Source organism: Lottia gigantea, assembly GCF_000327385.1.
Source record: "Lottia gigantea unplaced genomic scaffold LOTGIsca_32, whole genome shotgun sequence".
Lineage (NCBI taxonomy): Eukaryota > Metazoa > Mollusca > Gastropoda > Lottiidae > Lottia > Lottia gigantea.
In genome coordinates, this window is record NW_008709073.1 from 2,288,024 (window position 1) to 2,347,765 (window position 59,742).

The window sequence follows — 59,742 nt, forward strand, 5'->3', positions numbered from 1 at the left end:
TCTAAAGTTTTGCCCTCCATTGCAATGAAGAATATTGCTACCATTCTCACTCGCAAGGTAAACCTTGACACCTATTGCCATTTTGTGACGGGACTGTCATTTTGATATCCCATTCAGAGAGATCGGGTTGCCTATGATGTCAGCTGATATTTGGTATCAAATTCTTGGGAACATGAAAATATTCATCTTTATATTTGCTATCCTTGGGGGGGGGGGGGGGGGGGATTTTGACAACCGACCATCCGACCATCCATTACTGGAACCAAATACATATAATATACACCATGGCCTCTCTGGATATAGTATTTATACCCACCCCCCGGAACCACCAAGGCTGGCTACGGGCCTGCTGGTAGCTGCGACATCATCCTTGCCTTCTCATCTACAAGTACACCAAAAAATGCACTGATCCTTAAAGCTGAAATTTAGTGAAAATGTATCTGATCATCACGAATATTGATAGTCATTAGACAGCATTACATGCAATTGCAATAGTATGCGTAGGATTTCTCTCTGAAAAAATATGATAATGACCATAAGTATAATACAACTTGCAATAATTTTTTTGTGTCATTATATTGTACCGTCAAGGTGACATCTGATAACGCCTCCTTCGAAAGGTTTACTGGTTGTAAAATTACTTTACAATCCAACATTTGGAGAAAATGTTTTTCAGAGATCGGAAGAAAGGACAGAGAATATTTCAAGAACTTGGTATTCCAGGACCATCTCCTAACTTTCTATTTGGAAATTTATTAGATTTATGGGGTAAGAAGGTAAGTTTGCTTTGTACATTGTTTTGTAAACAATTTCGTTAAAAATTATCAAAGGTTATCTTGGAGGTGAAGGTTGAGAATAATATGGTGTGTTTTCGATAGTGAAACAAACACAGTCATGCAACCTAGATTTTGCCACCTCTGTGGCTGTACTTCCTTCTTAGGAGAGTGGTTCCTTAACATCCAAAACAATGTTAAAGGGATTGTAAAGAGCTTTGGGGATACTGATAGAATCAATTTGTCCATTCCAATTTTCAATCAGATGTCTGTGGTTATTGCAATTCTACTAAAAGTAGGTTTTGATGACGTCACCAATCTAAAAATTTGCTTTATCACATTAGACCCTTCAAAATTAGTTAAAACTTCTTTACAATCCTTTTAATCATTTTTAGCTATGTGGAACACTAAAGGTATTTCGAGTTGATAAACCCAGTTGCATAGTGGAATCTGTGTTCCAAAACAGTGCGCATGTTCGTTTGCAACAGCCGTCTGCTAATTTAGATTAATGACGTACAGTAAATATTGTTTTCGTTTTAGGGATTTCATGATATCTACCAGATTTGGAATAAAATGTATGGCAAGATATTCGGGTAACAATATTTTTCTGAATTATCTGATTTTTTTTTTTTATCAAGTATATGCGTAATGTTGTTAGGCCTACATTGTAAACATCTAAATTGCAATGTGTTTGAGATTTTGTAATGTTAAAAATAAGCTAAGAATCGCACCCTTTTAAACTGGTAAGAAATCAATTTCAAAACGGTATATCCTCTTTTATAGTGTCGTTCTTTAACCAATACAAGTTCCCCAAGTTTAATCCATAATGCTATTTTTCAGATACTTTGAAGGACCTTCTCCTATATTAGTTACATCTGATCCAGATTTTATCCAAGAAGTTTTTGTCAAACAATTCCAACGTTTTCATGCTCGAAAGGTATGTTTTGCAACTTATTTTAAGAAGTATTTGAACCCTTGTTGCCTTTACTCAAATTCAAATTGGTGTCGCTTTGCTCACAAATGTTGGGTTGTGCCTTGACCCTTATGTCATCTTGGGTGATCGACTGTATACTGTTTTGTAACAGATAAAGTTAATCTTTGTTTCAAGGACTAAGAATCAGTGTTTTGGTATAATGAGGTGTCTCAGAATAGTAGTTGACAAGTTTATGAAACTATTTTGTATTTTGATGTGGAAAATTTGTTAAAGATTTTGCGCACAATTGGACAATTTGGACAATCTGCAACATATTTCAAATCAACATTCATTGTTGTCACTCTCGCTATTGTAGATAAACTCCACGTTTGATTCTCATGCTGTCAAATGCTACGGTCATCTCAATCTTGCCTCAATTAAACGCGGACAGCTAAAGCGGGTATCACAGACTAGTGACGCACAGTTGACCATTTCTTTGGTACATCATTACAGGTGTGGCCCGTACAAGCAGATCCCGAGAAAGACGAACGAGTCCATATGTTTTTTGCTATGGGTGATAGATGGAGAAGACTAAGATCGGTTGTTAGTCCTGCCTTTAGCTCCAAGAAAATGAGAGAGGTTTGTTTTACTGATTATTGATGTCCTAATTGTTTGCCTTCCGTTGCAATATTTTACAATACTGACCGGCTTACTATCTGCTACCATCCCTTCCAACAGAGTGCCAGTGACACGATAACAGTAAAGCAATACTGATTTTAAAGACACCATTGATCGTAGACCCTAGAATACACCTACCTAACTGGGGGGCAGGCTTCCAGTGAACGCCACGGGGATATCCGAGCAGGCCCTTAAGAAATTGCCAAACATAACGTCTTTATATCATAGTATATGATTAGTAAGTCCATGTACTAACTTATCACGTGAAAATCAATGAATATTGTCTGATAAACAAACAACTTGTAGATGCACTGAACATCGAGCATATCGGGCCATATTAGCTTTTTAATAGGCGTTCAAGTTTTAGGTTGGCATCCACGGAATAATATTGTAATCATTTAACTGAATTTTAATCTTTAAAATGAACTCAACAAAGATGTCAATGTACATGTCATCTTGACTTGCAAACTTTCGTTCGTTTTTCAATAATTGTCTTATATTTGTATAGATGACGCCTGAGATAAATAAAACGATTGATGGTTTATTGAATACTATAACAGAATGCAAAGGGAAATCGGTGGATTTTTTATGGTAAACATAAAATTCAGACTCAGTTTCTCTTAGAATGAACATGAAAATCAATGGCCCATTTTTTGCAAATACCAAATAAGGGTATATTTATATGTTCATCAGTGAACCTGGTGTCTTAACTGTACAACAGAACAGAATCCCTGTATATGACGATAAATCCATAAAACGTATTAATTATTGAAAAACTCTGGAACGTAACCAACATCAGATTAACGGTAGTGATATCATCATTCCTTTCGTTTCAGTTTATTTCAAAGATTAACATTAGACGCTATAGTTCATTGTGCTTTTGGTTTGGATTCTCAAGCTGTTAATGACGATAAAGAACCATTTTTAACTCACTGTCGTGGAGTAATAGAAGATACAACCAAACAACCACTGCTGTATCTTTGTGGATGTAAGCTTCTTCTTTTCTTAATTCAATTGAAAAACTTATTCAGAAACCAGAAAGATTGAGATCTTAATAGCCTCATGAGATTTTCATAGCTTTTAATCATTTAATTTTATAGCAATGAATGATGCATCTACTGCAGGGACGGTGTGGTGACAAGCATACTTTGAGCTGTTGACTTCCTCGTTTCAAAACAGGTAAATTAGGTATCCAATGGTCTTTTCCGGTGTCAGCTATCATTGAATTGCTTATGCAACTGTTGATCTTTGCGGTGTATGACAATTGCCGATTTGTAATTTTACATTTCAGTTATAATGCCGACTCTTCATGGATTATGGATACGAATTTATAATTTCCTCCATTATATAAAATTCAATCCTGTATTTTGGCTGGAGGAGAAGTTGGAATGCGTCATAATGTTTAGAAAGGCGGATACAGAGGTGAGGTCTACGCTGTTCTGGTGAGGAATATTAAGTTGACACAGGTCAACTGTATGAGTAGAGACCTATAGAAATATACATTTATATGCATTTCAAGTAAAGAGCTCTTGGTCTCTAGGAAATTGCATCTTTCAACAGCAACATTGTTTGATGTTCCCAATGGACGACATTGCTAGCCCTAACCTGTATTCTTGACGATAATTGTGATGAAATCGGTCAATGATTTATTTCTACGCAACTTGGCGAATAACTAGTCTCTCAATGTCAGTATTGTATTAAGCAGAACTCCAATTGCTTTTGATATTTCAACTAAGGCATTAATTTCTTTATTTCCATTCAATTACAGAGCAGAAAAAATGACCTGGTACAGTTATTGATAAATGCTCGAATAAACAATATCAACGACCCAATGTTCAATATAAATGGTAAAAACTTGTCAGACCAGGTAATTATCAAGTCAATCTTCTACATCATAATTATATAGTAATCAGCAATCAAGGGTCTTTGAATTTGTCAAGGTTCCTCATTAGAATTCCAATAGACACCGGCGGCGTTTTGCAAGAAAGCTGGTCGGAAGAATCTGAGAGTGTCTGAGTGGCACTCGCACAATCTGGTCTAAATTCATGAATGACCAGTTTAGTATTAGACACTAAAGAATAGTTCTGCATTTTAATCGGATTTGGTTTAATTCTAGGAGATCGTTCAGCAGATGTTGTTATTTCTATTAGCTGGGTATGAAACAACCAGTACATCACTGTCCTATATATTTCACGAACTGGCTAATAATCCAGACATACAAGATAAACTAAGAACAGAGATTATTCAGCATTACCCCAAAGAGGTAAATTTATTAATGTATATTTTATATGTCATTGGACAGTTCGAGGACTCGCACTTGTACAGATGTATTTAACACTATTCTAATTACATTGTTCGTTTTGAAATGAATGATATATTCAGTTCGAATCTTGAGAGCAAGGCCGTAGCGCAATCTAAGTTTTAAAAAGGGTTTCTTGACACTTGGTTTGGTCGTAATTTCAAAAGTGAGACACTTTTCTCGTTTGGTTCATTTGCTTCCACTACGTTACAGCATTAGAGAATGAAATCGCTTTCGCAAAAATCGTCCAAAAGCTAAACATATCATGAATTATCATAGGCAAGTTTCCTGTGCCACACAGGGTGTTGTTCACCTCAACAATACGTGTATATTTCAGGACGATCAACCTTCCTATGAAAATGTGCGATATCTGAAATACCTAGACTGGGTTGTCAAAGAAACATTGCGAAAATATCCTTTAGCGAGTGTGTAAGTATGTATGTAATTCATACTGATTTGTGTCGTTTCTAGAAGGCCAAGAGACGACCGCTCCTCAAATTGAGGATGGCCCGCCTTTGCCTCACCTCCAGTCTCCTTTTCGTCTTTAATTTTTTGATCATTGAGTTCTGAAAAGACTGGTGCTTTGACCATCTCGAGGCCCTTTCCTTGATCCTGAACTTAAAGATTCATTGAAACGCCACTGATTATTGGGGATATTAAGAAGTTACACAACAATTACGGAGCAATTCATGAATTTTTCTAGGACCAGAATCACAAATAAGTAAAACCAATGTCATATACAAATTTGTACTTTGCTTTGTAGGATTGTGGCAAGAAAATGTATGGAAACGTGTGTAGTAAACGGATTAACTATACCAAAAGGAATGGTTATACAGGCAGATTTATGGTCACTTCATAGAGATAACGATGTGTGGGGAGAGGGTGATATGGAACTCTTCAATCCAGAAAGGTAAATATTGTCTCATTCTGACCTTCGATGATAAAGACTTAAGCAGTTCTACCAATAACAACGTGAAAGCCATAAAATAGCTCACTGCTATCTGTCCTTATTTGTTACACTATGTTTTGTATGACCTTCCATGGTAATTACTTTTGAATAAGAAACGAATGTACCGAATTTTCAGTCAAAATAATAATATAAATAACTGAAATTTAGCTTCATAATTTCAATGGTAAATATTTTGACTACACTAAAATATGTTTCGCTTTTTTTTCTAGATTCTCTCCAGAAAATTCAGCTAAGCTACACCCATGTGCTTGGTGCCCGTTTGGAGCAGGACCAAGAATGTGTGCTGGGTTGAGATTTGCTGTTCTTGAAATAAAAATGACCATAGCAGTACTTCTTAAAAAATTTCGATTCACTCCAGCAGCTGACCATCGTTTGGAAATGTCTGAAGGTGCAACAATTTCACCAAAATACGGGGTTCGATTGAACGCCGAGCTTTTGATGTCTCAAAAGGTTTCCTGAAAACTTCAAGAGTCTCGTGTAATAAGCCGTCTCTGCAGTTACAGCTGTGGTGTAATGGGATTGATTGCAATTTGTAAAAACGATGTTGAAAAGTGATTCTGGAGGGTTGCATTGTGAGATAGATAGAGTATAGAATCCACGAGAGTTGTATTTACAGACATACAGTTTTGTATCGCGTACACGTACTTCAATATTATATGATGATGTGAAAAGGTATCGACTGGTCTATAAAGCATCAGAGTTTATATGGACTGGTAATTTATATAAACATAATGTGGGTTAAAGAATATGGACTGGTAATTTATATAAACATTATGTGGGTTAAAGAATATGAACTGGTAAAAGAGATAAACATTATGTGAGTTTAAGGATATTAACCAGTCAATAATAATATAAACATTACGCAAGTTTAAGGATATGAACCGATAAATTATAATATAAACATTACGAAAGTTAAAGGATATGAACCGGTATATAACGCAAGGTTAAGGATATGAACTGGTAAATATATCATTAACATTGCACAAGTTTTACTATATGAACCGGTGAATTATAATATAAACATTACGCAAGTTAAAGGATATGATCCGGTAAACATAATATAAACATCACGCGAGTTTAATATGAACTGGTAAATTATAATATAAACATTAAGCAAGTTCAAGGATATAAACCGATAAATTATAATATAAACATTACGCAAGTTCAAGGATATGAACCGGTAAATAACGCAAGTGTAAAGGATATGATCTGGTTAATTATAATATAAACATTACGCAAGTTCAAGGATATGAACCGATAAATTATAATATAAACATTACGAAACTTAAAGGATATGGACCGGTAAATAACGCAAGTGTAAAGGATGTGAACTGGTTAATTATAATATAAACATTACGCAAGTTCAAGGATATGAACCGATAAATTATAATATACACATTACGAAAGTTAAAGGATATGAACCGATATATAACGCGAGGTTAAGGATATGAACTGGTAAATATATTATTGATATTACGCAAGTTCAAGGATATGAACCGATAAATTATAATATAAACATTACGAAAGTTAAAGGATATGAACCGATATATAACGCGAGGTTAAGGATATGAACTGGTAAATATATTATTGACATTGCACGAGTTTAACTATATGAACGCAAGTTCAAGGATATGAATAGATAAATTGTAACATAAACATTACGCAAGTTCAAGGATATGACACAAGTTTAATGATATGAACAGCTTAATTATGATATAAACATTACAGTTTGTGATTTGAATCATGCGATTTTTTATCAATAGGCCTACCTAGAATTTCTCTAGTTATTAAAGCTACATGTGTGTTTTTCAATGATCACAGTTCCTAGTTGAATACAATGCCAACTTGTAACAAAGGAAATAGCCTACCATACTTTTATTCTTGAGTCCTTTTATCAGTATCTTTGCATTTGTTATTAGAATCGTTGTCATTGTTATGAATAAAATTTCTAGATTTTGTTATTTTTTTTCTTTAGAGGTTCGATAACAATCACAATCTCTAACGAAGCAGAATATTGGAAATTTATGATAAATAAATAGAATTTAGATGTTATTTATTTATTTGAGTTGTAAGAGGGGACGGGTTGGGTGAAAACATGTTTTTCAGATCACTTCCAAAAACAGACAGGCATATATCCAGGAATAGATGTATGCTTGTATCGTTCAAGTAAAATGGGCAGTATGTATATTTTCATTATCAAAAACGCAATACATGTAAACTATACGTGAAAAGATTTCTATATATGCTATTTGTATCTACTTGATCAACCTAACTTCGTTTTACAAGGGTTAATAAAAACGTATTGTGGTAATTGTTAGGTAAGCAGTTTAAACTAGTTTTGGTGTAGGGCATTAACAGACTGATATATTTTTGTTGAACTTTCACAATATATAGGCGACATATCTTTCTACAATTTGGTGTTTATTTTTCTAAAACCCGCACATCAGTTTTCCAAAAACAACCAAAAACCAAAACGTCTTTAAAAGATTCAAACAATTAAAAACAAGATACTTTTAGTTAAAACTTTCAGATTAGGTAAGGGGTAGGTTTCATTGATATGGTCTTCAGTTTTCATTAATTCGAGCACACGATTTGTCAATCTAAAAAAATCAGACTGCTCCTTTAAGTGTGATACCTGTCAAATTTGTTAAACATTTTTGGAAGTTGACTATGCGCAACAATGCAGTAGGTTTTTCTTACTATCTTGTCTTGACATAAGACGCTTTTGTAATCCGTCTTTTTGGTCCGGTAGGGTATTACGTTATCTGCCAAAAATATAACTCAGTGTTCATTCACCAAGAAAATGATTCATAGAGACACTATAGATCGCTGATTGATTATTATGCTCAAAAATATATAATTTGATGTAATGTACCATTCATAGATTTGTTTATTTATATTTACTGATGTATACTAATGACGGTAGCATTTGACAGTTTGTTTCATTAGATCGTTTATTTAATGAACCAAATTCCTCCCAATGTAATCAGGATTCAATTAACGATATATTTTTAAACATTCAGAAAAGGTTTAATTGATAGGTCACTATAAATACTGCCGATATAAAATATGGGAATGTTTGTGGAAGTTATAGATTCATGTGTTCTTTGCAATGTTCTTAATGAAAGGAACGACTGAGGGCTCCCAACACTTGACAATTTTGTGACCTCGAATAGCATTAATTTGATACTATCAGTTTGATTATTGACGTCATCAAGCACTTCATTTTTGTGGAATTGCAGGAACCACATACGCCCGATTGAAAATTGGAAAGGTGCACATTGATTTTATCAGTGTCTCAGATGCACATAAAAAAATTAGAAAACTTTTTTTTACAATCCCTATAATAACAACCATCGGAAGTATCAATTAGTAACAACTATTGCAAGCCACAGTAAGTAACAGCTATAGCCAGTCTCAGTAAGTAACAGCTATAGCCAGTCTCAGTAAGTAACAGCTATAGCCAGTCTCAGTAAGTAACAGCTATAGCCAGTCTCAGTAAGCAACAGCTATAGCCAAGTTCAGTAAGTAAGAACTATAGCCAGTCTCAGTAAGTAACAGTTACAGCCAGTCTCAGTAAGTAACAGCTACAGCCAGTCTCAATAAGTTACAGCTGTAGCTAGTCTCGGTAAGTAACAGCTATAGCAAATAGAAAATAATCTCAAATGCTAACAACTATATCGAGTGTTGAAATTTGGGCGATTTTTTCATTAACATAAAATAGGGTAAACAAACATCTAAATAGGGCCATGAACTTTCTTATATTGTTTACTTTAATGACACTCTTTATTTACGACGTTCATTGACATTAAAAAACAGGTAGATACTATTAACTTAACCGTTAGTTTACACGTTTGATACACCTACATCATGGTAAATTAAGTTGTTGACAGCTCCAATACGATGGTCATTCTGTGCATACTCATTCGTTTACGACATTATTGGGTCTCTAAAAGCTGCTGTGGAACCTGAGCATCCAGGGTTCGGTCGAGATAATGCCTTCGGACTTTTTCAATCCTGTTTGAGACTGAACAAGTCGTATCTTCAAGAAAAGGGTGTTCTTTGAGACAAATAGACTTGAATCTTAAACTCGCCGGGTAATCTCAGGGAATCGCTTTTCCGATTGTCTCATTCTCCTAACTTCCCCCAGACCTCTATCGAATGGTGTGGCAGTCCCCCCTTCCCCACTTTCAAAAGTTTGGTGGCCCCTGCTCGGCCCCCTCATCTAATGTTTCCTAGAAACGCCACTGCGGACTGGCTACTTCAATGTGGTCATGGTTTATTTGTCACTATTCAGAGAAAAACTTATTACATTATATTTATCCTTATATAAAGTGGTCTTTAAACGCATCAGATGAAAAGATACCTATTTATAGACATGTTAAATATAAACAGTAATGTAAAGGAGATTTACTATAAGGCTATATTTACACAAGGAAATTTCAAGTTATCTATAGCCAGTTAATTTTTGATGACACACAATTTTCATCAACGTGGTAAGTTGATGTTGAGTCGGCTAAAGACTGTCAATAGCTATAAGAGACACCAAACATGCTTTTTTGCTTCTAGTTTCAAAATGATGTATGGATCATCCATGATAAAATTAGTTTAAAGATATGTTCACCTGGGGCCATCCCCACCACAGACGGAAACTTTAATTTCTGAAACCTCAAACTATACTTTTTCATACAGAGGACCTTTCTACAAAAAAAATTTAATCGAAAATACTTATTAGGGTATAAAACGGAGTGTCCCAACTTTGCGACGGATGAATACAAGATAAGCAAAACGTTTTTCAAACCCGATCGATTTGATAAATAATTGAACCGTTTTACTGGATTTCGGTTTCTTATCCCAATCGGTATCTTCGCAAATAGTGCGTGACGTCATATTGCGCATCAACATCATTTTTTGCCACATTTCTTTCATTTCGAACACTAGATGTTCATATATTGCTCTCTATGAGGTCCGGCTCAGCCATGGATGCTTACTTTCAGGTCTGCCACAGATACAAGACGTCGATTATGTTTCTTTTTAAACACCTTTTATGGCTGTACTACTAATAGTAACAATCTTTATATGTACTAATATGTAAATTACACTTAGGATTGGTGACTCAACTTTGACCTTAACGCCATGACGTCACAAATCCTAATAGTCTTCTTGTTTACATATCAACGGTGTTTGATAACTTTCAGCAGCCGAAAGAAGTTTGGGCGAACCATTCCAATCTTCCTTTCGAAAAAATTTTCAGAATGTTATTGAATCTGTCCCTGCAATTGTATTTACCCTTACGGATTGCCTCAATCTAATGCCCCCCTGTACATATGTGTTGAAATTTTGGTGAAAAACTACCGCCTTTTCATTATATTACGAAGATGAAATACGTTTCCATCTAGTAAAAGTTAATATTTGCTCGCCGAAACGTGTGTATTTGTAATAGAATGAGGGTCTAGAGTACATCGTTTAGAGATTACACATAGGATGGACGACGTGATATTTGCATTGCAGCAACTCTTTTCTTTATTTCACACTATAACTATAACACCATCTAAAAATCAAGTTCATAGTCTACTCTTACTGTCTCCGAGTTCAGTTATCTTTCCATTGCCTCGATTCGACTTCCATCCGTCAACATGAGAGAAATTCTACACGTCCAAGCAGGCCAGTGCGGGAACCAAATTGGTACTAAATTTTGGGAAGTGATCTCTATTGAGCATGGAATTGATCCAACGGGTCAGTACACTGGCGAAGATGACCAACAGCTGGAGAGAATTGATGTCTACTACAAAGAAGGGCAAGGAGGCAAATACGTTCCAAGGGCCATTCTGGTGGATCTTGAACCAGGAACCATGGATTCTATCCGATCCGGTCCATACGGTATGCTCTTCCGTCCAGATAATTTCATCTTTGGACAGAGTGGTGCTGGTAACAACTGGGCTAAGGGTCATTATACAGAAGGCGCAGAATTGGTAGACCAGGTAATGGAAAATGTGAGGAAAGAAGCAGAAAGCTGTGACTGCATCCAGGGATTCCAGTTGTCCCATTCTCTCGGTGGTGGCACCGGATCGGGAATGGGCACTCTCATCTGTAGTAAAATCCGAGAGGAATATCCGGATCGAATCATGAACACGTTTTCTGTTGTTCCATCACCAAAGGTAAATTTTAAACATATTTGCTATCAATGGGCAGTCGCAGATTTTAACATTTGCTATCAATGGACACCGTCGGAGATTATAATGTGTGCTATCATTGGGCACCGTCATAGATTTTAGCATTTGCTATCAATGGAAATTCTCGTTGGTTTTTTCTTTTGCTGTCAATGGAAATTGTCTTCGATTTTATCATTTGCTATCAATGGAAATTGGCAATGGACACTAGTCCCATTATCTAATAAATTACATTGTTCCCAACACATTCAGTAGTCTACTAGAAACTGTTTGATCTAAAAAGTTTCATCACAGCAAATTGCATTCGATGTTTATTGTAATAAATATTATATTACAATACAACCTTTTCAATGAAACCACGTAGTCTAATTTATTGAGTGCAGTTGTACATCTTTGTTTTGAAAGGGCGTGTTAACTTTAAGAGTTTCGTCTCGAACTCATACAGAACAAAGGTGAACGGAGACGAGTTAATTTGTATAAGGCATAGCTTAAAACAAAGTTAATTTAACCTATTATAATGTTTTTCTCCAGATTCGTGCTAAATGTTACATGTTTGCTGTTTTGTTTTCAAACAAACTTGAAAAACTGAGGAAATTTTTAAAATAACATTTACCTTAGAAAATGAAACATCACAAGTTATATCACGGACTAATAACAATCTGATAAATATATTACGTTTGCACTAAATGACAAATTGCGCGATGATTTTTGAACACTTTTTGAAAATCTTCATGAATAAATACCATTTTCAAAAAGAATGGCTGCTTATTTAATTGGCGTGAAAAGTGTACATTATTAGGTTATAATTTCGTTTAAAATTTCTTTAATTCTTTAAAATAAGAGTTTTTTTTGTTTTTTTTTTTTTTTGTCTTCATTTTAATCTAACCAGTTTTATATCAAAGTTCTAATGAAGTTTTTTTCTTAACCAATCAAAGCGTGCCACGTAGGTTTCGTCTCATGATACAAGGACGAATTCTGACATAGCGACATCCAAAGAGGCTGTCATACTTTACATTTCTTTATTGTTATCTTACAGGTATCTGATACAGTTGTAGAACCTTATAATTCAACGCTATCAGTTCATCAACTGGTAGAGAATACAGATGAAACCTTCTGTATTGATAATGAAGCCTTATATGACATCTGTTTTAAGACTCTAAAGTTAACCACTCCTACATACGGGGACTTGAACCATTTGGTTTCCATGACAATGTCAGGTATAACAACCTGTCTGCGATTCCCGGGTCAGCTTAACGCAGATCTGAGAAAGCTCGCTGTAAATATGGTGCCTTTCCCACGTCTTCATTTCTTCATGCCTGGATTCGCTCCCCTTACTTCCAGAAACAGTCAATCATACCGTGCCCTTACGGTACCGGAACTGACAACACAGATGTTTGATGCTAGAAATATGATGGCTGCCTGTGATCCCCGTCATGGTCGTTATCTAACGGTTGCGGCTATATTCAGAGGCCGTATGTCTATGAAGGAAGTTGATGAACAGATGTTGAACGTCCAGAATAAGAACAGCACCTACTTTGTCGAATGGATTCCGAATAATGTGAAAACAGCTGTCTGTGACATTCCTCCACGCGGATTAAAGATGGCTTCCACATTCATAGGCAACAGCACAGCCATCCAGACACTCTTCAAACGAATTTCGGAACAGTTTACTGCTATGTTTAGACGAAAGGCTTTCCTCCATTGGTATACTGGAGAAGGTATGGATGAGATGGAATTTACTGAGGCTGAATCTAATATGAATGATCTGGTATCTGAATACCAACAGTATCAAGATGCTGTTGTGGATGATGATCAAGATTTTGATGACGAAGGTGAAGGTGAATCTATGCTGGAATAAACGATCAATCTGGAATGCAAACAAACCTATACTAGAATCTAATGTAATGGTATACACTTTGAATTCTAATATTGCTTTATGTTGCCAACATGAACTGTTATTGCGACTATTTCTTCAGAAATCCTTGAATGGCATGTTGCCGTATTGTCTTGGTTGTGTTTATATTCCAATTTCTGTAAATATAAAATTATAAGCAAAACCGTAGCGCTATCCAAGGCTTTGGTGGTCGTTTCAAAATGGAGGCATTAGTCTAATGTTGGTACGATCATAATTTAAATTCGATTTAGATATTTAATCAACAATATGTATAAAACCTACTGCCCTGCATTACCATGCTTCTCTCAATTTCAGACCCGTCTTCATTAGCCCACATGGTGCAGAAAAGTAGGACGTAAAACTCCATTCATTTCATTTTCATTTTCGCAATTTCAGAGTCGAAACAAATTGACAAAACACAAAGCTATATATAAAGTTGTACTTGCAATTACTGACGATATTAGATTTGTGACATCACTACTTCCTTAACTACCTAAATTGTATAGATGTGATTTCACCACATTTATGATTGCCTAAGTATATTTCATGACTTTTGAATAGCCGGGAAAAGATGCGAGATCATAGAAAAAGTTTGAACAGATCTTTATCTACATGTATATATAAACCTACCATTAATACTAAGCCGTAATGAAAGAAACCCTTATTATTGTTACATTTCGTCATGCTTAAGCTTTATTGATCGGCTTAGTTTACATTTATTATCTTTGTTCATTAATGCTAACTTTTGATAAGGTTTCTGATATCATTTTCTGAAAGGTTGCAATGTTCAGTACAGAGGTCTAATAAAAAAGAAAGATATGCAAAAGAAGGAGTTACGGGTGAAATGATTTCCTGATGAAAACCCAAAACTAATACTTCATATTCACTTTGTCAAGTTATTACGATCTGTTTGTACACCAGCGAATACAGCCAATCAGGGTCCTTGACACAAAGACTGTAAACACTATGTCTAGAGATCACGATTAGTTGTACCGGGTAGTGTACAATGCAAACAAATCGCGTCATTTACAAACTTCAGTGATACAAAAAATATTGCAGTCAAGGTATTAGACACATTGTAAAGATGATCTTACTACGAATTGAAAGAGATACATTTGTTCAACAGTTGTTAGACCTCAATTAATTTTTTTTAAAGCAATGCTGTCAGCGAATAGAAATTAGCTTGTTACTATTTTTACATCTACTTATTTATTTATTTATTTTATATTATGTTACAATATGTTATAATATTTTTTAATTTTATCTTATAATCAAGTATATTATAAGCCATTTTTTTTTTATCCAAAAAAAACTATACGAAAAAACCTAAAAGAATCTATGTCTGGGTCTGGCCCCATAAAAAATGTTGCCATTAAACTAGAACTCCCTAGAAGCAAACTGTTGCCTTTAAACTCAAACTCCCTAAAAGCAAACTGTTGTCATTAAACTCGAACTTATTAGGAGCAAACTGTTGCCATTAAACTCGAACTCCTTAAGCGCAAACTGTTGCCATTAAACTAGAACTCCCTAGAAGCAAACTGTTGTCATTAAACTCGAACTTTTTAGAAGCAAACTGTTGTCATTAAACTCGAACTTTTTAGGAGCAAACTGTTGTCATTAAACTCGAACTCCCTAGAAGCAAACTGTTGTCATTAAACTCGAACTTTTTTAGAAGCAAACTGTTGTCATTAAACTCGAACTCCTTAGGAGCAAACTGTTGCCTTTAAACTAGCACAGGAACAAAATATTACCAATGAACTCGAACTCCCTAGTAAAACGTTGCTATTTGTGTGACAGTTGAAATTTTATGAAGATTAAGGATTAGGGATGAAGATTAGCACAGGATTTGTGCGTGGTTTAGTTAATTAATGAAGGGAGATAATCTATGTTGTTTGGAAATGAAAAATTTATGATTGATAGCGTGACAAATTAACGACGACAGACGAGGGTTATCAATGAAAGAATTAATTGCCGGCTGGTATATGATATTAATGTCCTGTTCTCAGTGATTGATTAAAAAGAGAAAAAAACATCTATTATTAATCAATAATGCTTCGAGAATTGAAATGACCAGTCTCAATCAGACCACATTGTTTAAACCCAGGCCCTGTGTTACAATAAACACAAGTTATAGATCCCTGGGCAGTTTGAATCAAAATAGTGAACTGATACCGCTGTCCTGGCAAAATTCCCTTAATGCATGATGAATGCCTGTGTCCGAAGTCCGCTTATATCTACTTTAGGTGAGGGGCAGAATTGTTATTTTTTCCCGTGTAAAATCATAACAAATTTAAAAATCAGTCTCGGTTCTGAGGGATGGAAGGGAGTGTCACTTGTTACCCCATTTCATTAGGCAAGACTGAGACAGAAATGTAGGATGTAAAACCCCATTTCATTTCAGTTGAGGCTGGGACTTATTTTAGTAAACATAACCCAGTCTATGTGTACCTATATTTCTATCTATCAGTAATCGTAGTCAGGTTAGTCGAGTCTAGCATTGCAAAGTATAATCGGGCCATGCATTATATTTCTGACAAATATGAGGCCAAAACGACACCTTAAGACTGTATGAAAGGACTGGAAAGAAAGTTAAATTCTCTTATTCACAAAGGTTATTAATTAATATCATGCATGTAGCAAGAACTATCAGCAAGATGAAGACTGTTAGTGATAAGTTTTGTCTTAAGGCCACGACCCACCATTTTCGGAGGTTGAAATGGGTCTTGAATATAATGTAAATAGTCCTCAAAAATACCTCAAACTGGGAAGAAAGAATTTATTGTTTTTCTTTCACTAGTTTATTCTTCGCTTGAAAATTGGCGTAAAAATTGTTCGTCTTGTTTATATGGTCTATAATGGGAAATGCGGAATACAGATACTTTTGATTAACCTGTCCTTCTGCATTATGGTAAGTCTGGAAAAAGGTGAGTCGTCAACAACATTTTAAAACACTGCTAACTATGGATACACATTAAGAAGTTTAACACTATTATAGCTTAACAATTCCATTTTTTGAGACGATTGACCTCTGAAAATAGTGACCTATGGTCTTTAGGCTTTACGTTATTATAAACCAACACACTGCTACTAAGTTGTCTCTAGACTGTCGCCGGCAATTATATCAGAGGACACAGCTGACCTGGGTTAAATTTATACGGTAAATGTATAGAAATTAGGGAACTTATTGACCTATTGCTATTTCCGCCTGTAAGACAATTTGTTTTTTGTTGGAACTTTTTGGAATTTGGTAGAAATGGTAGACTTATCATCCTGCAAATGGAAATAGTGAATAATTTGAACTGATTTGGTGACGCGACTAATTTTTAGCATTGAAAACACCCGGGCTTCGCAATTTGTTTCCTTGGATATTTCCTTCCGGTTACAATAATAAATTTTATAATACACCTGTACCGTACTATATTTATTACACCTGACTAGATAAGCATTGATCTATCGATTAGGAAATGGTTCTTGTGTCACCTGGCGCGTGCTGAGCACACGAGTTCTGCGTACAGACGACAAACAATAGATAAGAAGATGACAGGACAAGATTATCAGAATTTAATCCCAAACAACGGTGCCTTGAAACTGGTCTTTTAATAAAAAAAAAAGAATTTTGGAGTAATGGATTTTATTGACAAGGATGAAAACGGTAAGACAAACAGTGATATTTATATACATTGTTATTTTATATCTAATCGTTCATTGTGTATTACTGTTATCAAATACTAATTGTAATATATATTTCATTTGTCAAGGCGAGAGCGAGACTGCCTCCAGCATGATGGCATTGAGAGCTATATATCAAGGGATATCATGTTTCAGTTGATTATTGTTATATGGAATATACTTAGACAACTTCCGTGTGATCATCGACTATAGAATCATATTATGGCCTTGTTATATTCGGCACATTATGGCCATGAGCGACCCTATTTGGAACATATTTGAGCTGATTCAAACATTTGCAATTCAACATCCAAAGACATATTGCAAAAAAAAAACATAGAAATTTGATACCAATCGGACGTTTTGCTTAAAGGATATCATCATCATCAGGTCAAAATGTACGCTCCGAAATCTTAAATATCTGGCGGTGCCATATAATTTTTTTCGGTTGTAAAAATCAAACGTTGGCATACTTTACAAATGTGGAATTTGTCTTGGGTGTGACCTCCACAACTGATTGTATACCAGTTCAAAATACATGAATACTAGAATTAAAACTAAGATAAGTGTTTGTGAATTATCAGTAACTGATTAAACGGGGCTCTATTGTAAATGATTTTGAACAGAATTTGAGTGAACACCCATATGGGATATGACCTGAACTCTGTTGTTATGACGTAACCAAATGGACCGGTAATGTAATCCGAGATAATTAACATTGAAGTGTATATTGGTAGCTTATGTACTTCATGGATGAGTTCGATCTACATGATTTTTTGTTTATGAGAAAGTTATTGCCCATGAAAGAGCCAAAATACTTCAACATAGGCTTGTGAACTTGATAAAGTCTACAGTTTTAATTGAACTTTGTCAAAAGAATGTTGGCTCATATATATTGATGAGATCGATTTCCTAGATGAGTTCCATTTTTAAAAGAATTACGTAAAGTGTTGCTCGTAAATGCAATAGAGACTACAATTACTATGGAATCCTTATGAAACTTGGTATGCTTATTTATATTGATATAATATTCACTGAGTGTAATTTTCAAAATTTTTCGAAAATCTTACAAATACGTTACAATTGGCTGGTAAACGCAATACACACTACAATCTCGATCGGATATGGATGAAAGTTATTCTGTATTGAACATTCATTCTAAAATGTATAACTTGAAGTTTGAGTTAAATATGTTTAGCTGATGAAGCGAATGATTAGATGACATAATCCCTTTAGACTTTTTACGATGTAAATAGAAAGAATTACATAATAAAACAAAATTTTCCCCTCCACTCCTTATATCATTTCGACAGTACATGTATTCGATCGAGTCGGGCGTATTACAGATTATGAAATGATAAATGATTTTTTCTCTAAGCTAATTATTTTGATATCGATTCGTGAGATGACCTTTCTCTACAGATTGATAATGCCGATATATTTTAGACAAACGTAAAGAATTTTCTGGTCTATTTATTGGCATCTTGCACTATTAGCGACTACTGGTACCGTTTGGCCTTCGTGATTTATATGATTACAGGAGAACTGAACTTGATGACGTATTAATGACGTAAATACTATTAGAGAAAGAGACATCACAAAACTTTTGCACATTATATGGCGTTGCGCTGGCGAATGTTTTATTAGAAAAAATTTTAATTATCAAAAATATAGTATATTGAATTGTTTTGTAATAATAAAGAATCTTTTAGCATATATTTTTCATGTGTTGGTCTTTTCCAGAAGATAATCAACAACTATCCATACATATAGCTGTTAATAAGGGTGATATTACTAGTTTATTAAATATCATATGGCGAGATCCCAGTTTACTAGAACTACAAAATGAACAAGGTAATAAATGGTACAAGTAGAACCAAGCAATTCAAAAACAAAGCCATCTTATAAAAGGGGGAGTATGCACTCCATCCATGGAAAAAAACGTATTTATTAGGCAGTGAGATTCGTTAACTAATCTAATCTAAACACTTTTGCCCTTAAAACCAGTATCACTTCCATTTACACTACAAAGACTCGTGTCTAAATAAAACAAAGAAGTATTTTCCAGGGTTTGATTTCAGGGTTAACTCCGTTGGCAAGCGCCACACAAAACAACCAGCTCCCAGCCATGAAACAGTTAGTACAAATGGGAGCCAACATCAATTCCCAAGATGATATGGGACGTACGCCTGTATCTATTGCAGCATACCAGGTAATTTCTATAAAAATTTAAACGTTTCCTCCAAGCTTTATATTTTATAAAAATTAAAAAGACTACATACAAATAACAAACTGTAAGTAAAAGTGAGTTGACTGGCTCGTTTGAAAATACATACTATGTATAATCATAGCCCTCAATACGAGATTTACCTGCTGAAGTGAGACACGGTAGAAATATGTAGACGATGCCCTCTATTATGTGGTTTTAACTCTCTTCATTTAGGGATGGTATGAAGGCGTTCTATTTCTATTAAGAAGGGGAGCTAAGCCTTACATATCTGATAAATGTGGTAGATCACCTTTACATGCTTCAACGTATCACCAGAACATTAGGTAAGTATTGTATTTAATACACGCACTTCTTAAGACTATGGTATTTCCTTAAGGTGCGGTCGCACTTCCATGACAAAATGATCGTGTCGCCGACAAGATTTATAATATCAAACAAGTTTGGTAATTGTCTCCAATAATTTTATCGTCTGCATGACAGGCCGTCATCATCCACTCAGATTCATTTTCCTTTCAACTGCATGCTCCGCACGTGATTATCAACAAGGCGGCAAACGACCGACTGGAGATTTTTGTCTCCTCGCGTGCCCTTGCCAGTCGTTGAAACTCCAATCGGCGACAAAAGTTTCCGACCAAGACCGGTCGTGTGCCCACACCTTCACTAGTCGACAGCAGCTGTGTTTGGGTTATTTCTCAAATAGCTTATGATGTGGAAAAATTGAAAAATGTGATTTCTGAATTGAAAGTGTCATAGGCTTAATGCTGTATTGTTTCTTTACATGTTATTTGGTTTTTATTTTTCAGTATTTTGAATGCTTTACTACAGTCCCTTGGAGAAGACGATATTAATAAAGCAGACAAAGAGGTAAATCAAGATTGTCTAGCTGCATTCATTCGTATCCAAATTAGTAAAAGCTTCGAATATGCACCTTATCATTTTAAATACATAACTTTAAACACTATAAAATCAAAGATTTGATCATTTATAACATATCACAATGTAGTATATATTTTTATTCTTAGTTCATGACCGCACTTCATTGGGCAGCTTTCCACAATCGACCTGAACACCTTGATGAACTGATCCAGAAAGGAGCAGATTATTTTGCTCAAGATGTAGATGGAAAAACACCTTTGCATTGGGCGGCACAGGTATTGTTTAATGGTTCAGATTTTTAAGATAAATTCGATAGCTGGAAACATTTTTACTCATGAAAATGTGGACGCATATTGTTCTCGCTCTGTTCGTCGGTGCGTATATTTCTTGTGAACGCAATAGAGACTACAGTAATTATCCTAGCTAGAGGTTTCAGTAGATTTAATTGAAATGATGTGTTCACAAAATTTATCAGATCTTGGATAAATGTCACGAAGTTATATTGAACGTTTTTTTTTAAAAGTTATTGCCCTTGATTTAGTCCAAAAATTAGTCAGGGAACACATGAAAAACCGGGGTTTTCAATAGATTTTGTTCAACCTTATAGCATGATGATTTTTCAAAACAGTTTCAGTGTTATTGCTCTTGACGCGTCATATCGTATGATTGTTGATCTTGCATGAACACAACAGAAGTTACATTAAGTTGTTAGCAGTCGGTTAATTTGTCGATATGAGCGTCCTTTGCATGTGGATTCAGTGAGCTGCTTTGAATCACATGTCGACCTTGGCCTTTATCAGAGCCCTCGTGTGGTGTATTTTGTAGAATGGTTGTTTAGAATGCTGTTATAAACTGGCCTCTTACCCCGATGGTGCGCTGTTGATAAATTCTGAAGATCTATCTGGGAAAACACCTATACATTTTGCAGCAGCGGCAGGGTATGCTGATGTTATACAAACTTTGAATAATTTTCCTGGATGCAACTTAGAACCTCAAGATCCCGATAACAGGTAGGGTGGTTCTGATATGTCTTTTTTCGGAGGCGGTATGTGTCAGTCCGGCAGCTCCCATCTTGTATGCCACGAACACCAGAGCTCAAATACGCACATATTTTATTGGTGGTGGGGGATTACCACCTTTAGATGGATCCAATTTCGATGATCGAGATGATCTCAATGTTTCCAGAATCAAATTTAAAGTTCCGATAATCAAGATGGTCTCATATATTCCGACAATCAAAAACGCTCTCAAATTGGAAGTTTCAACGCTTCAGATGATCTCAAACTAGAACTTTGGATGACAGACGATCTAAAATTAGAAGTTCATGTTCTTATAATCAAGTTATTCTCCTTTATAGATTTTTCTCCTAATAACAATTATTAACATTTTTCCAGAACACCATTACATTGGGCGTCAGCAATGGGTAAATTCGATTGTATGAAAGTATTAATAAATCTTGGTGTTGCTGCTAATCCTATTGATTCTGATGGCGGAACTCCTTTAGACTACACAAAACAACTGGGCAACATAGGTATGTATTTGCTGACTCAATGGTATAGAATTGGTTCTGGTATCCGCCGTCGAGACGCTGTTGCCGCGTTAGAAATGGAAAATATGGTGACTGACGACATAATTATTTCACTAGTTTTGCAACCGTGATTCACAATTCATGTACGCGAATACAGGCGTGAGGGCTACTTGAAGTTGCAAACCCCACTTTGTCATTACAGAATATAATATAAGGTACTTCATTCATTTGGGAAATTACTGTAATTATGACCTATTTTACGATTTTTATCACGATTAAATCCACGAACAAAACCACTTAGTGACTAGAGTAAATTGGTCTGCTGTATCAAAAGTTTATGTCGTCTATCTCGCATGCATTTTAATGGGTTTGTTATTGTGATGTATTTGAGAGCTTTATTAGTTTTATTATAACATTGGTAATTACTGTGTTATAAACAAGTAATATTATACAATTAAATACCCAATACTATTCTGTCATAAACAACTGATCTAAAATGAACTTAGAAATTATATTTGATCTGGTTAAAGGGGAAGTGTGGGCGACTTCATGCAGACTGGAATTGTGACCACTAAATCCTGCCTCCCTGTGTTGATATTTTGATGTCAGTTTTGGCTTTCCACTCATGTCAGTAAAGGGAATTTCATTCGGTTAAAAAAAAAAATTCAAAATGTCCGATTTTCACTCGGCTTGAATTGTGGTTGCATTCTGCGACGACCAAAGCCTTGTTTAGCTTTGGACAAAGTTTTGGGATGTTGAATTTCCGGTATGATTATAGCTATACCAAAATATATCGATACATTATAATAACTATTGACAAATTTAATCACATGAAAAATGATGTGTGATTATTTTATTTCAATATGATATCTAATCACTTGGCAATGTTCATTAAAAAAAACGGTTTGTATTATATGCCGCCAATGCCCTCATCAGTGTACATTGCAATAGGTCGACCATGTATAGCATTTCTTTTTTAGGGCATTTTTATAAACTGGGGCGTTCATACCTTCCCAAATTCAAGCCATGTTATTACATACCTGTATTTTATATAGGCTAAGTACAAAAGGGATTAACGATATGCTTCTTGTTTGCCTTTGATTCAAATCTTATTAAATCCCTTTTCTTTTGTTTACTTTATTGATAGAATGCCAGAGGTTATTGGAGCAGAAACTTGGCCAAGTGTCAAAGGTTAACGAAGCAGAAGTAACATCGAAGAAATCGTCGTCCAGTAATTCGTCAACACCAACTAAAAAAGACGAGGTCCCCTTAGTTTCATTAAAGATTTGTTTTTAACAAGAAAGACTAACTGTGATATAGAGCTAACAACCACCACTAGTGACTTCATTCAACCAGCTAATCAAAATAACTTAAAATCTCAAACCGATAGTGCTATCAAGGATCAGAATTTATCATCTGACCTTACTCGACACCCAAACGACGATCTAAAAGGGCTCAAATCGAACTCGTTGAAAAATCGGAATCTGTTACGAGGATTAGCTGTTCAGGATCAAAGTGCTCTGAAATCTGGTAAATCGCCGGATGTGGATTTATTTTTAACTACAGCAATAGTAAGTGATGATATTATTTTCACAATAATTGTTTTATTGTTAATTGTAGTAGATTTGTAGTAGTGGCTAGGGTAGGATCGTCAATCGACGCACTAGGTACACGATGCTTTACCTCTCATTTCACAGGTTTACACTGCAAAATACACCAAGAGCTTTAAAGTGTGAAAATTGTGGCTACGTCTTCAGTGCTGAAACGATTCACCAACTAAGACGCATGATTTTTTTCTCGAATAAAAAAATAAGCAAATTTAGTCCCATGTCCGTTAACTTGCTGAAATTTCCAATCGCTTGAAAAGCTTATTAAAGCTTAAATTAGGTCAGAGGGTTGTGGGAAATGTAATACCCAATAAACATTAATGAAAGCACTTGGCGCAATATAAGTAGTATTTTGTGGTCAGAAAGTGTCGATGCATTTTTATTTATTTAACGATATTTAAGTAGTTTTGAACAACCCAAGAGCCTTATGATGAAAATTTTATTTCAGACGTCAGATACTGTGGAAGCGAATGTTTTAGGGAAAAAACCACTACCCGATATCAAGGGCCTGCCGACATTCAATAGAAATAATTCCAACCATTCAAATGGTAATACCATAGATATGGACGACAGATCGACAACTCCGAGAAGCTCAAGAAAGAAAGAAAAGCTTGGTCCTCTGCGTGGAGTAAAACCACTCTATGGTAAGAATGTGGTTACTCGTCGCTCGAAATAAGACATAAAAGAGTCTTAACATGCAAAAACACCGAATATGTTCAGAAGAAAAAAATTAAATATTTAATTGAAAGGGAGCGAGAAAATACTCGTTTATGTAACTTTCTTATTGTACGTTTTAGGAAAAGGATCCATGCCACATGAGAGAGTAATGGCTATAAAGAGAGAAGATATGACACCTAGATCACCCACACCGCCTGGGGATTTTGAGGATAAATTTTCAAAGTAAGTATAAAAGGATATACATACTAAGCAGGAAATACGCCCACATTATTCGCTACCTAAAATGTGACCAGAATTTTATTTCCATTTTGCCAACATTATATTATGCAATTACCAGTCATAATGCATGTTTTAACAGGAAGTGATGTACATGTACATCGCCTTGCACACATTCATGGATTTTCTGAAAAGTCATGATGAATGCCCTACCCCCGAAATTCATCACTCTGCATAATCCAGGATCTGAAATGATTCCACGTGTGATCCTGCAAGGAGGAATACCCTTCCAGAAAAAATTTCATCGTTTACTCTGGACTTAATTACACAGACTTGTGTTGCATGCATGTTTATCTTTTTTTCGTATGGCTATAGAATTGCTTTTACCCTTCATATATTTCAGATTTTCTTTACACGGAATAAAGTCACGTGAGAGAAGGCACACGTTACATACAGTAGATTCACAACATTTGCTTGAACAGAATGACATCCGCAATTGTGTTTCAAGCTGTGAAGACCCCAGTCACCCAACTTCGGATGTTGGTCCGCGACCGACATCAAGACCTCGTCAAGTGCTAAACAATGTTGTGTATTCATCCTCAGAAGACCTGTCAATCGGAGATGATGACGAGACTAAAGGATCGGGACTATCTTTACCAGAAAGGAAAATATTGGATAGAAAAATTCACAGTGTGCTTTATTAAATTATTTTTTGTGTACCCCCCGAACGTTTGTTATGTAACGGAAGTGACGTAAAAGTGCAATGACACAAATATGGCTTAAAATTTGAAGTGAACAGTCGGGTATAAAGAATTGGTATATTTTTTTTTCTTTTTTTTTTCTCTGGAAGCGACTTCTCTAAGGTTGTGTACCGTCAGTGCACACCCAGTAAGCTAGTTTTGTATTGGATAGGACTACAGTAGTAACTGTGAGTTTCGAATTCCATGTTTTGCCTACAAACAAGTCTATTCTCTTCAACAGTTATCGATTGCTAATTGGTCACGTTGCATTATGTCCTCCATAACAATCATTATTTTTTTTAACAAGATGATAGAATCAAGTATATGAACTGGTCTCATGTTCCGTTTACCTCAACTTTTTCTAGCTACCCTCGAATACATACAATTTAGACAGTATCTTTTGAAGAAGAGACTAATGATATTCTATGATAATTGTAGTATTATTCTATTAAAGTGGCCTTTGTCTATCACTTATTACGTAGGTGTTTCCTTGTTGGGCTCGTAGTGGCGCTAGTGTATAATTTTAGAATATTAGCTATAATGGTGCCGCTATGAATATTCCATCTTTTTTTCTCATACATCATTTCTGATTTATGTTTTTGAGTTAAATATTTAAAGAAACAAAAAAGAAAAGGTTAACTCACATTGATATTTTTTTGGTAGGCCTAGGCTACACTGCAGAAAATGGCGTTATCATGGCGTTAGGCCTATTTCTTCTTGGAACATTTTTTGTTAGAGCCTGAGTGAAAATAAAGAAAATTCTTTCAATCATCAAGAAAAACTATCAGTTACTTCTTTTAAAAAAACAATGAGTTTTGCCCTAAGCTCATTTCCATTAATAATAATTTTAATTCAGCAAGATAAATTGTCACAGTCCAGTCCAAGCCGAGACAAAGTAGGCCTAGGGCCTATCACGACTAGGCCTTTAGGGGCTGAGTGAGATCACATTAAAACCACGATTTGTGGGTTACATTGATCAAGAATTATGGAGCGAATGACAATGGCCTATTACGTTTAATACCCAAATGAAATAAAAAAAAAAAAGGCCTACTCACCAAACAAACTGATAGAAAGAAAAATAGGTCTTTGTTCGTCTGTCTCTGGACTGTGAGTGTGAAATCGTGAGATCACAGGCCTACCGACAAATTACGGCGACTACTGACCCTTTTGATATCAATTCGCCATTCCTTATTGACTTCATGATTTCCAGGAAACTGATGTCCACCAATTATTCGGAAAGTGGTGAGTGATTAGCATAGTCATAATAGGTGAAAGTTTGCCGCAATATTTTTTTTACTTCTGATAGAACAGTGGCGCCACCCGGGGAGATAACTCATGTGAAATTGCCCCATTACCTCTATGAGTGTCCCTAGCACAGTTCTATTTAATAGTGAGCATATATTTTATATTTTTGGTAGCGTTGGCGTCTATTAACGAAACTTGACGCTATATAAGTTATTTTCGGACGTGTATAATGAAGTGACCCTCGGCTATATTTTTTTTTTCAAACTGAAGTGAGAAAGCCAAAATTACTGGTTCATTTTGATTGTGCTGCATCACTATAATGGAATAATTTTCATTGTAGCAAGTGTCACTGTGACGCTCCCCAGATGCACTATTGTTTCATTATGGCGATCCCCTATTATGAAACTTAACAATTTCAATTGAGATGCCCCAGTAGACTAGCCTATTACCTATGTAGCAATTTTCATTATGACAGTTTATGTAGCTGGTTTCATTGTGACCTTCCCCTATTATGAAACAATTCTGATTGTGATGCATCGGTATTGTGAAACAGTTTTAATCCCGCATCTTTATTGTGTAGCAGGTTTCACTGTGACGTATATAGGGCCTACCCCTGTGATAAAACAATGTTCATTGTGACAGCACCAATGGAACGATTTTGATTGTTACGCACTTTACGGCATCAATTAGCCTATAGGCGGCACTTCCATGTGAAGCCTCCACTGCTATGAAGCCGTTTTCATTGTGACGCAACAATATTCATTGTAATGAACAAAATATTTCCATCCTTTGACAGCTATAATAATGAAATTTTCATTGTGACGCATCTCTTATTATGTAGCGATTCGCATAGTAACGACATCAATAATCATAAAGCAGCTTTCACTGTGACGTCATAACGGGACCATGATCATTTCAGAAGATTCCAGAATAAGTGTCACAAGTTTTATGGACATTCTAAAAAAAAATCTGTGTAAACCATAACTACAGATTTTGGATGCATTATAAGAATCGTAGTGACAAGATGACGCCAGATGACAATATAAACATTCTTGATAGATTGGTGAATGCAAATAGAGAATATATAGACATGACTGCAGATGAAGATGAAGAAATTCTCGACGAATTGATGTCACAAAATAAAAAACACATTGGTTTGATAACAGATGATAAAGGTATTCTTTATAATGATTTTAATATGATGTCAGTCAATAAAGAATACTTTAATTCGAGGGCAGATAAAATTTTGGATGAACTGATGTTAGGAAATAGAAAATATCTGGATGAACTTATTATGCCAAATTATAAAGGCAAGATTGGGACTGAAAATAAAGGAAAGGTCCATCAGAATACAGAATATAAGGGAAAGATTAATGATCAGGGGACAGAATATAAGGGAAAGATCTATGATCGGAGGACAGAATATAAGGGAAAGATTAATGATCAGGGGACTGAAAATAAGGGAAAGATTAATGATCAGGGGACAGAATATAAGGGAAAGATCTATGATCGGAGGACAGAATATAAGGGAAAGATTAATGATCAGGGGACGAGTGAACAAAAGACAGAAATAAGAAAAATCCATGATGAAAAGAAGGAAAGTTGTCAAAATATTTGTGGAGAACAGAAGGTTGAAAGTCAACTCCTGGGTGATGTGACAGCAAATGATCGCGATATTCTGGATCAATTAATGATCAATAATAAGGAACATATTGATTTGATAATAGATAATAAAGATGTTCTTAATGAATTAATAAATGACAATAAAGAACATATTGGTTTGACAACAGATGATACAAAAATTCTGGATAAATTGATGACTGAAAACAAACAGCATTTTGATTCTATGGCTGATAACAAATTCTTAAAGATGGCTTTTCGTATTTTTAAGAGTAAAATCAAGCAAACTATTGGTGGTTATAATGAATTAGGCCTATCCATGTATTCTTAATCTAAAGAAATGTATGTGTCGGCAGGATGTTTGAAGAATACAATAAACTCAGATCCACTTATCTACGTTACCATGACATGAAGCTATAAGTTTTGAATTATTCATAAAAGATGAACAGCAGATAGAAATCAAATATATCAAAGAAGAACAACAGACAGAAATCAGGGATATAAAAAGTGAACAGCAGACAGAAATCAAATATATCAAACATGAACAGCAGATAGAAATCAGGGGCATAAAAGATGAACAGCAGAAATCAAGGATATAAAAGATGAACAGCAGAAATCAAGGATATAAAAGATGAACAGCAGAAATCAAGGATATAAAAGATGAACAGCAGAAATCAAGGATATAAAAGATGAACAGCAAAAATCAAGGATATAAAAGATGAACAGCAGAAATCAAGGATATAAAAGAGAAATCAAGGATATAAAAGATGAACAGCAGAGAGAAAACAAAATAATTGTGAGCAGCAGAACTTGTCTTTGTTTCGCATCTTGCATCAATGTTTTAAGTCAGCAAATTTTTATTCTGAAATGTAATATGTTTCAGAATGGAACTGGTTGATAAAAGTTTCATCGAAAGGCAATGCCAATATTTGGACTCTTTTCCTCTAAAGTTTTTAAACAGAATACTAATTTCCAGATATCAATTTTATTTATTCATATACTTCAACATTTTTGTATCCTTTGAATTGCACATATCATATAGTTTGTGTAGTTTATCCCAGAAATATCACTCTCCTCAATAAAGAGATTAAATAATCTTCAAATCTCAAAGAGCTGACAATTTGTTTTTGTAATTTAAAATCAATTATGGTATTTTATGTTTGAATTTCATTAATATAAAATTTATGTCTTCCTATTAACTATCTACAGTGTAATATGGTCTCTAACAAAATATCATAGATAGAGGAATAGCAAAGCCTATTTCTAAAAGATTTAGCAGGTTGACCCAAACATTAGTGGCTGAAATAATCTAGTGACATTACATTTGCACGAAATACATTACATTGGCACGAAATAAACTAGTGACATTACATTCGCACAAAATAAACTAGTGACTTTCCATTCACACAAAATAAACTAGTGACTTTCCATTCACACGAAATACATTAATATCATTACATTTGTACAAAAAAAACTAACTAGTGACTTAACATTTGCACGAAATAAGCTAGTGACTTTCCATTCACACACGAAATACACTAATGGCATTACATTTGCACAAATACATTACATTTTCACAAAATTAACCTATGACATTACATTTGCACGAAATAAACTAATAACATTACATTTGCACAAAATCAACTAATGACATAACATTTGCAAGAAATAAACAAGTGAGATCACATTTGAATGAAATAAGCTAGTGACATCACATTTGAATGAAATAAGCTAGTGACATCACATTTGAATGAAATAAGCTAGTGAAATTACATTTGCACAAAATCAACTAGTGACATAATATTTGCACAAAGTATACTAGTGACCTAACATTTGAATCAAATAAGCTAGTGACATAACATTTGAATGAAATAAGCTAGTGACATCACATTTGAATGAAATAAGCTAGTGACATCACATTTGAATGAAATAAGCTAGTGAAATTACATTTGCAGGCAATAAGCTAGTGACATTACATTTGCATGAAATAAACTAGGGACATTACATTTCATTCACACTGTTTATACATGTAATTCACTAGTGACAGTCTATTCATACACCAATACACTAGTGACAGTACATTTACCAAAATTCACTAGTGAAATTACATTTACAAAAATACACTAGTGGCATTACATTTACACAAAATACTACAGTAAAATAACATTTACACAAATTCATGAGAAATTTTTAGTTCATTTTGACATCTTTACATCTTTACATATGCAATCTGTAAATATGTGCAACCTGGTAAAAAGAATAGAGTAAGGCATTGCCAGTCCTATATTATGTAGCATAGAATCTAATCAATGATATAAAGCGTCTAATAGTAAAGTCACTATCACAAATAGTTTTGGTTATTTTGTCTTTATAATCTATTCTCTGTATTGATAATAGCTTGGAGCTGAAAAATAAAGGAGAATTGTGTACAATATTTTTAACCCAGCAAAGGGCTTGTTAACCTGAGTGTGCATATTATAGATAGTGTGCAATTTTAAAAATCTGATGCAATTTTAACCATTTTTTTACTCACAGATGATTGAAGCTAAACAAATTGCCAGCTGGAATGTCATTTTTAAGCCCTGATGAATATTTATGACTATCACACCAGATGCAGTTAAAGGGATTGTAATGAAGTTTTCTAAAAAAAAATTGTGAATCAGGGACATAAATAGCATCAATTTACACCATTCAAATTTTCCATCAGACTTCTGTGGTTCCAGCAATTCCACTTTAACGAAGTGTTTGATGACATCACTAATCAAGAAATATGCTTTATCACATAAGACCCTTAGTGACATCATCAAATACTTAGTTTTTTAGAGAAATTGCAAGAACCAAAGATGGCTGATTGAAAATTGGAATGACGCAAATTGGTGCTATCATTGTCCCCGATTCACATAAAAAATTTAGAAAACCTCTTTGCAATCCCTTTAACATAATGTTAAAAGATCAAATGCAAAAAAGAATTGAATATATTACTTACAGTTTGGATTGATAGGTGGTCTAAGAGGAGAATACTTGGAATCACTAGTAGATAAAGCAGGATTAGGTGACATTGGAGGCATAGATCGACGTTGTTTAGGTCTATAGGTATCTGTTAACTTCACAAATAAAATCCGAGCCATTCGCAATATAGCAGCATGGATAGCATACTGTAATAACAGAGCTCCAAAACCTCGGTATAAACCTTGTAGTCCTTCTTCAATAACAATTGACTGGAAACAATCCACAAAGCCCTCGTATCCAGTATTAATGGGGATCACACCAAACCCTGTATCCATGTTATCTATGATGGTTCTTGTGCCTTGTATATACATTCTATTCAGTACTGTTTCTAGAGGATATAGCGCTATGTCTGCTATTATGGCACCAGAAAATGTACCGATTAAATCTGGGAAGTACTCGTCATATAACGTTTGACTCATAGAAGATGATGCATCTGGGCTATCCTGAAACAAGTAGAAGGCCTTATAGACTAAAGCAAACTAATGTGTAGCCAGAGGCCGTATTCTCAGAAATCAAAAAAATATTTTCAGAATAATAGTAATCTGAATGAATGATATAACTAAATAGAAATTTTAGTGATTGACCAATCAGATGCTTGGAACACTAAAATCATCTGAAGTTAGATTTTTGAAAATAAGGCTACTGGACCATCAAACTTTGAACAAATTATAAACTTATTGTCTTCTTACCTCTTTTATCACTAGTGCTCTACCAGGCATTATCAGACATTAATATATTATATTATATATATACTCTATCAGTCTGTGATGCAGACATTACTATGTGACATCACATAACATAAACATCATACACTGACCTAGGCCAGTGCTTTTATGAGACTATGTTCTCATCACTATCTAACACTGAAAGTTTTAAGAGTTCAGCTTGTATGACACCTATTCTGTCTGAATTGTATGTTTAAAGAGTTAATTTTTTCACTATTAGGTCATCTTGCTTATTTTTTTTTTCAATCATGCTTACCCAATCTTCCAGTTGATCTGAGCGTATAGATGATACAACAGTATATTGAGCTACAGAACATATTACATAATGAGCCACACGAAATATAACTGTTGGTAGAACTAACTTCCAGATGGGTAGCAGTCGGGTAGTCTGTGGCATTCCCCATCCCATAATACGGGTAGCAGCTTCTTTAATACAATCGAAAACACCTGGCCTCTCACTTGCAATGTCACTCTAAAATAATTGTAAAGATTTGTAACATATCGAATCTTTTGGTCATCCTTGACAACTCAATATAACAGAAATTAGAACGGTAAGAATTGACATGAAAACACGGTGCTTAACACTTCTAAAAATATCAAATTAAAAGAGGGAATGCATTTCAGTTTCATGAAAAAAGTTCACTTGACTAAATCATTTCTCCCAGTGTTCAACAATTTATGGGTTTTGTTTTAAAAAAACTTGAAAAAGTGAAACACGGACACGGTGTATTTATAGCAAATCCTGACTCAAAAACTCTATTCATAGCAAATAGCAAAGTAGAAATATATGTCACCTGTATAGTTTCAATTAAACTAGAAGCAAACAAAGGTGTAGTCAGGGCAAAAGTCAAACTGAAATTAAAAAGTATTTCATTATAGATAGAGAAACGAATTGTCAAAAAAAGTATTACTTGTTTCATCTTCCAGGTATAATTTCCTGGGTGACACCACTTCTCATCCATGATCTGACAAAATTGTGATGCAACACATGTTGTCATTACACTTATAGCAGTTTTCAGCTAATCTTTTAGCATCATTTTCCATAAACTTGAAAACCAACCACACATTTCTGAATAGCTTTATAATAAAATATATTAATTACCCTTTCAGAAGAACATGTTGTAAATCTTTTTTTATACTACTGTGTCTTGATACCTCTCTACAATACAAACAAATCAAATCATATTAGGCCATACAAAATAAATAGTCTGTTTTACAAGCCTTTTTTTGCAAAAATTGGGGCGAGAGGGCGAATTTATCATTCATAAGCGCTTTTTTAGATTTTCAACTGGAATAAATCAGAGCAAGCGAAAGCATCTATTTTTTATTACCACAAATTTAATGTACATTTAATATTAAGGCAACAATCAGGCATTTTTGGGCCGGCAAAAACTATTTATTTTGTATGGCCTTATTCATTGATGTTCTAATACAATGTCAAATATTTTAGCATTTTGACTTTCTACACAATCAATTTGACAATTTATTTCTTGTGCTTAAAGATAATGTACTGTTAGCAAGCATTCACTTTTGTGGACAGACAGTTAGAAAGAGTCTACAGATGTCCCAATCATGTCACCTTCATGAGCTTTAATTCAAATTTCTAGCACATCCAAACAAGCTAGCATCCAATGAGATGGGACTGAAGTCTTTTTCAACTATTAAACTACTGTATTCCAAAAGTTTGATATTATAGCCCCAAGAGACAATACTTTAACACTTACTTTGGTAAAGGTGTTATTTCACTAATAACTGTATCAGATATCATAATAAAACCACTAACAACAAAAACACTACCTAAACCTTTCCATATTGTCCCCATTCCCTGTAAGAAATACACATAAGACTGTTAAAAGTTGTTAATTCACATAGTTTTGTACATAGATTGTAAAATCAATATGCAGTGAGGTCCCAGGTCAATTTCTGCTTCGAGATCAATGGTTGTTTATTCATGTGACGGCCATATTGAATCTCCAACGAGGCTCATAACGCAAACAGAAAAAGGTAACGTTGTGTCACTGCAGTGAAAACAGCACCTTGACATTTTAAAAGCCACCTTCTCCCATCCTACTAACTCAAAGTTAATTATATTTTACATCATTCAATTTGGAATTAATTAAGCTATTTAACGATACTTTCAGATGAAGACACATTTTTGAGAAAGGGCAGTGTAAAATCCATTTTCTTGCTGTTGATTGGTTGTTAAGTGACAATAAGTGTGATATTACCTGATGTCTGTAACGATTTATCAATACTTGTATTAATGTAAAGGGTGTCAAATGATACCACTCTCCATTATGATGAACCTGTAAAGTTAAAGAAGTTCCTATTAAACCTAAAAAGTTAGAGAAGTTGCTATCTTATTAATCAAAGTAAGCTTATAGATGAAAACTAAAAAAAACCCTTTAAAATAAGATCTTACATGATACAAAAAACCAAAATTTTGAATATTTGTATACATGAGACCTTTGGATCTTTTACAGTTCAAATGGTTTTCTTTGAATGCCTGATGACAATTAAGCACTTTTTTCCCTTATACAGATGTGTACAACATCTATTTTATTTTTGACAACAGCTCCATCTAGGATGGCTACTATAACAAAATAAACAATACTACCTGACACTGTCTTCTTATAACTTTACATGGATGAGATAGAATCTGTTCAGCAAACACACTGAAATTAAAATAAAATATATCATTGAGGCATTACGTCTCTTTTATTTTATTTCAATGTACCTGTATCCTTCAAATATCAAGGTGAATATATATATATATTATATACGGTATAAATAAAGTTTGTAGTATGGTAGGTTATCTAATGTCACTAAATCAGTAGATGCTTTTTCAGAGCTCTAGAAGTTGAATTAAAATTAAAAATGAAGTGAAAAATTTACCTTGATAATCCAATAGCAAATCCAGCAGCTTTCTGAATTTGATCTGAAACAAAAAACCATAAGCGAACATAACATTTATCGAAATTTACATACTTGTTTCATATTCATAAGCCTACGTTCAGATCGAAATTAAACGAAATTAAAAAGGTTGTAACAAATGGGTTCAAAACAGGTTTTCCAGTCATGGACACTAATGCCATATCAGTTAACCCTTGAAAATTTCATGGAAAGTAGGCTTAGTAATTACATAGTGGTATTAATTTGGTAGGGTTATATTCATAGTTGGTTTGCCAAAAAATCTGTAAAAGTTACAACTCGGAATCACTACTTCTCATTCATATGAGAGAAAATGAATACAGTTTTATTTTATATGGTTCTTTTCTATTTGACCCATTCCAATTTCGTTTCCTTTTATGTGTGGTTGTCATCTTGACTTTTGTAATTCCAGAAAAACTTGGATGTTTATTTAATAGACTAGCGCATCTCTTACTAGGCCTATACTGTAAGTACACTATTTTGATTCTGTCACTGCCATACAATATAATTGTACCGATAGTCTGAAGTGATCACCTTGATTATTTTCCAAACAAAATTTACAATCCGTTCCATACCACTACTACCTGGCTGAGATGGAACTGGTTTGCTGGGTTGTTCTGCTTCCAGATATTGCCTGTATCGATTTTCATCATCTTGTTGATTTCGCCGAGGAGAATAGTTTGGCGAATATCTGTCACTCATCGAAAAACTGTCGTACATTACGTTCGTACCCATTTATTTGCAATCAAGTTCATGTCTTTCGTACTGTCTTTGAAAACCAAAACAAGGACGTTGTGATGAGAGTTATTTCCCCTTTAAAAGGGATACTGAATTTCATATGAAAATATTGCAAATAACTCCCATGAAAGTAGGTTGAGTGTCATTCCTGGAAATGCCATTTTCAGAATACTTTCGGGTGCGAAATAGAATTTATGCACCATGACCCTGTTAGACAAACTTTGTTGATAAATGGCTCCTGCATAAAAAATGATTGAAGGGAGGCAAACGCCTTATTAACCACAAGGATTATGCCCCTTTTACACAATGGCACAAAGTACAAGATAGTTGACATTGATATAAAATTATTGAAAATGGAGACAAAAGGGATAACACTATCAATTTTTGCTGGAAGTTTTGCAGCATTGGCATCAGTTAGTGCTAAATTAGTAACTAGTTCTGAAATAACATACATATCTGAGATTATTTTAGGTTCTTCAGGAAATGCCGGCATTCTTCAACATGTAAGTTTGATGGCATCAGACCACAGTTAAAACCTACAGGCCTTTTTGCTTTCCTTCTGTGGGGCTATATCCAGTATATATTACAGTGTATATTCATAATAACTCAGGACAGTATTCAAATACATCTGGGTGACTTTCTTTAAATTTATTAATTACTAGCACCTTCCTGCTCATCCTTCAAATTTTTATCGCCAAAAACATTTTCCATGGGGATATAATTGCCAATGACTATTATCAGCCATCCTTGCCTTTATCCACCACCTAACGAGTCATTCATTCATAAACACCACTGTCTGAATGTGAACAAAGTTGACAAACCCATTAGGTCACTTGCGTTAGGTGTTCCAAAAGGGAAACTAAAATGGCTTTTTTCAAGTTTTTGTATAGATAATTGTAAGAATTTAGTTGTACTAACCGAAATTATGGTATTTTCATTTTATTATATTTCAGCTACCATTAGTTATAAGAGGTGTCTGTCTAATTGCGGTGTTTTTAAGTAATGCCTTAATGTGGACATTCTTCACTAAATCTTTACAGTATTTATCATCTATACAAGCTACTATAACTAATACATCTACCAATTTCTTAGTTTCTGTAAGTTGTACACCTGTGTCTTTTCATAGAGATAAAGTTGTCTAAATATTTGCCTTACCAGCCAAAAAAAAAATATTATGCAGTAAGACGTTATTGTAGTGAAATAATGAATTGTTGTTGAGGCATCAGAATTTCATGGTAAATTTCAAAGTAGTACCTATATGGATCAGTACATGCAACCTTTAAAAGCAATGAAAAAATTGTGTACAGGTACAACAGTACATCAAGATTTCTAAGTTATAGATATACATCTATTCTTTTCAGGCTATTATAGGAAAAATATTATTTAAAGAATTATTACCAATATTATGGTGGATTGGTAGTGTTTTTATATTACTAGGACTCTTATTAATACATAAAGATGGACAAAAAACTAAGGAAATAAAGGAAAAGAAATCATAGTACATACAGTAGAAAGAACAGTTCATTTAAGCTGAATTGAGCCACTTCTTAATAAGTTAGCATGCTTTCATAAGCATTTATGGAGATTGTATCGATAAGATTTTTTAAATCTGGTTTCTGATGATACAGATCACATGGAACAAGCATCTAGGCGTTCGTAATATTCAAATATAAACACCAAGCAAACATTCCAGTACACGTACATTGTAATAAGAAAAATAAAAGATTTTCTAATTATTTTTTTATTTTACTCCACCATAGTGAAGGTCACTAATATTATATTATTTGTGAAATATGTACAATTATTATGATACATGACATATTTAGCTCATAAATGAATGGAATTAAAAAGGTTATCTAAATACAGGTCAATATTAGCAATACATAGCACTTTTTATGAAAATTTAGAAAATAAATGCTTCAGACCAGGGGTTTTTAACTTGTGGGTAATCACCATCAATGGGCCAATTACTGACATTTTTGGGGGAAATGATGTGCTTTGTAGTCTAGCATAAATTTTTTTTAACAAGTATATGTTGTTTTATTCAGTCAGGCTATAGGCTATTCTCCGACATGAAAAATATTGCAGAGAAAACCTGAAAATCAAGAAATAGTACAGATTTATAGAGGGAAGAGGGTAATGTAATCGATCACGAGGCCTTTAAGGGGTAATGGAAAGAGTTGAAAATCCCTGCTTTAGCAATAGTGAGAGATACACAACATTCAAATTCTACATAAAGACGAAAAATTAGCACTTATTACATCAAAAGAATGAAAACATAATTCTAGAATATTTACACTCAAGCACCCATAAATCAAGCAAACAACAACAAATATAACATAACAAAATAAACATGAAATGAGGCATAAAGAAGAGTTAAACTTCTGTTACAACATCTTCACAACGTCATACTATAACAAATTGCATCTGTAATAGCCACCTTTCTTATATCAGTGAAGTTTGTAAATTCACCAATTTGATTGGATTGTACATTATATGGAGTATAGCCAATCAAATTCCAGACAAAAAGCCTGTTCACAATATGTCATAATGTAAACAGTCTTTCTGCCAAGAGCTCTGATGGGCTGTATTTGCTGGTGTACAATCCAATCAAATCAAATTCTATGATACAAGAAAGGTTTATTCAGTCAAGGTCTAAGACAAAGTTTGTAATAGGTGGACATTGTGAAGATACCATAATGAAGGCCCAACCACAACAGCAAGTTTTCCTTAATAATTTTCTCTTCAACCAGTGAACCAGTTTTCAAAGAAAACTTACTTGTGTTTATTGGGCTTGCTGGGATGTATTTGCAAAACAAAACAAAATTTGGAATGAAAATAACAGAATAATGTCTTTGAATCCCCCTACAGTTAAGAAATTTTCTGCTTCTACGATCTTATTCAAACCTCATTTTTGAGACATTGAACGCGAGGTTTTAACGCAAATTATGTCATCTATTGAATAGATGTATTATATAAAGAAATAGCCTATGTGAGGTCACGAAACACCCAATCAAAAAACAAGAAAAGGGCTTAACACTGTTATTTCTCAGATATGTGTGAAGGTAAAATTCATCTGAATAGCTTAATCAATTTCGAGTTTAATGATAGTTGTGATTTTACTGCAGTGACACAAAGCTACCTTTGTTTATTTGCATTATGAGCCTCATTCTGGATTCAATATGGCCAACGCTAAAAATGTCTACGCTCTCAAGAGTCTACTACTTCCACCAAATGTCTTATAATTTAATTTAATGAATAATTATATACTTTTCATGAAATTTCTCACTCTCAATCAAAACCAAATTCAAATGTTCCAGGAATTGTTATCAAGATTTTTCATGTTTAGTCTGAGAGGAGTCACCTGATAAAAATAATTTAGCTTGAACTGGTTTACTAATATTTTGTACATCTCTGGGTTTAATATTTTCTTTCAAAGCTGATTCAGGAGTTCTCATTCCCACCTTAACCTTCTGAACTTCATGCTGTAACTTGAGTAATTGCTGAAAAAATTAAGAAGAAAAGATTGAAGTAGATTTTAGTAGATTTTATATGGCCCACCTGACATATCTCATGGCAGATTCAGAAACTTGGCATAACAATCAAAGGATAGCATAGAGTCAGAGAATATGAAAACATTCCTCATAAGCATGTACATCAATCCATTTTATTCAAATTTGCCTTCCTGGCCTACACATAGACCCAATTCAATTCAGTGAATAGACCTCAATTTCAGCCAAAGCAATTTTCAGAATCGAAATTTTCCATCCAGTTCTCCTGCAAATCAACTACAACCTAATCTGAAAGCTTAGACTGTCAGTCACTTCCTCAAATTCCTCACATTCACAAAAGAAAAGGATTTCCAATATCATGACATTATCCATCAAAACTGTGATATACTTATCAGCACAATTTATACCAGTAATTATGTATATAATAAGAAAATCCTACCTCTTTTAAAGTGTTATTTTCTTCTTTTAACATAACATGATACTGTATTTTCTGTTTGTGATTTTGATGACCAACAAGTTTAGCATTTTCTATAGCTATAGTATTCATTTGATCTTGCATTTCTTTCATATCCTGAAAAAATCATACCGGAATTTTTATGGAAAATATATTTAGAATGTTGCAATTTCCTGACAATCTTCAACTGACTTTGAAAATAATGCACAAAATATATCTATGTTTCCTACTAAGTTATTTTGATGGCGAATCATTAAAGTCTACAAAAGAAGGGATTGTAAAGAGGTTTTCTAAACTTTTTATGTGTATCAGGGACACAGGGAGCATCAATTTTCCCCATTCCAATTTTCATTCTGACAACTGTGGTTCTTGCAAAACTAACGCCATATGACGTCACTAGAGGGAAACTGCATAGATATTAATAGTAGCTTCCGGTAGCTTAGTTTTAGTGGAATTGCAAGAAACCACAGACATCAGAATGAAAATTGGAATAGTACAAATTGATGCTATCATTGTCCCTGATACACATAAAAAGTTTAGAGAACCTCTTACAATCCCCTTAAGAGAATGTAGATGAGATTTTGAATTTTCTTATGTTATGTTCCAAGGTTATTCCCCATCAATAAAACAATGGACAAAATGTGAAAACAAATGTTGAACCAGGGCCCTTCTAGGCTGATTTTCAACACAAGATCATCTCCAGCCTTGCTGTAGTGTTAGGTATTGCTAATTTTAGATTGTAATAGTACTCACTTTAGCTATCTTAGATTTCTCTTCCATCAATCGTTCATTTACTGACGTCAATTTTTGTTTTTCTTCATGATCTTTAGATGCTATTAATGTCAACCTATCAAAAAAAAATTATGTGCATTTAACAAGAAGATCCAAAAACTCTCAAAATTATTAAATATGAAATTATATGAATAGGTATGAAATGAAAAAGAGTTTTAATATTTACTTTCCAAAACTATGCAAAGGAAGTAGTGCATGAAGGAAATTTTGTAGCATTTGCCTACTTTTTTTAGGCATATTCAACTGTTAAGGGATCTTCAGTTATAGATGTGTCTATGGTCCTCTGAAGATAAAATGTTGTGCCCATCAACATACAGCCAAGATTCACACAGGTACTTAAAGTACAGAGAAGCTCTGACTTATCACTATATCATCATTTCCAATTCTTACCTTTTAACATCCTCTTGTAACTGATTATTAGTAATATTCTGTGCCTCTATAGATTGACTGATTTCATTAATACTGCAATTAAAATAGATCAGTATATAATGCTTATTCATTAAAGGCATTGTAAAGAGGTTTTCTAAATTTCGTATGTGTATCGGAGACACTGATAGCTTCAATTTGCACTATTGCAAATTTTGATCAGATGTCTGTGGTTCCTGTAATTCCACTAAAACCAAGTGTTTGAAGATGGCACCAATTGCAAAGGGCCTATGTGATAAAGAATATTTAGAAAATCTAAAAGGTCCTTCTATGAGAATATTATTGGCCTATAGCATTAGACTGTAGACTGTACTGATAATGGATTTTATATCAGAAACATGTCTTGTCAGATGTCCTATATATAGTACAATTAAAGTTTTATCTGCCTACCTTAATTTCATTTTTTCTTTTTCTTCAAATATAGCTCTCTTTTCATTCTGTACTGTTTGTAAAGTTTCTATAGCTGATTGTAGTTCAGAGTTCTTACTAGATAAAACTGTTTCTAAATCTGTTAATCTACAACACAAGTCAATTGAAATTACAGTATATTCAATATTCAATTTAAGAGAAAAAATTACAACTGTAAATTTAAAATGTTTACAAGTCAACAAGCTCCCATATAATTTAGTCCCATAGTTATGCTTCATGGTCATTTCATTTGAAATGCAGAATGACTAGAATTCATAGCTCATCATTTTTTTGGGCAAATCATTTTGTGATTTACTCTACATACCTTTCTTCAAAATTAGTTGACATTTTATTATAACTAAATTCTTGTTCTTGAATTTGAGTTTGTAGGTTATCAACTTCTGTTTTATAACTTTCAGCTGCTGTAAGCTGGGTCTTAAATGAGGAAAATGAAACCAAATAACAGTCAAAAGTCTACAATGTGTTTTCTGGCTGACATTAAGCTCTTGAGATAACAGACTGATATTTCAAATATTATTGCTAGTTTATTTTGGTTAAAAATCTAATTAAAAACATAATATAGCACAAAAAAGCTGGTAAATAAATAGCACATTCATTTACTTGGACATTGTTTCCTTCTTCTAGAATCACAAAAGTCAAAGTTTATTATGTCCCTAAGGTTATACCTCAAAGTGTGCATATATAGACTTCTTCATTTTACAATTTGTGTGATCAAAATTAAGCTCAACTGAATTTGAAATCACCAAATTGTAGACCAATAAATTATAAGAAAACGTACCTTTAATGTTTGAATTTCTATATTCTTTTCTTTCCTACTGGATTCATAACTTTCTAACATTTTCTGAAGTTGGGACTGATTATCTTTCAAAGTATCACTGTTAAGGATAAAATATTAACTCTGGTGCTCAACTCTGGTGCTCAAGTCTATATTTCTAAAGCGGTTTAATGCCTAAATATTTACTTCACAATCTGTGAGAGCACATTTTCTTCAAAAGTATTGACAGTCTGAACTTTCAGGGTTTGTTTCAACGCTTAAAGGAATTGTAAAGATGTTGTCTCAATGTTTTATGTGTATCAGGGACACTGATAGCATCAATTTGCACCATTCCACTTTTCAATCAGAATTCTGTGGTTCCTGCAGTTCCACTAAATATAAGTGTTTGACGACATCACTAATTGCAAAATATGCTTTATACATAAGACATCATCAAACACTTACTTTAGTGGAACTGTAGGAACCACAGAATTCTGATTGAAAAGTGGAATGGTGTATATTGATCATTGTCCTCGATACCCATACAAAAATTAGAAAACTTCTTTACAATGTCTTTAAGAGAAAATAAGTTCTAATGGTATTATAAAGGAAATGAGATTTTTAAAAGGATATTTGACAAGTTCTTGTGTTTTTTCATCTAACATTTTATTTAATTCATCTGTTTCTTTTTCTTGAGGTACAACTGATGTTGTTTCTAATTCTTTTATTCTGGTTTCATATTCTTCTTTTATAGATACATGTAGTTCTTCACTGGTTTTCAACTATAATAGTATATGTACAGCATTATAATTCATCATAACCTTGTCAAATACAGTACTCTGAATGCTTTAAAATCAATCTCAGGATCAAGAAAGTATCTCAAGATGTTTCATCATGGTTCTACTTGTTAGTGATGCAGCTCAAGAAAAAATCATGCAGTTTATCAAATAGCATAGGACAGAAAACAAATGATCCTGTGTGTCACAGCCTGTGTATGTTAAAAATCCTTTAATAAAATTACCAAGTAGTAGAACCCATGATGACCATTGTCATTTGAGATTAAAACTGAATAGCTTCTTTCTTACCTCTTTCCTTAATAATTCATTTTCATTATTCAATCTTTCAGTCTCTTCCTAAAGAAATACAACAAAAATAATTCATATTATTGACAATCTGATTCAACACAAAACTATAAAGAAAAGTTCACCCCATGCAGATATGCTAATGGTACTCATATATATATATATAGCAATAGTACTTGAAAATTTGTTCTAGAGGATGATTATCTTGAAAAAAATAATTTTAATACAGTCAAAAACTACCAGAGCAATAATTTACAGGTAAACCATAACTCAATTGATCCAAGAATGATCATTATATTTGGAAAAGGCAGGATCAATGGCTACCAAAACACAAGGAGAAAGATCATTATGTTTGGAAAAGGCAGGATCAATGGCCACCAAAACATAAGGATATATATTTTGATACCTTCATGTATCAGTCTTGTAATCTTTCACGTAATTTCCAGTCAACATGCATATAAACAAATTGTGATTACATCCTTAAAGGCACACGTGTTGGCATGTATTTTGCTAAATGATCAAAACAATTTGAAAGAGAGAGTAGACCCAAGTATGTTTATCAATTGAGTAGAGATTTACTAGAAATACCTGTGATGCTTCTAATGATTTCTGTGAAAATTCTAATTCATTGTTGATTTTATCATAGGCTTCAGTCATACAATCATAATCATCTTTCATCATACTTAACTGAAATAGATAAAATATCATACTAACTGAAACAGATAGAATATCATACTAACTGAAATAGATAGAATAAAATACTTAAATGTAATAAGTATACTTTACAGAGTATGATAATACTTAACTAAAATAAGTTAAAATATCATACTTAACTGATAATAAGTATGACAATATCTAATTGAAATAAGTATATATCATACTTATATAAAATAAGTATCATACTTATATAAAATAAGTAAAGTAAAATATCATACTTAACTGATAATATGTATGACAATATCTAATTGAAATAAGTATATATCATACTTATATAAAATATGTATCATACTTAACTAAAATAAGCAGAATATCATACTTAACTGAAATAAGTATGATAATACTTAAGTATGATGTATGATAATACTTAAGCATTTTAACTGAAACAAGTATTGTAATACTGAAATAAGTTAAAATATCATACTTTAAACTGATAATAAGTATGACAATGATAACTGGAAAATAACGATATATATCAAACTTAACTGAAATAATCAAAAGGTAGAAAACTGAATTGAAATAACTTGAATATCAGACAAGGATAAGTCAATAATAAATGGCCTTGAGTTGTGAGGAGCATGTTTTAAAAAAACAAAAAGACTACATTTTATATTTGAATAATATTATTACCTCTACTCCACTGGAGTTTTTCTGTCTATCTAACACAGCTCCCATCTCATTGAGTTGATCACGTAGAGCCTGTAGTTTAACACGCTGGTCTTCACATTGTAATGTTAACTCACTACAATTCTGTTCTGATGTTTGATAAGCAGACTTCAAAGACAGGTTTTGTTCTTCACTAGCATTTAAACTACATTTTAATTCTTGTACTTTCGATACTAAACTAGTCATTGCAGCCTGGAATATATAAAGCAGGAAAATTGTTTCTAGGATGGCTTGAAAAAGAAACAACTTAATATATGTGCTTTTGCCATCAGTTTTAAGCTTTCAAATATGCAATTGACAGCCATCTTGACTGGCAGTGCCTTCTGGTCTTTTGAGGCTAATCGTTTGGACAGCCATTATAGTATTTGTATCATTCTATCTTAGCACTTTCCATTCATAAATTCTCATGTATATAACCAAAACTATTGTTTAGCTGTGTGACTTTAGGCCTTCATTTTTCTGCCCTTACCTTTTCCTCTGCAAGTTGTTTTTCTTGAGCAGTAATAGTACTGAGAGCATGATCTAGTTCCTTTCTTAATAATACTGTATTCTGTGTTTGAACATCACAGAAATTCTGTAGTGTAGAGTTCTGTGTCTGTAAACCACTCACTTCAGCCATTACGTTAACTAACTGTTTCTCCTAAATCATAGACAGAATTAGTAACTTCTAGGAAATGGTTTCCATGGTGTTATGTCATAACTGAACAATTATCCAATTTTGCCACTGGGAAATGAAACTTTTATTTTCACATGATTTATGCTAATCACTAAAAGCACTATTGCTCACTTAGCTAAGCGAAAATGAATAGCTTTATTGAATTTTTTTAATGACCTAGAACATGTGCTGAAGAACAATTTTGTGAGACCAAGGATGGCAAATGGAGTCTACTACATGAAAAACACGAAACAAAACATCAAGATTTTTGCATCAATTTTGCTGTCAGGAAATTACAAGAAATAATGAAATATTTACTCACCTTATCTTGGCCTTCTTGAGACATTTGTTCCTTTAATTGTTCTAATTTAGATTGTTCTTGATGTAATGTGGTTACCACAGACTATAAGAATAAAATAAAAGATACAATGATGGCTATAACTTGGATGTTCTTGCAGTTCAAAAGTGTCAATATCCACAAGAAAATTAATGGAAAATGTTTTGAGATTTCTGCTGCATATTCAAGTCATTGAAATCCGTTTAGTGCAACTTTATTCCTAATAATTGGAAGTTAATCCTATTTACAAAACAAGCTGTGCTGATGAGGATGGTGCATTCGATACATGTGTCATCATTAAGAGATGAGCTCCAGTCAATCGTATAAAGAGCCATAAGCAATTTCAATAAAGTAAAGCCTTTCGCTTCGCTTACCTGTAACTCAGCCTCTAGTTTTGTTTTCAATACTTTTTCTTCCTTTAATTTATCAGTGAGATCAGAGATACAATCTTCATTAAAACTCAGTGTTTCTTGTGTAGTTTCTACTTGTTCCTACAATAAAACAATCACCTCTAAACATCTATAACTGATTCATACTTCATCAATATTTAGACTATTGTCACTTCCTTTCAAACATTTTTTTTTTAATTGTAGATCAACCATTAGCAAGAATTCATTTTCAAAAGAGAGTTGGATAGCTGCAAGTTTAGTTATTAGCCTATCTAGTGATTCAATATTATTTGACATATGTAATCTGTTTATTTTGATTGAGAAAAATATTAACACACAGTAAACAAGTAAATGTGTGCACTTTGTAGAGTTTTTGTATGCAAAAACATCAAAATCAGTGGTATATCAATACAATTTAGTTCAATGGTGTTTCACTGTTCTCATGTAGCAATCTGGTAGATAGTTAGAAACTATTATATAAAACTAATCTTTACCTGTAGCATATCTCTTTCTTTTATAACAGAATCTAATTCTTTACTTAATTTATCAACTTCCATATCAACTTGTAATATCTATAAAATACAAACAGTATTGATTGTTATAAATTGACATATCTAGGAGATTCTTGACAAATTACCGTCAGACAATTATGAGAAAATCTTAATTTACATCACATTTAAGTGAATTGGAAAATATCAGCTTCAAATGACTTTGCTTTGATTTAGACGTTATTGAGTTACAATTTAGAACTTTGACATTATATACCTTTGTTTCTAAAGTTTGTATGACTTTATCTTTCTCACAGTCAGCTAGTTTAGTTTTCTGTTTATATTCTCTTAATTCTCTATCAGCTCCTGATAATAATATCTTCAAATCTCTTACTTCTAGTTTATACACTGAAAATAATAATAATACATCTAGCATTACAATACTACAACAAGCTATGATCAAAACAGAAATTTCACTGTTACAAATGCATTTTATTAATCAAATTGAGGGAAAAGCTAGCTTTAAGCTAGGGCAAATTGTCGAACCATTATGATTCAGTAACAGTGGAGAGCCAGATTAACTCAGTATAAACACAGCCCATTCGGCAATACAATTCTCGGTGAAAAGCAAAAAAAAATTGTGTTTTCTTAACCCTGTAATGAACTCATAAACTGGCTATTGCACTTCATCCATGAATGATAATTTCACAGTGATATATTTTTCACACTTTTTAGATTAGAAAAGGTTAACGGCCTGAAAATGATAAATTTACAATCCATTTGATTGGTGTAAGCAACCCTGACGTGTTTAAAGGTTGTTGAAACTTACTACAAGAATTGCTTTCTGCTTCATCATAATCTTTCTTCAACTGTTTATTTTTACTGGATAAATTATCTTCTTTTTCACTCCAACTACTTCTTTCATTTCTTAGTATCTAGAAATAAATAATACATAATACACGTTGTATTCGTTATCTCTGGGTATGTGTTATTAGATAATACATAATACATGTTGTATTCGTTATCTCTGGGTATGTGTTATCAGATAATACATAATACATGTTGTATTCGTTATCTCTGGGTATTTGTTATTAGATAATACATAATACATGTTATATTCGTTATCTCTGGGTATTTGTTATTAGATAATATATAATACATGTTGTATTCGTTATCTCTGGGTATTTGTTATTAGATAATACATAATACATGTTGTATTCGTAATCTCTGGGTATTTGTTATTAGATAATACATAATACATGTTGTATTCGTTATCTCTGGGTATTTGTTATTACATAATACATAATACATGTTGTATTCGTTATCTCTGGGTATTTGTTATTAGGTAATACATAATACATGTTGTATTCGTTATCTCTGGGTATTTGTTATTAGATAATACATAATACATGTTGTATTCGTTATCTCTGGGTATTTGTTATTACATCTTGGTACATATTCGATACACATCTTAGAAATATAGAATAAGCAAAGGGGGATAGCTGCATTAGCCTACCCTTTTATGATTTCCATCTGTTGAGAGATCATTAATGTGTACAGGCTGTAGCACAAGGACCTCTTATTTAGTCCCATTTGAACTACTAGAACGATTTCTTGTAGTTTCACCGACCTGCATCCACTGAAGAGGGGAAACTTGGTTGAAAAATTCAAAGGTATTACCTCATTCAACTGTTCTGACTGACTCTCAATCTTAGTCATCTGTTGTCTTAATCTTATCTGATCAGCTTCAAATTCTTCTATTCTCTGTGATAGTCTGTTGTTAGTTGTCTGAAATATTCAAATAACATTATCTTATACACATAAATAACTGACTGAATTCTGCATTTTTTTGTCATATCCAATCAACATGTCAGCCCATCTGACCTGTATCACTGATACTAGATAAAAGAAAAGATCATTTTTTACGTATTACTTTTCTGGACCTGTTTAGGCTAATGAGGACAGGCGATGCTATGCAATATGGACAATTTTACTAGGAAAGCAGCCTTGAAAATAAAAATCATGATGCTTTTTACATGTAATTTCCCCCCTGACCTGCATCACTGACAGGTATCCGAAAGGCCCAAACCATGGACATTAGAAGCAGCATCTGATTCACTAAGTCACCAGAGGCTCCCTCTTCATAATGTCGCAATCCTAACACACCTGTAGCTGTTTGACTTCATCTGTTAAAGCTTCATTAGCTAGTTCCATCATTAAAGCTGGTTGTGTTTCATTCAATATAGAACCTGCCTCTTCCTCTATACTATCATCTAATGGTGAGGTGACAGCTGGTCTATCACCAGAAAATTTACTTACAATTGTACGATTACGTAGATGATATTTAGCTCTTGTAGGTGTTGTCATCACCTATAATCAAACAAATAAGTACAGACAAAAGGGACACACAATTTAAATAGTGTCAAAAGTTTGGGTAAACCAATAAAAAGGAACTGTATTGACCTCATGCCAGGATTGAACCACAATCTCCTAAACAGGAGAGTTCCCTTCCTGACCTTTCCTCCACAATCTACTTCTTAAGTATAACTTACCTTGATGGTTTGAGCATGTAAATCACTCAGTGTTTCTCTTTCAATTTTACTTTTGAGTTTATGAGCCTCTAGTACTTGTTCTAACTCTGAATTCATTTTCTTTGTTGATTTTAGTTCAGCCTCAAGTTCAACTCTTTTTTTCTCCATGGACTCCTTATCTTCTGCAGCTTGTTTCTTCACCTTTTGAAAAAAATTTGAAACAAAAAAAAATGATGGAATTAGGTGATTTTTATCCATTTCTAGTACTTCTGAAGGCTATTACATATATTCAAGACCAAATCAAGCATGAAAATGGCCAATCTGTGCCTTTAAGAATGTATAGAGTATATGGTTTACCTGATCTAAATCAGTTTGTAGTTGTTTTATCTGTGATTTATATCTCTCTATAGTAGCTGTAGAAACAGAATCAGTTTGTTGTGGTGTAGTAGTAGGACTCAATATAGATCTCTCTAAATCTGAAATACATATTACATTACCATTGGATATTGGTTCAAGTGGATTTCATGATATGGTAATATTTTGGTAATTTTGTTATCAGTGATATTACTAATGATATAAATTCATATACTGGTATTTATCATGTTACTGGTATATCCAGCACTACATTAATTAAACATGTTTTACACAGAAATGAAATGAATGGAGTTATACATCCTACTTTTCTGCACCATGTGGGCTAATGAAGACGGGCAACGCCATGCAGGGTGCAATGAGGGAAATTTTGCCAGGACAGTGGCATTAGCCTGCTCTTTTTCGATTTCCAACTGTCGAGGGATCTTTAACATGCACAGCCTGTAGCACACAGGGCCTAGGTTTATTGTCCCATCCGAACAACTACACAGAATGTCTTTGTGCAATTCATCTGTTTTTCAACTTAAATCCTGTTACTTATTGAAATGAAATGAATGGAGTTATATGTCCTACTTTTCTGCACTATGTGGTCTAATGAAGACGGGAAAGGTTTTGAAAGACACAGCTGGGAAGTACAATTAAATAAACATTTTTATATTTCACAGAATATCTTATAATTTAAACCAAAAACTAATTTATAAAGAATTATCCAAACCTGAAGATTGTTGTTTGACTGCATATAAATCTCTAAATGTTGTTTCAAGTTGGTCTAAATGTTGTTTATCAGATAAAGTTGATTGTACACTCTGATGTTTAGCATGTTTTAATTCTGATTGTAAATGTTGTACTTCCATGGCATATTTAGCAAATTCTGGATGATGTTCTAATTGATTCCTGATATTTACAATTTCATTCTTTAATTCCATCTATAACAACAAGGGATATCATTTTAAGGTATAGCTATTGGTGTTCAAACTTGTAAGATAAAGGATATTCAGATAGTAAATCTACTAAGTGCAGATACTACTACTCCAAAGATATATAATTTCACTAAAGTATGCAGGTGGTAAACAGAAATTTCATGAAAACTCAGCACAAAAGTAAGGCACATTTTTTTTTTATCACCAAATAACAAGTTTGAAATATATTGAAATAAGCTATTTCAATTTCAATGAGTGATATCAAAAGGTTAATAATCAGAAAGAATTTAAATTCAAATTTGATCTCTATAATGATTTTGAACCATTCATTGAATATATATGGAAAATGTTGAGTTTTTCAAGTATGAGATTAAGGTTCAGTAGCAATACTCACTATTTCAACATCTTTTTCTGAATCCTCTACAACATTAGATTTACTTTTAATAGTTTTCTCTAATCTAGCTATATGATTCTCTCTAAATTTGATAATCATTTTAGTTGACTGTATAAATTTCTCTTTCTTCATACATAATTCTTCCAGTTTCCCTAAATCTTGTAATAAATTCTGCAAATATGACACAAGAACAAACAAGTTAAAATTATTAAGTAGAACTGTCTGCTAAAATTGGATTCAATATGGCAAACAAATGACAACATAATTTTTAAAAGTAGATAATCATGGAAAAAAAAATGGTTCAGAAGGATAATATTTTGACAGTGAATACTTTTTGTGAATAGCTTCGCTAAAAAATATCCGTTTCTGAGACTAAGGTACAATTACAAGGATAGTGAACAGGCAACTTTAAGTCTTGTATCATCCATACACAAAGTCAAATAATCCTGGAAAACAACAAACCTTCTTTTCCAGTTCTGATTTTTCTCTGAAATACATTGCTTCTAGAAAATAGTTCTTCCATTCTGACTGATCTGATGTTGAAGACACAGGTTGAGTTGAATCTATTGAAAAAAAAAACGTCAAAAACTATTTTTTGTTCATATAAGAAATAGCTATCTACTTGTACAATAGCCATGTATTCTCTAAACCACCATAACCCAAAGATATTCTGAAAACAGTGTAAAAAGTTAAAACCCTAGGACATCATTTGGGTAAAAAAATTTAATTTCACACATCCCCTTTCCTTTCAAAATTATTTGCCTTCCATTAATCTCAATTTCTATAATACATTTTTATTGAATTGAAGACAAACTGGATGCCAGATTAATATTATAAAGAGTTCTGTGAAGTTCTATTGCAAATATCATACTTCTATCAAATTTGCTTCAACCAAGAGACCCATGCCAAGTTTCAGAGTGCCAGGTTTGAGAGAACAGTAAAAGAATAACAGTACAAACCTGTTGGTGTTATTGATTTAGGAATATTACCATCCATATACTGAGCTAACATTTCTTTTAATCTACGAATTTCAGCTTGTAAATGCATTAAATTTCCTTGTGTATCTTCATTTAATACAGCCTGAAATATCAAAGATTTGAAATGAATTATTTATTGCATAGCAATTTTTATAAGACAAGTTCTATAATTATATATATCAAGCCTTAGAAGTTTATGTTCTGAGTGGTTATCCAAGGATAAGTATAAATATCTTGTAAAGCAACATAATAATTGACACCACTGCACCATAATTCTTACCTTGTTTTTAATCATTTTAGCTCTTCTGGCAAACATCAACGTTGATAAAGTTTCTCCAAAACATCTGAATTATAAAACATAAAAGTTGGTTCAGTTCATGAAAAGATTTGTACTATTCTCTCAAATTTTTTTGCCTCAGTTAAGTCTCTCATCTGAACAACTGGATATTTTTCAGCCCCTCTGACCTGCATCACTCATAATTAAATTGTAATTAATACCATAAACAACTCAAAATTACGACCAGCTGTAAAAGTGACTCTCACCTTGATCCCGGATGAACACAAGCTACAATATGAGTTTTTGCATTACCACCTAAAGAATCCTGAAATAAATGAAAGGTAAAAATAAGTGTCAATTGATGATGGTTAGCTTGTCTGTAGTTTAAATGATTTCTTTTTGTATTTTAAGTCACATTTACAATATTGTCATTCTTGTTGAAAAATGTGTTAATAAGCATATACCTTTATGTCATCTTTTGAATTTCTGTGTCTACACATGTATTTTAGACATAATGTAGCCAAACAAGCTTAGGGGTTCAATATAGCTCTTGCCCAGGTCACCATTGGTGACAAAATTAAGCTCTTATGCATCAGTACAGTTTTACTTAATTGTAGATGACCCATCATTTTTAATAACATTCTGAAAATGATACAGATTGCTGCAATTGGGCTCTGTAATCTGGTACAGATAATAACTTGTTGGGTATATTGATATGAACTTACCCTCAATAAAAATGTAAGTTTAGAATCACGGTATGGAACATGTCTACTTTTACCATGAGCTATATCACCTAAAGACATGATAACATTACCTAGTACAGATAGTGATTTGTTGATACTACCAGCTTCCTATAAAAACAAACATTACATTTCCAATTAAAACTGTTAATCTGGAAGCTAGGCCTATATTAATGTTGGCATCAAAGAAATTTTGAAAATGTTCCAATCTATCTAAGAAGATCCCTCTTGATATTGATGTTAACTTCTATAGCGAGTGTGGACACGCCAACTTCTTTGGACCTATATCTTTAGTTATTCAGCTATATGGCCAATCCATACTCTGTTTTACTAAGGAAAGATACATTTGTTTTGGGTTGTTTGGGGGGGTTTGAAAATGGTATTTCATTAAACAAAAGTTCAATATTAATAACCATAAGGATAAGAATGTGATGTAGAAGAGTTAATATACCTTCAACCTAGCTCCAACAGCATGTGTATCCTTCTGTCTTTCACTACCAGCTAAATCTACTAGATTTAACTGGGATGTTTTTAAATTCTGTACACCACCTTTTTGTTCCTACGAATAAATCAAGCATTTATATAGTTCTTCAATATTTGTACTGTTTTTATTTCACTAAGAACCTGATCGAAAGATTTTCGCAAATATCTCAGAATAAAGCAAAATATGAATCAAAATTAGGCTAATGTTAGTCCATAAATCACAAAAAAAACGCAGAAAAACATTAAATCAATTTTAGACTCAATAGAATTATATTCACAACATAATATACATACCTTAGATTCTATAGAGACAGTAAATACAGCATGACTTCTAGAACTTTCACGATTCATAGATGTAGCAGCTACCCTTCTATTAATCCACCCAGCATTCAGGACCTTTAACAGACAAAATAGAAACTTATCAGCTTCAGTCAATAGTTCTCATGTGCTGTCACACCAGCCATGAATTTGAATTTTTTTGGCAAGGTAAAGTCTGGTGGCTTTGATGAGTCATCTTTCCCCACAATTGCTGTTAAGTATACAGATAATCCAGGAAATATCAATGGAGTTTTGCCAAAGGACCAGCTGGTAGACAGATTCCTCAAAAACAAAAGTTAATTTCAATGAGGTTGTTGCTTTCTCATTACCTGATAAGCTTCACTGGCATTAGCTACAGTTTGTTCAATAATACCATCCACATATACTCCAGTTTTTATATTTTCACGTAAATGTAATCCGGGAGAGGCAGCATCTAATAGATCAAATACTTGTTCTTGATATATCTCAATGAAAGAACAACGACATAAAAACTGTTTCCTATCACCATGCTATAATTATAATAGATGATAATCACAATTTCAAAAAATACAAGGATTAAGTTCCTAAAGCATTGGTCATTGTGATGTGATACTCTAACCCTTTCAACCCTAGCGACATGTTTACTGACACACACTAAAACAATATTCACCCTAGCAGCCAGTATACTGGCCGTAACTAAGTGATGTCATACGCTTTTTCTTTATTACTTGGAGTTCAGGGTATTTGACGTTATATTTCATTTACACTCAAGGTTCAAAGGGTTAAAACAAACTACCTTCAGGCACTAAAGAATATTCTGTAATCTTGAAAGGGACTAATCAGCAAATAACACCTCTTTATTCATATACTATATCTAGATATACTTTCAGAAAGGTTTGAGGTTTGCCTGCATGCTAAAATGAAGGTCTGGGATTTGGCTTTGGCATTGATGGAAGTGATACCCTTGAATTTCTCAACCCAGTGTTTCCCCTGCTAGTGATGTATGTCTGATGAAATATGAAACTCACCACTTCCTGTTCTCTATTGATTAAAGAAAATAAATATTCAAAACTACGAGGTATAACTCCTCTCATTTCATGTTGAAAATTATCAGCATCTTCAGACGGTCCTACAATTACAAACAGATTACATCATTTCTTGTACAACTGAAGCTCAAAATTTGTAGCAAAAAATATACCAGATGAACAAGGGGATTGAGGAAACAGATTACAATGTATAATGAACTTTGATACTAAAAAGCTTTTTGTAAGTTATGATATTTTACAATAACTACTAAATAATGTTTCTACTTACCTAACATAGTAAAAGTCTTTCCAGATCCAGTCTGGCCACTAAAATAAAAATTTCAATGTTAGTTCAAATATTAATGTCCATTGTGGGTAAAGATACCTGGACATTCATAAACTCAAATTTTCAGAAGAAATCAATTCAAGTTAAGCTATGGCAAAAATGATAGATAAGCTTATTAATTAGTTAATGGAATTAAGTTCTGACACGTAATAAAATGTCTAGCATAGCCTGTTCAATACAGAATAGTCTGCAAGATCATAATATATTCATTCTGATGGTACAATAAACCAAGGCCCCATGTGTTATAAGATGGGCATTTTAGCATTGAAAAAAAAATTGGCTAATGCCTACAATGAAATGACACTGTAAACATGATGATAAAGTAGACCATTTGCAAGTTTAAAGTTTTAACTTTAACTAAAGAATAATAACCATACTTACTAAGCAAATATAGTTCCATTATAACCTGTTACACAACCTTCTATTATCTTCTTACCTACTGCAGTAAATACTGATTCCTAAAATAAATTATCATAAACTTTATTCAACTAGGTATTACTATTTGGTGGATGTTTTCTTTGCCACAATCCTAAAACTAAAATCACTGGTAAAGAGCAATCATATTTTTTGAACAATGGCCGAAAAAAAGACTCGATCTCTTAACATCAGATCTTAACCCAGAATCAAAATCAAAGCAAAGAAACAAACCTGGGCTATATAAATATCAGCAACCTGATCAAAAGTAAAGACTTTCGGTTCAGGTTTGGACTGCATAATAATAGCTTTCCTTCCTTCATCAACATCCACAACTCTTTTAGATCCCACTTCATTATCTTTGGAATCTGGTGGTCGTACTCTAACAAATACTTTGATTGAATCTCCCTCGCTGTAAATATATGGGAGAACATTCTTTAATAGGTTCCTGAAATGGTTTCTATGTCACTGTAGTACTTTAGAGATTATTTATGGAATTCTAGCTTACCTTTCAAAATTAGATTCTGATTTTAGTACATGTATGCCTTATCTATATAGACAGCATGTTATAAAACTAAATATTTTGAATAAATATCTAAATATTAATTGACTTACCCACTATCTGGTGCTGCATCTAAAATTAAAACATAATTATAATTACAATTTTATGAAACATATAGTTCTATTAAAGCTTATCTTAAATACTTATATCATAAGTATAGTATAAGCATAACTAGTAGGCCTATAATCTCGGTAAACTTCATGAGGTTCATGTTCAATTTCATGTCAAATGGAACAGAAGGTAGACCTTGATAAAAAAAAATCTACTTAAGTGTCAGTGAGAGTTGTTTTAAATTTAAGTGAGCTCCATCATCTGACAAATCAAATATTCAAATGACAATGGCCTGCCTATCTTGGCTTTAATTTAAAATCAAAGTAGGACACGGTGAGGTGTAACTGTAGGATAAGGTGTAACTGTAGGGTATGGGTACCCTTCTACCTAAGCCAAATGTTCATTTTATATGCTATGATTTTAAGCATAAGCCAAGTGCTGTACTTTCGCTATTACATACTTGTGACAATATGATGGAACTCAGTGAATGACATGCTCATGAGTCTGTCACAATGACACTGTCAATGACACTGACATTATAGAGAGTGACAGCGTCAAAAACAAAGTTTGAGTCAACTGAAAAAGTAAACATTGATCATCACTACTTTATAATAAATTTTCACTTGTAAGGTTATAACAACATGAAGTTTGAGCATCTAATAGAAATAAAACTTTGTTTAGGTACCTGCCATCTTTTTGGTTCAAGTTACAATGCAATACAATACTGATAAGTCGTAAAAGTAATAAATAGATGTTGTAAAAACATCAACAAGAGCAAATGGCGGAATATTCGAAATTCCCGCGATGTACGAGATCTCGTGTGACTAAATCTATTTTTAGAATGGAAAGTTATTTTTAGAAGCAAACAATAACAATGACACGTGCTTTTGACAGCTGATGAAAATGAAATGTTGAACGAATTAAAACGTACTTAAAACACGAAAACGACCCCCTTAAACGTATCCCATGTCTTTTAAAAGTTGTCAGAATCGCAAAGCTGTCATTTCGTGTGTGGCTCATTCATCTTCACATCTTCCAATAAATTGTTCACACCTTTTGGTTTTGCTTTCGTGTGCATGAACTGATCTGCAAGGTTCATAATGGTATCGATTTTAGCCAGAAAGGCCAAGGCTATAATTAACACAATGTGTTGTGGATCAGACTCGATCGTGGTCAGTCGTGAAGAGGATTCCTTGAGAAAACTGACCATTCCGTTATCAGATAAATCTAAGATGCAGATGGATGCGGCACAGACTATTTGGAATTACATGATAATGGGTCATGAATTGAAAAAGGTAAATGAAAAATTTCAAACTAAGAAGAACATTATGAACTTATTTTAATATTGCAATTCCTTTGTTTAAAAACTGAGAAAATGGATGATATTTACTGATTAAATGTTGGAAAAATTATCAACGAAGTAAACCATTCGTAAGAGGCAAGGTTTCTTTAATATTTTGTAATGTGCTTTTGACTGAATTGAATCTTCTTTGGAGTTATGAAAAAAGAACTCCCCCCCAAAAAAAATAGAATTTTTGATTTGCGCACTGATATATAATTGGGTATGAGCATCAATATACAATATGTCCGACGTCTGTGGTTCCTGCAAAAAATGCTTTATCACATTAAGGCACTTGTCTATTCGGATTAGAAACTTCATGGAACACATATTTTTTTGTGGCATTGGAACCCCAGATGTCTGATTAAAAATTGGAATGGTGCTATTAGTGCTATTAGTGCCCCTGATACACATGAAATATTTAGAAAACCTCTCTACAATCACTTTAAGCGGAAAGAAATTGTTTTTAAGGCTATCCCAGTTAGATTTGATGTTTGTAATATTTTAAATGGAAGCCATAAAAGATTCATAAGATGTAATCAGCTAATGTGGACTATGTAGAAATGGATGCCGGGTTTACACACCCAGTCGCAGAATGCCATCAGGTTCAATTTGAACTATAAACATTACATAGATTGGTCCTATCTTACATGTTGATATTCTAACGTAATAAGTTAATTATATTACCATAGTAACAATAATATTATTGATTCCTGTTTACATCATGATACTGTGAATTATCTAAATATTCGTAATCTAATTCGTCTGCTAATAATGATTTTAAAGAGATTTACAAGATATTTTCTCCATATTATAGTTATGCTTTTTAAAGAAGGTTGTGTTATATAAATACCACTTTTCATTATGAAATACTTACTCACTTATAATTGATATACTTCCTCGTGTGAAAAGTTCATTAGCTGCTACCAACATTTCGTCAATATGTTGTTCAGATTTCGGGTTTCGTTTTGCGGGATCGTACGTCACTCTTTTGTATGCATCGATGTGTTGGATTTAAAAAAAAAAACATGACTCGTCGCCAACTTGACACACATCGTTTTTACGTCGTTGTGAAGATCGCTCAACAGATAGGAATCTCAAAGAAGTAAGCACATTTCATGGCATGTCATTGCCCATTTTCAAGAGCAGAAAATTAACACGTAATTTCATTTAATTTCCTAGCCAGATCCTGCATTCACTTGTATTAATTTCAGAGCGATGTTATATTAGTTTTGGGAAATCATGACATAAGAACAGCAGAATATGCATCAGAACTTTACCTCAAAGGATTAGGTGATTGGTTAATGTTTTCTGGCAAAGTTGGGTCCCTTACAAAAGGTAAGAACAACACGATGTAACTTCTCATTAAGCATTAAGCAATCAGAATAAGGATACATCTTAATTCATTCAGCTTAGGCCTACTATAGGCTTCCGGAATTGTTAACATATGGAATGCGGAGTTTCACTTAAGCTTACCACTTTATTCTAAAAAAAATATAACAGCTAGAATAGAGCTTGGTATCAAAATAGGCCTATCTTGCAATTCCACAAAAACTAAGCGTTTTATGACGTCACTATCTCAAAAGGACTTATTATAATATAAAATGGTATTGCAAGAACCACAAACGTCGGACTGAAAATTGGAATGGTGTAAATTGATGCTATCAGTGTCCCCGATATACATAAAAAAAAGTTCAGAAAACCTCTCTGCAATCCCTTTAAGGCTTACTTTATAGATGTTGCATTTCCACGATACATCAACTCTTTGAACTTATATTTTGTCACTCGGAGTATTTTGGGAAAAAAAGTGTTACTAATGTAACTTTAATATTTTCAGGTAAATGGAATAAACCCGAAGCAGAAATATTTCGGGACGTTGCTTTAAATCAAGGTGTACCAGAGGGAAAAATTATTTTGGAATCAGAAGCCACGAATACTGGCGAAAATATACGTTTTTCATATAATAAACTTTTATCACTAGGTATTCATGCCGAAAATTTTATCCTCGTTCAAACGCCATATATGGAACGCAGGTCTTACGCAACTTTCAAGAAACAGTGGAAAGGATCGGATCTCATTAATGTGTATGTGACGTCACCGGAAATCGGATTAAGAGATTATCCTAATTCAGATATAGGAACATTAGAGGATATCATTACAGTCATGTTAGGGTGTTTACAAAGAATTCTAACCTATCCCCAGAAAGGTTATCAGATATACCAAGAAGTGCCTAATGAAGTTCAGAATGCCTTTCAATATCTGGTGAATTGCAAGACTTTTAATAACTACCTTTTACACAATTCATAACAGAAAGGTTGCTCCTTTGAATCTCTTAAAGCTGTCATGGCGTTGAAAAAAATTGTACCTCATGCTAGTTACTTGAAAATCAACATAAGAATATTATGATATCGCCAGTTCGCCAATATAAATGAAGTAAAAAAACGCTCAGAATTCTTAATCATGTTCAAGATTAGTAAACTTACAATTGGTCAAAAATTATTTAAAAATCTTTTCACTATTTCAGGATAGCTTTAAGAGATTCTCTGAAACTCGCATTTAAGTTAATTTAAAAGTATTGATGTCTTGGATTTTTGAAAGTGTGAAATGCTTCTCTTTTGAACAGACATTTTAAGTGTAGCAATTGTTGATAATTTATTTTAGATGTCAGTCTAGCTTTAATGAATAAATAGTAATTTATATTTCTACTGCAAATTCTCATCTATTGCTCAAATCCTTTTGGCATCCCCCATCATCTTTCTTATAAAAATATACACAAAATACAATCATGCTTGTATAATACTTTA

At 33.4% G+C, this 59,742-nt stretch overlaps 8 protein-coding genes across 8 annotated transcripts in view; 6 read left to right on the plus strand and 2 right to left on the minus strand.

Moving 5' to 3' along the window:
* LOTGIDRAFT_119744 (hypothetical protein) overlaps positions 1 to 6,092 on the plus strand; it is a gene marked incomplete at both ends in the record, with an annotated part of 9,247 nt that extends 3,155 nt beyond the window's left edge. The window contains 12 exons of the mRNA XM_009058076.1: positions 698 to 776; positions 1,314 to 1,366; positions 1,614 to 1,714; positions 2,216 to 2,325; positions 2,873 to 2,955; positions 3,201 to 3,346; positions 3,775 to 3,837; positions 4,101 to 4,231; positions 4,481 to 4,627; positions 5,001 to 5,092; positions 5,427 to 5,573; positions 5,843 to 6,092. Coding sequence (XP_009056324.1) covers positions 698 to 776; positions 1,314 to 1,366; positions 1,614 to 1,714; positions 2,216 to 2,325; positions 2,873 to 2,955; positions 3,201 to 3,346; positions 3,775 to 3,837; positions 4,101 to 4,231; positions 4,481 to 4,627; positions 5,001 to 5,092; positions 5,427 to 5,573; positions 5,843 to 6,092 — 1,402 coding nt within the window. The remainder of the gene's footprint in view (positions 1 to 697; positions 777 to 1,313; positions 1,367 to 1,613; positions 1,715 to 2,215; positions 2,326 to 2,872; positions 2,956 to 3,200; positions 3,347 to 3,774; positions 3,838 to 4,100; positions 4,232 to 4,480; positions 4,628 to 5,000; positions 5,093 to 5,426; positions 5,574 to 5,842) is intronic.
* A 5,129-nt stretch (positions 6,093 to 11,221) lies between these two features.
* On the plus strand, positions 11,222 to 15,029 carry LOTGIDRAFT_190168 (hypothetical protein). Its single transcript, XM_009058077.1, has 2 exons — positions 11,222 to 11,791; positions 12,840 to 15,029. The coding sequence occupies exons 1-2, from the start codon at positions 11,270 to 11,272 to the stop codon at positions 13,659 to 13,661; spliced, it is 1,344 nt and encodes a 447-aa protein (XP_009056325.1). The 5' UTR covers positions 11,222 to 11,269; the 3' UTR covers positions 13,662 to 15,029.
* A 4,780-nt stretch (positions 15,030 to 19,809) lies between these two features.
* Positions 19,810 to 21,486, plus strand: LOTGIDRAFT_119831 (hypothetical protein; the record flags this gene model as incomplete). The annotated part of the gene is made up of 4 exons (XM_009058078.1): positions 19,810 to 19,919; positions 20,400 to 20,460; positions 20,619 to 20,747; positions 21,298 to 21,486. Coding segments are annotated over 4 exons (489 nt in total), but the record flags the coding sequence as incomplete, so codon positions are not given.
* A 6,024-nt stretch (positions 21,487 to 27,510) lies between these two features.
* Positions 27,511 to 28,437, plus strand: LOTGIDRAFT_162155 (hypothetical protein; the record flags this gene model as incomplete). The annotated part of the gene is made up of 1 exon (XM_009058079.1): positions 27,511 to 28,437. The coding sequence occupies one exon, from the start codon at positions 27,511 to 27,513 to the stop codon at positions 28,435 to 28,437; it is 927 nt and encodes a 308-aa protein (XP_009056327.1).
* A 2,044-nt stretch (positions 28,438 to 30,481) lies between these two features.
* Positions 30,482 to 35,473, minus strand: LOTGIDRAFT_162156 (hypothetical protein; the record flags this gene model as incomplete). The annotated part of the gene is made up of 10 exons (XM_009058080.1): positions 30,482 to 30,510; positions 31,093 to 31,558; positions 32,097 to 32,312; positions 32,635 to 32,692; positions 32,943 to 32,999; positions 33,565 to 33,665; positions 34,069 to 34,146; positions 34,458 to 34,515; positions 34,736 to 34,778; positions 35,356 to 35,473. The coding sequence occupies 10 exons, from the start codon at positions 35,471 to 35,473 to the stop codon at positions 30,482 to 30,484; spliced, it is 1,224 nt and encodes a 407-aa protein (XP_009056328.1).
* Positions 35,474 to 35,821: 348 nt separating this feature from the next.
* On the plus strand, positions 35,822 to 37,244 carry LOTGIDRAFT_232853 (hypothetical protein). The gene is made up of 3 exons (XM_009058081.1): positions 35,822 to 36,012; positions 36,463 to 36,606; positions 36,871 to 37,244. Exons 1-3 carry the CDS (start codon positions 35,863 to 35,865, stop codon positions 37,006 to 37,008), a joined length of 432 nt encoding a protein of 143 aa, XP_009056329.1. The 5' UTR covers positions 35,822 to 35,862; the 3' UTR covers positions 37,009 to 37,244.
* A 10,478-nt stretch (positions 37,245 to 47,722) lies between these two features.
* Positions 47,723 to 55,400, minus strand: LOTGIDRAFT_119762 (hypothetical protein; the record flags this gene model as incomplete). Its single annotated transcript, XM_009058082.1, has 18 exons — positions 47,723 to 47,998; positions 48,377 to 48,580; positions 48,763 to 48,942; positions 49,099 to 49,211; positions 49,829 to 50,039; positions 50,437 to 50,598; positions 50,890 to 50,990; positions 51,387 to 51,507; positions 51,685 to 51,748; positions 51,948 to 52,006; positions 52,407 to 52,532; positions 52,873 to 52,980; positions 53,199 to 53,300; positions 53,552 to 53,731; positions 54,230 to 54,330; positions 54,516 to 54,553; positions 54,954 to 55,030; positions 55,221 to 55,400. Coding segments are annotated over 18 exons (2,403 nt in total), but the record flags the coding sequence as incomplete, so codon positions are not given.
* A 1,387-nt stretch (positions 55,401 to 56,787) lies between these two features.
* On the plus strand, positions 56,788 to 59,284 carry LOTGIDRAFT_232855 (hypothetical protein). Its single transcript, XM_009058083.1, has 3 exons — positions 56,788 to 56,894; positions 58,153 to 58,276; positions 58,776 to 59,284. The coding sequence occupies exons 1-3, from the start codon at positions 56,832 to 56,834 to the stop codon at positions 59,243 to 59,245; spliced, it is 657 nt and encodes a 218-aa protein (XP_009056331.1). The 5' UTR covers positions 56,788 to 56,831; the 3' UTR covers positions 59,246 to 59,284.
* Positions 59,285 to 59,742: the final 458 nt, after the last annotated feature.

Bases quoted from the DNA above. Each gene is read 5' to 3' on its own strand.
- LOTGIDRAFT_232853 (XM_009058081.1), top strand. From the start codon at position 35,863: ATGGAGACAAAAGGGATAACACTATCAATTTTTGCTGGAAGTTTTGCA. The intron at 36,013-36,462 runs GTAAGTTTGATG...ATTATATTTCAG, and splicing joins ATGCCGGCATTCTTCAACAT to CTACCATTAGTTATAAGAGG. The intron at 36,607-36,870 runs GTAAGTTGTACA...TATTCTTTTCAG, and splicing joins CTACCAATTTCTTAGTTTCT to GCTATTATAGGAAAAATATT.
- LOTGIDRAFT_232855 (XM_009058083.1), top strand. From the start codon at position 56,832: ATGCAGATGGATGCGGCACAGACTATTTGGAATTACATGATAATGGGT. The intron at 56,895-58,152 runs GTAAATGAAAAA...TATTAATTTCAG, and splicing joins TGGGTCATGAATTGAAAAAG to AGCGATGTTATATTAGTTTT. The intron at 58,277-58,775 runs GTAAGAACAACA...TAATATTTTCAG, and splicing joins AGTTGGGTCCCTTACAAAAG to GTAAATGGAATAAACCCGAA.
- LOTGIDRAFT_190168 (XM_009058077.1), top strand. From the start codon at position 11,270: ATGAGAGAAATTCTACACGTCCAAGCAGGCCAGTGCGGGAACCAAATT. The intron at 11,792-12,839 runs GTAAATTTTAAA...GTTATCTTACAG, and splicing joins CTGTTGTTCCATCACCAAAG to GTATCTGATACAGTTGTAGA.